Here is a 72,089-nt window from a genome sequence, read left to right on the forward strand (position 1 = left end):
TATTATTATTATGAGTAAAGAAGTAATTAGAAAAATTATTAACTATAATATACAAAAATTAATACTTAAATTAGGAGTAAAATTATTAGTATTACTATTAGTATTATTACTATTATATTTTGTTATTGTAAAAATTATTAACATTAGTAGTAATAGTAAAATTATTACTATATTTTTATTGTTATTATTATTTTAGTATTATTAACAATATTAATATATAATATATTAATATTATGATTATATATGATTGTTTGTTATTATTAAATTTATTGATAGTATTAGTAATAGTATAAATATTAGTATAGTATTACTTTTAAATATTTATTTAATCAAAATTGATAATATTTATTTTTATTTTACTTAAATATTTCTATTACAATGACCATAACCTATAAATATTATTATTAAATTTATAAAACTATAATATCATATTTTTATGAGATAATTTTATATTATATTTAAATAAAAAAAAGGAACGTACAGGTTACTATTAAAAAATGTGTATTTTTTATTTCTTATGTTTTAAAAATTTTTATTTAAAAATTAATTACACATTTTCTATAAAAAATAAATATAATATCAATTATACTATTTAAAACAAAAAACAAAAAAAAAGACCCGTGCATATGCACAGGTCAGAGACTAGTTAGATTAAAAAATTATTGACATAGCCTAACAATGAACAAATCAAATATAGCATTTCAAAAACTAATATATACGCTTAACCACCTCTTCAATAATTACTTTTAAATAATTGGTCAGTCATAAGTAATTAGGACTTTCTTGTAGTACAATATTTCAATTAGAAAACTTAAAATGTTATCAAATTTAATAAAAAATAATAATCTTTTCTATTTTTAAATTAAAATGCTTTTTTAAATATGTATTTATCGTTGAATATTTGTCAATGTTTCTATATTTATATTTTTTATTTTTTAGACAATGATAATTTTACTAATATTTCATTATCTTATTTTTTTTATTATATTATATATCAATTATGAAACTAAAAAAATGTATCAAAACAATTAAAAAAGATACTTTTTCTTTATTTTTAATTTAAAATACTTTGAAAATGCTTATGTATTTTAAATTTTTCTCATTTTTTAATATAATTCTATTATAAGATTTTTAAATTTTCTATTTTTTTAATATTTCTCCCTTATTATTTTTAGAAAACTTGATGTTAATAATATTTTTTCTTATCTTCTATCTATATCACAAGATTTCAATTAAAGCAATTAAAATTTTTATCCAATAAAATAAAAAAGTAACTTTTTTATTTTTATTTTTTAGTTTAAAATATTTTTAAAATATTTATCTATTTTTAAATATTTCTCATTTTTTTAAATATAATTATACTATAAGCCTTTTAGTTAATTCTAATTTTTAAATTTTAGAAAATGATACTTTAGTAATATTTTATTAACTTTTTTTTTTCTATAGCACAAGATTTCAATTAAAAATCATTTAAAACTTATCAAATTGTGTTTTTAAGATAAAATATTTTCTTTTTGTTTCAAAATATAACAAGTTATTGTTTTAAAAATGTAAAAAGATAAAAGATATAACTAGAACATAAAATTCAATCAATGTAATGCAATAACGTCAAGTAATAAACATTGAAAAATTAAATTAAAAGATACATCCAATTTGGTATTTTTTATTTTATTTTATAAATAAGTTTTATATATTATGATTACCACAACCATTATTATAATAATATTTTATTCTATAATATTTTCTTAATTATCAATAAAATTACAAATTATTTTCAAGTAATAAAAAATAAAAATTTAAACTAAATGATACACCACTTTGTTCTCATTTTTTAACAATTGCAAAGAATGTGTTATAATCTAACTTACCACGATTGAAGTACAATTAGGTTAAAATATTATTGACGTAGCCTAACAATGAACAAATCAAATATAGCATTTTAAAAACTAATATATACGCTTAACCACCTCTACAATAATTTCTTTTAAATAATTGATCAGTTATAAGTAATTAGGACTTTCTTGTAGTACAATATTTCAATTAGAAAACTTAAAATGTTATCAAATTTAATAAAAAATAATCATTTTTTCTATTTTTAATTTAAAATGCTTTTTTAAATATGTATTTATGATTGAATATTTCTCAATATTTCTATATATTTATATATTTTATTTTTTAGACAATGATAATTTTACTAATATTTCATTATCTTTTCTTTTATTATATTATATTTCAATTATGAAACTAAAAAAATTTATCAAAACAATTAAAAAAGATACTTTTTCTTTATTTTGAATTTAAAATATATTGAAAATACTTCTGTATTTTTTTATTTTTTCTCATATTTTTTAATATAATTCTATTATAAGACTTTTGATTTTTCTTTTGTTTTTAATATTTCTCCCTTGAGTGTTTTAGAAAACTTGATTTTATTAATATTTTTTCTTATCTTCTTTCTATATCACAAGATTTCAATTAAAACAATTTAAATTTTTATCCAATAAAATAAAAAAAGTAACTTTTTTATTTTTATTTTTTAGTTTAAAATATTTTTAAAATATTTATCTATTTTTAAATATTTCTCATTTTTGAAATATAATTATACTATAAGCTTTTTAGTTGATTCTATTTTTAAAATTTTAGAAAATGATACTTTAGTAATATTTTATTAACTTTTTTTTTTCTATAGCACAAGATTTCAATTAAAAATCATTTAAAACTCATCAAATTATGTTTTTAAGATAAAAGATTTTCTTTTTCTTTCAAGATATAACAAGTTATTCTTTTAAAGATGTAAAAAGATGAAAAATATAACTAGAACATAAAATTCAATTAATGTAATGCAATAACGTCAAGTAATAAACATTGAAAGATTAAATTAAATGATACATCTGTAAGACCCTATAAAATGACGTTTTAATAGTGATAGTGGTTTAAAAATAGTGAGACTCAATTATTTTAATATTAAAAGGTTTTAGTATAAATAGAATTGTTAGAAACGAGTTTTATTATTTTAAAACACACCATCTCTCTAGAAACCACTTTTCTAGAGTTCTCTGACTTCTCTCTAGAGGTTCTGTCTCTTTGGTCGTCTGATTGAAGAACCGAGACCATAGGATTGATCCTCTCGACGAGCTCTTCAAATTGGACTGATAAGTTTCTCCATTCGCGTAAGTTAAGTTTCTGCTCTCTTTTTTAGTCTTTTCTATTTTCTGTTGCATGCAAGTCCTCTTCCGCTTGCATGCAACGTTTTAATCATCAGTATGAGTCTCTGCTGATAAGTGATTATAACGATATGTCGTGATCGTTCTTGTGATGTTTCTATGTGTAGATAGAGCATCCTGTGGAGTTAGAGGTGTTGACGTTTTTAAGGCGTTGACGTTTCTAAGGCGTTGACGATTATAAAGCTGTCTAAAGAAGATAATAGGTAAGGGAAGCTAACTGTTTTGCTTGAATTTCATATAGAAATCATTCTGATGACTTTGAATTGCATGATTGAGTGTTGTATGAGTGCTTAAACTATGTAATTGAGAGTATGATTCGATTGTGCTAGATTCATGGATTGTTGCATGTGAGAACAGATTGGGAATCTGGTATTTTCGCCTAAGCGAGATCTTGTCTCTATGCGAGATCTTGCCTAGGCGAGCCAGTCTTGCTTGAGCGAGAGTCACTCTCGTCTAAGCGAGACAGCTTAGCCTGAGCGAGAATTCGCCCAGAGTTTGGGTTGTTCTCTGTTTTGAGCCTCGCTTAGGCGAGAATGACTCGCCTAAGCGAGAGAGCCTTTTCGCCTGGGCGAGACCTTCTAGCTTAGGCGAGAACCCCTGCAGTTGAGTGTTATTTCTCTATTTCTAATGGATGAAGCTATGTTTGAATGTTAAAATGTGAACTTAGTTATGATATGCATGAATTGTTATGACTGGTAATATGTGTGGTGAAATTGCATGAAGTTGGAATATGAAGAAGATGTGGTTGAATTAGGATTTTAAGGGAAATTCTTAGAGGAATGTTTTAGTGTATGTAAGGACATAAGGACTCAGTTTTGGTTGGTATCCTGACACTCTAATAACCATTAAGGCTCATGTAGAGCATAATGGATTATGTCGAGAGGAGTAGCAGGAGGTCCTAGTCTGTGGACCCGATTCAGTCACAGACGCGAAAGGGACTTACCTTGGGAGTGGTTGGGTGATTACCCCTTGTGTCCAAACTCTGCAGAGTTTAGGAACCGTCATAGGTGCACGCCACCAAGAGATCCGATGTCGCTTACATAATCCAAATATTGAGTCTAGAGTAATATATATTTGTACTATGTTTGTGGTGGCCTATGCGATTCTGGTAAAAATGAGAAAGACTGCATGGTTTGTTTATAATTGAATTGCATGATTTTGCTTATCAGATTAGCTTACCCTTGCTTTTATTGTGTCTGTCTCATGTTATATGTTTTTCTTTTGCGATGATCACCTATTCAGTGGGAGCAGATATGGTTGCAGTGTCAAAGGCACTTCTGGAGGATGAAGAGCCATCGTTTTAGTGTTGAGGAGGAGGTTACCAGTGGGAGCTTTAGCAATGGTCAATTTAAGTATAGAGTTTATTAGTTTAGTTTAAATGTATAAGTGATATATTTTTATAGTCATATATTTTGTAAGATTGTATTAATATATTGTGTACACTGGATTACCTGTTTTGAAACTATGATGAAACTCCCTATTTTTATTAGTTTTAAGCTACTGAAATTGGGATGTTACAACATCCAATTTGGTATTTTTTTATTTTATTTTATGAATAAGTTTTACATATTATGATTACCACAACCATTATTATAATAATATTTTATTGTATAATATTTTCTTAATTATCAATAAAATTACAAATTATTTTCAAGTAATAAAAGATAAAAATTTAAATGAAATGATACACCACTTTGTTCTTCTCTTTTAACAATTGAAAAGAATGTGTTATAATCTAACTTACCACAATTGAAGTACAATTAGGTTAAAAAATTATTGACGTAGCCTAATAATGAACAAATCAAATATAGAATTTTAAAAACTAATATATAAGCTTAACCACCTCTACAGTAATTTCTTTTAAATAAGGGTGGGCATGGATTGGATTTTTAATGATCCAATCCACATCCATTTTATATCCAAATAATTAGATTAGATTGTTGACCCAAATCCATTTCTTTAGCAAAAGTAGTTTTGATTTTTTTTAAAATCCAGATCCAAATATTTGGATCAAGATTTAAATCCAATCCAAATATTTAGATAAGTTCAAAATTCAGAATCTATTTTTTATAAAAGAAATTTAAATTGAATTTTTTAAAACTTGTGTCATTAAGGCCCGGATGACCCGGATGAGATCGATAACCTGGACGGACCCGACGATCCGAACAGGCTCAACAACCCAGACAGACTCGACAACACGAAAATGCTCGACGACGTGAACGGGTCAGACGAACTGAATGGGCCCGATGACACAGACGGGCCAGACGACCTAGACAGACCTGTCCACACAGTCGGGCCCAATCGGGTAGTCAGACACGTTCGAGTCGTGGGGCTTGTCTGGGTTGTCGGGTACGTCAACATCGTCAGGCCCATCTGAGTTGTCGGGCCCATCCAGGTCGTCGATCATGTCCGAGTCGTTAAGCCCGTTTGGGTCATTGGGCTCTTCCGAGTCGTAGGCCCCGTCTAGGATGTCGAGCCCGTCTAGGTCGTAGGGCCCGTCCAGGTCGACGTGCACGTTCGTGTTGTCGTGCCATTTGGGTCGTAAGGCCCGTTAGGTCGTCAGGCTCATCCGGGTCATCGGGCCCATCTAGGTCGTCTGAGTCGTCAGGTCTATCTGGATCATCCGGCCCGTTCGTGTCGTCGTGTCCATTCGGGTCGCAAGGGCCATGTAGGTCGTTAGACCCGTCCGGGTCATCGGGCCCTTCCAGGTCATCAGGCCCGTTCGGGTCGTCGGGCTCGTTCGGGTCGCCTGGCCCATCCGGGTCATCGGACCCGTCCAGGTCTTCTGCCCCATCCGGGTCTTCGAGCCCGTTCGGGTCGTCGGGTCCGTCCGGGTCTTTGGGCCTTCCTAACCCGTTCGGGTCTTTGGGCAGCCTGACCTGTTTTCGTCATTGGTCCTGCCTGGTCCGTTCGGGTCTTCGGGTCCGCGTGACCCTTTCGGGTCTTCGTGTCCGCCTGACTCGTTCGGGTCTTCGGTCCCGCCTTACCCGTTCGATTCTTCGAGCTCGCTTGACTCGTTCAGGTCATCGGCCCCGCCTGACTCGTTCGGGTCATCGGCCCCGCCTGACTCGTTCGGGTCATTGGCCCCACCTGACCCGTTCGGGTCTTCGGGCCTGCTTGACCCGTTCAGTTCTTCGAGCTCGCTTGAGCCATTCGGGTTATCGGGCCCGCTTGGCCCGTTTGGGTCTTTGAGCCCGCTTGGCCCGTTCGGATATTCAGGCCCACCTGCCCCGTTCAGTTCATCGGGCTCACTCGAATTTTCTGGATCATTGGGCTCAATCGACTCGTTCGGTTTGTCGGGCCCGCCTAGCCCGTTTATATCTTTGGGCCCGCCCAACCTCTTATGGTCGTCGGGCCTGCCCGATCCGTATAGGTCGTCGAGCAAGGCCTGTTTAAGTCTGAATTTAGCATAGTCCATCTGAACCTTTAGCCTAACCCAACTAAAAATTTAAATTGAAAATTTGGATTGGATTTTTTGGATTATCCATATTTAAAAATCTTGATTTATAAAATGGATATCCCATCCATAAAATATGTAAAATGTAGATTAGATTGAAATCCAGATCCATTAAATGGATTTTAAATGGATTGGATTTTTAATAAAATGAATTATAAATGGATTGGATTGGAGCAAAAGTGGATTGGATCAAGAAAATAAGATTTTTTGCCCACCCCTACTTTTAAATAATTGGTCAGTCATAAGTAATTAGGACTTTCTTGTAGTACAATATTTCAATTAGAAAACTTAAAATGTTATCAAATTTAATAAAAAATAATAATCTTTTCTATTATTAATTTAAAATGCTTTTTTAAATATGTATTTATAGTTGAATATTTCTCCATGTTTCTATATAATTATATGTTTTATTTTTTAGACAATGATAATTTTACTAATATTTCATTATCTTATTTTTTTTATTATATTATATTTCAATTATGAAACTAAAACAATTTATCAGAACAATTAGAAAAGATACTTTTTCTTTATTTTGAATTTAAAATACTTTGAAAATGATGCTGTATTTTTAAATTTTTTCTCATTTTTTAATATAATTTTATTATAAGATTTTTAAATTTTCTATTTTTTTAATATTTCTCCCTTAAGATTTTTAGAAAACTTGATGTTATTAATATTTTTTCTTATCTTCTCTCTATATCACAAGATTTTAATTAAAACAATTTAAATTTTTATCCAATAAAATAAAATAGTAACTTTTTTATTTTTATTTTTTAGTTTAAAATATTTTTAAAATATTTATCTATTTTTAAATATTTCTCGTTTTTGAAATATAATTATACTATAAGCTTTTTAGTTAATTCTATTTTTTAAATTTTATAAAATGATACTTTAGTAATATTTTATTAACTTTTTTTTTCTTTCTATAGCACAAGATTTCAATTAAAAATTATTTAAAACTTATCAAATTATGTTTTTAAGATAAAAGATTTTCTTTTTCTTTCAAGATATAACAAGTTATTCTTTTAAAGATGTAAAAAAGATAAAAGATATAACTACAACATAAAATATAATCAATGTAATGCAATAACGTCAAGTAATAAACATTGAAAAATTAAATTAAATGATACATCCAATTTGTTTTTTTTTTCTTTTATTTTATGAATAAGTTTTATATATTATGATTACCACAACCATTATTATAATAATATTTTATTGTATAGCATTTTCTTAATTATCAATAAAATTAAAAACTATTTTCAAGAATGTGTTATAATCTAATTTAAATTGAATCATACACCACTTTGTTCTACTTTTTTAACAAATTGAAAAGAATGTGTTATAATCTAATTTTCCACAATTGAAGTACAATTAGGTTAAAAAATTATTGACGTAGCCTAACAATGTACAAATCAAAAATAGCATTTAAAAAACTAATATATACGCTTAACCACCTCTACAGTAATTTCTTTTAAATAATTGGTCAGTCATAAGTAATTAGGACTTTCTTGTAGTACAATATTTCAATTAGAAAACTTAAAACGTTATCAAATTTAATAAAAAATAATAATCTTTTCTATTTTTAATTTAAAATGCTTTTTTAAATATGTATTTAGGGTTGAATATTTCTCGATGTTTCTATATATTTATATCTTTTATTTTTTAGACAATGATAATTTTACTAATATTTCATTATCTTATTTTTTTTATTATATTATATTTCAATTATGAAACTAAAACAATTTATCAGAACAATTAGAAAAGATACTTTTTCTTTATTTTGAATTTAAAATACTTTGAAAATGCTGCTGTATTTTTTAATTTTTTCTCATTTTTTAATATAATTTTATTATAAGATTTTTAAATTTTCTATCTTTTTAATATTTCTCCCGTAAGATTTTTAGAAAATTTGATGTTATTAATATTTTTTTCTTATCGTCTCTCTATATCACAAGATTTGAATTAAAACAATTTAAATTTTTATCCAATAAAATAAAAAAGTTTATTTTTATTTTTTAGTTTAAAATATTTTTAAAATATTTATCTATTTTTAAATATTTCTCATTTTTTAAATATAATTATACTATAAGCTTTTTAGTTTATTCTATTTTTTAAATTTTATAAAATGATACTTTAGTAATATTTTATTAACTTTTTTTTCTATAGCACAAGATTTCAACTAAAAATCATTTAAAACTTATCAAATTATGTTTTTAAGATAAAAGATTTTCTTTTTCTTTCAAGATATAACAAGTTATTCTTTTAAAGATGTAAAAAGATAAAAGATATAACTAGAACATAAAATTCAATCAATGTATCGCAATAACGTCAAGTAATAAACATTAAAAAATTAAATTAAATAATACATCCAATTTGGCATTTTTTATTATATTTTATGAATAAATTTTATATATTATGATTACCACAACCATTATTATAATAATATTTTATTGTATAATATTTTCTTAATTATCAATAAAATTACAAATTATTTTCAAGTAAAAAAAATAAAAATTTAAATGAAATGATACACCACTTTGTTCTTGTTTTTTAAAAATTGAAAAGAATGTGTTATAATCTAACTTACCATAACTGAAGTACAATTAGGTCAAAAAATTATTGACGTAGCCTAATAATGAACAAATCAAATATAGCATTTTAAATATTAATATATACAATGAACCACCTCTACAGTAATTTCTTTTAAATAATTGGTGAGTCATAACTAATTAAGACTTTCTTGTAGTACAATATTTCAATTAGAAAACTTAAAATGTTATCAAATTTAATAAAAAATAATAATCTTTTCTATTTTTAATTTAAAATGCTTTTTTAAATATGTATTTATGGCTGAATATTTCTTAATGTTTCTATATATTTAAATTTTTTTTTTAGACAATGATAATTTTACTAATATTTCATTATCTTATTTTTTTTCTATTATATTATATTTCAATTATGAAACTAAAAAAATTATCGAAACAATTAAAAAAGATACTTTTTCTTTATTTTGAGTTTAAAATACTTAGAAAATGCTTCTGTATTCTTTAATTTTTTCTCACTTTTTAATATAATTCTATTACAAGATTTTTAAATTTTCTATTTTTTTAGTATTTCTCCCTTAAGACTTTTAGAAAACTTGATGTTATTAATATTTTTTCTTATTTTTTTTCTATATCACAAGATTTCAATTAAAACAATTAAAATTTTTATCCAATAAAATAAAAAAAGTAACTTTTTTATTTTTATGTTTTAGTTTAAAATATTTTTAAAATATTTATCTATTTTTAAATATTTCTCGTTTTCGAAATATAGTTATACTATAAGCTTTTTAGTTAAATGTAGTTTTTAAATTTTAAAAAATGATACTTTAGTAATATTTTATTATTTTTTTTTCTTTTTATAGCACAAGATTTCTATTAAAAATTATTTAAAACTTATCAAATTATGTTTTTAAGATAAAAGATTTTCTTTTTCTTTCAAGATATAACAAGTTATTCTTTTAAAGATGTAAAAAAGATAAAAGATATAACTACAACATAAAATTTGATCAATGTAATGCAATAACGTCAAGTAATAAACATTGAAAAAATAAATTAAATGATACATCCAATTTGGTATTTTTTCTTTTATTTTATGAATAAGTTTTATATATTATGATTACCACAACAATTATTATAATAATATTTTATTGTATAATATTTTCTTAATTATAAATAAAATTAAAAACTATTTTCAAGTAATAAAAAATAAAAATTTAAATGAAATGATACACCACTTTGTTCTTCTTTTTTAACAATTGAAAAGAATGTGTTATAATCTAATTTTCCACAATTGAAGTACAATTAGGTCAAAAAATTATTGACGTAGCCTAATAATGTACAAATCAAAAATAGCATTTAAAAAACTAATATATACGCTTAACCACCTCTACAGTAATTTCTTTTAAATAATTGGTCAGTCATAAATAATTAGGACTTTCTTGTAGTACAATATTTCAATTAGAAAACTTAAAACGTTATCAAATTTAATAAAAAATAATAACCTTTTCTATTTTTAATTTAAAATGCTTTTTTAAATATGTATTTAGGGTTGAATATTTCTCGATGTTTCTATATATTTATATCTTTTATTTTTTAGACAATGATAATTTTACTAATATTTCATTATCTTATTTTTTTTATTATATTATATTTCAATTATGAAACTAAAACAATTTATCAGAACAATTAGAAAAGATACTTTTTCTTTATTTTGAATTTAATATACTTTGAAAATGCTGCTGTATTTTTTAATTTTTTCTCATTTTTTAATATAATTTTATTATAAGATTTTTAAATTTTCTATTTTTTTAATATGTCTCCCTTAAGATTTTTAGAAAATTTGATGTTATTAATATTTTTTCTTATCTTCTCTCTGTATCACAAGATTTGAATTAAAACAATTTAAATTTTTATCCAATAAAATAAAAAAGTAACTTTTTTATTTTTATTTTTTAGTTTAAAATATTTTAAAAATATTTATCTAGTTTTAAATATTTCTCGTTTTTGAAATATAATTATACTATAAGCTTTTTAATTAATTCTATTTTTTAAATTTTATAAAATGATACTTTAGTAATATTTTATTAACTTTTTTTTCTATAGCACAAGATTTCAATTAAAAATCATTTAAAACTTATCAAATTATGTTTTTAAGATAAAAGATTTTCTTTTTCTTTCAAGATATAACAAGTTATTCTTTTAAAGATGTAAAAAAGATAAAAGATATAACTACAACATAAAATTTAATCAATGTAATGCAATAACGTCAAGTAATAAACATTGAAAAATTAAATTAAATGATACATCCAATTTGGTATTTTTTCTTTTATTTTATGAATAAGTTTTATATATTATGATTACCACAACCATTATTATAAGAATATTTTATTGTATAATATTTTCTTAATTATAAATAAAATTAAAAACTATTTTCAAGTAATAAAAAATAAAAATTTAAATGAAATGATACACCACTTTGTTCTTCTTTTTTAACAATTGAAAAGAATGTGTTATAATCTAATTTTCCACAATTGAAATACAATTAGGTTAAAAAATTATTGACGTAGCCTAATAATGTACAAATCAAAAATAGCATTTAAAAAACTAATATATACGCTTAACCACCTCTACAGTAATTTCTTTTAAATAATTGGTCAGTCATAAGTAATTAGGATATTCTTGTAGTACAATATTTCAATTAGAAAACTTAAAATGTAACATCCCTTTTTTTAACAAACTATATTATTTATTTTAAATAAAACAATTAGAAAATCTTATATTTTTACTAATGTTTCATATTTTATCTAAATGCATTTTAAACATTAAAAAATATATTTTATCATGATGTAATTTTACTTATTGAAAATAACAATAAGAATAAAACAAAACAAATATTATATATATATATATATGTATATATTAGGTAAAAATATTTTAATTAAATAGGTGTGTGTAAAAAAATAAAAATAAAATATATATGAAGAATTTTTAAAAGAGAAAAAAAATAATATAGAAAAGAAAAAGAAAAAAAAAAGAAAAGAATAAGAAAGGAGAAGAAGATAAGAAGAAAAGATAAGAAAAAAAAAGGAGGATAATGATGATTTGGATAAACATGCACATGCTTTGCTTTATATATATATATGGAATGAGAGAAGTTACGGTGAGGTGAGAAAGTGAGAAAGTGAGAAAGTGAGAAAGTGGGAAACAAAGAAAGAAAGAAAGAAAGAAAGAAAGAAAGGAGGGAGAGAGAGAAAGAAAGGAGAAAGAAAAAGAGAAAGAGAAAGAAAGGAGAGAGAGAGAAAGAGGAAGAGAAAGAAGAGAGGGAAAGAAAGTATAGAGCAAAGATTCAAAGATATCTTAGTCTTCTTCAAAGATTATTAGTGTGCCCTTCAATCAATAAGGTAAGGGGGAGTGAGGTTAAGCTCTTATATATTAATCTTGATAAGCTCATGGGTTTTATATTAATCTTTTATTTATTTTGACTCATATATTATTCTTTTTACTTTCGTGTAACTTATTTTCATTTATTATCCTCTTATATTTATTTTATTTAATCTCCAATTATATACTGATCCTGTTTATTTATTTATTTTATTTAATCTCCAAATATGTATTGATCCTGTTTATTTATTTTATTTAATCTTTAGTTACGCACTGATCGTATTTAGTTATTTTATTTTATTTATCTCCAGTTACGCACTGGTCCTGTTTATTTAGTTTATTTTATTTATCTCCAGTTACGCACTGGTCCTATTTATTTATTTTATTTTATTTAATTTATCTCCAGTTATGCACTGGTCCTATTTATTTATTTTATTTTATTTATCTCCAGTTACATACTGGTCCTATTTATTTATTTTATTTTATTTACCTCCAGTTACGCACTGGTCCTATTTATTTATTTTATTTTATTTACCTCCAGTTACGCACTGGTCATATTTATTTATTTTATTTTATTTATCTCTAGTTACGCACTGGTCCTGTTTATTTATTTTATTTTATTTTATTTATCTCTAGTTACGCACTTGTCCTGTTTATTTAGTTTATTTTATTTATCTCCAGCTACGCACTGGTCCTATTTATTTATTTTATTTTATTTAATTTATCTCTAGTTATGCACTGGTCCTATTTATTTATTTTATTTAATCTCCAATTACGTACTGCTCCTATTTAATTTATATTTTTGTTTATTTATAACGTTCTTACCCTTATCTAATTATTTATTTAAAGTTCTTGCTTTGATTCTTATTTTATCATTATTTTTACAATTAAAAATAAATAAATGTGAAGTGAAAGTATATATTATTTTATTTAGTGAACTTGGATATAAGAAAATTGTATGTACATTTTATCGTTGTTTTATATTCTTTGTATAATTTATACGATGACATGAATTGATAGTCATCACATTTAATGACCTTTGAAAATATCCAAGAGTATGTCGGTTAAGTAAGAGTTAAGTCTGGTTTCAATAAGTTGAGATTAAACCAGTGTCAAAGTGTTTGTATTTGGGAAGCCACAGTTTGGTACACTGCGGGATGAAAGGCAGGGACCATGGTGGGGTCTAAGGAAGTTTTACCAAGTAGGTGAATATCTGGATAGTTCAGAATAGCGCCCTGGACTAGGATATTCATAGGCCAAACTTGGAACTATCCAATACCTGCTCGGCATCGCCAAGGTTAGGTAGTGAGTATATATCTCTTTTGTGAGCCGATGAATGGCTAGTATTCTCGAGAAAGAAATAATTATGATTGTACCAATATTTTATGAGAAATACTCAACTACCTAATCACTTCCCAAAGCAACTTTTGATGTTCAGATTGGATCATCAGAAGTGGAATATGGATCCATATGTCTAGTAAAACAAGATCAAGTTTTGTGGTTGTAGGTCCAAATCTAGGCCCCCGGTGTCTGTATTGTTTGTTGAGTTTATTAAGATTGATATTTAAGGCTTATAAAGACCTCACTCCTTTCATATTTTTCTTTCATATGTACCTGTTGCATGAACAGAAGACGAACCTGCTCAGTGAGAGTTATTCGGGATATTGTTGGTGGATCTTCTGAAGATTAACTCATGGATAATTTCTATTAATATCTTTAGGAGATATTAAAAATATAGATAAATCTTCTATTTTGATGTAAGACTCTTAATATTATACAAATATATATTTTTGTAATATTTCATGAACAATTACAGAGATGTAAACCATATATATGAATATGATGTTATGTTAGTATTAATGTTCTCTCATGAATAATCTTATAAAAAAAATTAATTCCATATCTTTTTATCAGATAATAATTGTTCCTGCAGAGGGACAAATAAGATAAGTTAGGCACGAGCGTCACCTTACTATGTAGTCCGCTATCTCCTTAGTTGGCCTCTTCCCATTCGATACATGCCGGCTTGAACCCAGGAGGGGTTACCTGCAGAAGAATCTCCGAAGCTCAAGTAAGTCAAAGCTCTCAAGAGTCAAATCAGCAATTAATGAATGCGTACCTTTAAATGATGGGGTCCACGTGTATTTATAGACATTAATGACGTTTGACCATTTCATGGGCTGGGCCTTGACTTGGGCTCTAGCTTGGGCCCCAGCTTGGGCCATGAGTGGGCCTGGTCCTAAAGCAGTTTCCAGAGGTGTATTGAAGTGGGTTAGCCTTCTAGGCAAGTAGTCGGTTTTGGCCGGCTACCTGTCTAGATGGCTAGTGCTGGTTGTGTCCGGGTGCTGGATGGTATGTGGTTTTAACGTGTGTACTTATTTACTTGATTGGGCTTGGCTAGGTACAGTACAATAATTATTTAGTATAATAGTCGGGGTGTCGTATAAGAGCAGTTCCTTCTGTCAAGACCTTGGGTATGGTGTCTTCCATGTTTGTAGTCTCTACTAGTAAGTAGAGGTGCAAGTTGTTTGTTCTTACATTTTTCTTGTAAAGGAGAAATGCAAGATAAGTAGACTAATAAAAGTAAGTAATAACAACAATTAATACTTGTAGTAAGGATAAGTTTTAACAATAGTTAAAAAAAAAATCTAAAGAAAACTAAGGAAATTGTTCATTCTTTCAGGAAAAGATGGATAACGGACCAAACATTACCAATGAGTTGTTGGAAAGAATGACAATTGTCCTGGAAAATATGAGCCAAAAACAAAATGTTGAACCCATGGAAAATCAAGGATTAGAAACTTTTCGCAGGAATAATCCACAAAAATTTAAAGGGGGATTTAATCCTGAAGGTGCTCAATCATGGATAGCAGAAATTGAGAAAATTTTCATCGCAATGACGTGTGCAGATGCAAATAGAGTCACATTTGCTACATTTATGCTCGTTGAAGAAGCTGAAAACTGGTGGAGATTTACAAAACAACAATTGGAGGATGAAGGGAGACAAATTACTTTGGAAGCCTTCAAACAAAAGTTTCTGGAAAAATATTTTCCAGAGAATCTTCGGAGGAGGAAAGAAGTTGAATTCCTTAATCTTCGTCAAGGAATCATGTCTGTAGGAGAATATGCAGCAAAGTTTGACGAGTTGTCAAAGTTTTGTCCTTACTTTCATGATAGAGTTGATGAACGTTCCCGTTGTTCCAAGTTTGAAAGTGGATTGAGACCTGATATTAAACAAGCAGTTGGTTATTTAGAGATTTCTTCTTTTCCCACTCTTGTAAATCATTGTAGAATTTATGAGGATGATACTAAGGCAAGACAAACTCAGTGGAGACAAGGAGGGCCTTTGAGGCACAAAAGAAATGATTTTAATAATAAGAAACCTTACCAACGTCCATCTCATGCTTCGTGGAATTCTTCAGGACAAAGACATTCCTCTATTGCCAATAATTCAGGTATAACCAACCATATCAAATGTTTCCACTGTGGAGGACCTCATCTGTCAAGAAACTGCACCACAAGGACTATAACTTGCTTCAATTGTGGGAAGTTGGGTCATTATCGTAATGAATGCAAAGAGTTAATTAAGGAGCAAGGAAGTGGGGGAGGCAGCAACAGAGGAAATAATCAACTTAGAAGACCAAAGACAACCGGGAGAGTCTTCACGATGAATGGTACTGAAGCTGTTCAATCTGAAGATCTAATCCAAGGTAAATGCATCATAAATGGTCACCTCGTTAATGTACTATATGATTCAAGTGCTACTCATTCTTTCATATCACATGAATGTGTCAAACATTTAAAGTTACCTGTCTCTTTATTACCATATGATTTAACTGTGTCTACTCCTACCAATGTTCCAGTCACGACTTCACTTGCATGTACAAATTGCAATATTTCTATAGGGAATAGAAGATTTTCTGTAAATCTTATATGTCTACCCTTGTCTCATTTGGATATTGTTCTTGGAATGGACTGGTTATCTTCCAACCATGTTCTCCTAAACTGTCATGATAAGACTTTAATTTTTGAATCACACATAGGTGAAGTTTTTGACTCAAAAGAATTAAAAGAGAGTACTACCAACCACAATGAAATCCCAAAAGGATCTCAAGTATACATGATCTTAACTTCTTTAAAAGTCAAGGAAATTCCAAACATTAATAAGTTTCCTGTTGTTTGTGAGTATCTTGATGTTTTCCCTAAAGATGTTCCTGGGTTACCTCCACAAAGAGAAATAGAATTCACTATAGACTTGGTACCAGGATCAAGACCTGTGTCTATAGCCCCTTATAGGATGTCACCTCTAGAGTTAGCAGAATTGAAAAAACAAATAGAAGAATTGTTGGATAAACAATTCATCAGACCTAGTGTTTCTCCCTGGGGTGCGCCAATATTGTTAGTCAAGAAAAAGGATGGCACTATGAGGTTGTGTGTGGATTATCGTCAGCTTAACAAAATCACCATTAAGAACAAATACCCTCTACCAAGGATTGATGATTTGATGGATCAATTGAGAGGTGCTGTGGTATATTCCAAAATTGACTTAAAATCTGGTTATCATCAGATTTGAGTCAAGGCGGAAGATATTCAAAAGACAGCTTTTAGGACAAGATACGGTCATTATGAGTACTTGGTAATGCCTTTTGGTGTGACCAATGCTCCTGCCATTTTTATGGATTATATGAACCGTATTTTTCATGAATTTTTGGATAAATTTGTGGTTGTTTTCATTGACGACATTTTAATTTATTCCAAAAATCATGAAGAACATGAGAGACATTTGAGGATTGTGTTACAAATTCTAAGAGAGACAATTGTATGGAAAATGGTCAAAGTGTGAATTCTGGTTGAGAGAAGTTCAATTTTTGGGTCATGTGATATCACAAAATGGCATTGCAGTTGACCCCTCAAAGGTTCAAGCGGTATTGCTTTGGGAACAACCAAAGAATATCACAGAAATACGTAGTTTCTTAGGATTAGCAAGCTACTATAGAAAATTCATTGAAGGATTTTCTAAATTAGCATTGCCTTTGACTAAGTTAACACGTAAGGGACAACCTTTCAAATGGAATGAAGCATGTGAGTTTAGTTTTCAAGAGTTGAAGAAAAAATTAACATTTGCACCTGTTTTAATCCTTCCTGACCTTACAAAAAATTTTGAGGTATATTGTGATGCATGTGGACAAGGATTAGGATGTGTGTTGATGCAAGAAAGAAAAGTTGCAGCTTATGCTTCACGACAACTCAAGCAACATGAGCTTAATTATCCTACACATGATTTGGAATTAGCTGCAGTGGTGTTTGCATTAAAAATATGGAGACATTACTTGTATGGAGCAAGGTTTGAAGTTTTCAGTGACCATAAAAGTTTAAAGTACCTTTTTTATCAGAAAGAACTAAACATGAGACAACGTAGATGGATGGAATTTCTTAAGGATTACGACTTTGAGCTGCAATACCATCCTGGGAAAGCAAATGTTGTTGCAGATGCTTTAAGTCGAAAGTCTATACATGCATCCATGATGATGGTGAAAGAATTGGATCTGATAGAATCATTCAGAGACTTGAACTTAGCTGTAAAGCTTAGACCCAATAGCATATGCTTAGGAATGTTAAAAATATCAAGTGAATTCTTAGAAGAAATAAAGAGAGCTCAAGAAAGAGATCAATTTTTGCAAGAAAAGTTGATTGCAAAAGTTGAAGGAAAGGAATCTGAATTCCACAAGGATTCAAATGGAATCATCAAGTTTAGAGATAGAATTTGCATACCTGCAAAAGAAGAGTTGAGAAAGTTGATAATGGAGGAAGCTCATAAGAGTAGCTTAAGTATTCATCCGAGTACTACAAAGATGTATCAAGACTTGAAGAAAATGTTTTGGTGGTCTGGGATGAAGAAAGAAGTGGTGGAGTTTGTTGCACGTTGTCTAGTGTGTCAGAAAACAAAAGTTGAACATAGAAAGCCTTATGGGGAACTACAATCCTTAGATGTACCGGAATGGAAATGGGAAAGCATATCCATGGATTTTGTGACAGGTTTACCAAAGACTGTGTCAGGTCATGATGCAATTTGGGTCATTGTGGATAGGTTAACAAAATCTGCTCACTTTTTACCTATTAACATTAGATTTTCCTTAGAAAAGTTAGCTCATTTGTACATAAAAGAAATTATCAAGCTACATGGAGTACCTTCTAGTATAATTTCTGATAGAGACCCTCGTTTCACATCTAGATTTTGGGATAGCTTACAAAAAGCCTTGGGAACAAAAGTTAGGCTTAGTTCAGCTTATCACTTCCAAACTGATGGACAATCAGAAAGGACTATCCAATCTTTAGAAGACTTGTTGAGAGCCTGTGTTTTAGAACAAACTGAAAGTTGGGAGAAATTTCTACCACTTATAGAGTTCACTTATAACAACAGTTTCCACTCAAGCATAGGAATGGCCCCATATGAGGCTTTATATGAGAGAAGATGTAGAACCCCGTTGTGTTGGTATGAGAATGGAAATTCCTTAGTTTTGGGTCCAGAGATAATTCAACAAGCAACTGAGAAGATTAAAATGATTAGGGAAAAGATGAAAACTTCTCAAGATAGGCAGAAAAGTTACTATGACAAACGAAGAAAACCCCTTGAGTTTGAAGAAGGAGATCATGTTTTCTTGAAAGTTACACCTGTAACTGGGGTTGGTAGAGCTCTCAAATCTAGAAAACTTACAGCCAAATTCATAGGTCCTTATCAAATTCTTAAAAGAATTGGTTCTGTCGCATACCAAATTGCTTTACCTCCAAACCTTTCAAAACTTCACAATGTTTTTCATGTGTCTCAACTTCGTAAATATATTCATGACCCTTTTCATGTGATAGAACCTGATGTAGTACAAATACGAGAAAACCTTACTTATGATGTGCTTCCTGTAAGGATTGGAGATCGAAGGATTAAACAACTTCGGGGAAAGGACATACCTTTGGTAAAGGTATTGTGGAGTCAACAAGATGAAGGTGATGCAACTTGGGAATTAGAAAGTAATATGAGAGAGATGTATCCCCATCTTTTTACAACCACGTGAATTTCGAGGACGAAATTTCTAAAAGGAGGGGAGAAATGTAACATCCATTTTTTTAACAAACTATATTATTTATTTTAAATAAAACAATTAGAAAATCTTATATTTTTACTAATGTTTCATATTTTATCTAAATGCATTTTAAACATTAAAAAATATATTTTATCATGATGTAATTTTACTTATTGAAAATAACAATAAGAATAAAACAAAACAAATATTATATATATATATATATATATATATGTATATATTAGGTAAAAATATTTTAATTAAATAGGTGTGTGTAAATATATATATATATATATATATATATATATATATATATATATATATATATATATATATATATATATATATATATATATATATATATATATATATATATATATATATATATATATATATATATATATATGAAGAATTTTTAAAAGAGAAAAAAAAATAATATAGAAAAGAAAAAGAAAAAAGAGAGAAAAGAATAAGAAAGGATAAGAAGATAAGAAGAAAAGATAAGAAAAAAAAAAGGAGGATAATGATGATTTGGATAAACATGCACATGCTTTGCTTTATATATATATATATATGGAATGAGAGAAGTTACGGTGAGGTGAGAAAGTGAGAAAGAAAGAAAGAAAGAAAGAAAGAAAGAAAGGAGGGAGAGAGAGAAAGAGGAAGAGAAAGAAGAGAGGGAAAGAAAGTATAGAGCAAAGATTCAAAGATATCTTAGTCTTCTTCAAAGATTATTAGTGTGTCCTTCAATCAATAAGGTAAGGGGGAGTGAGGTTAAGCTCTTATATATTAATCTTGATAAGCTCATGGGTTTTATATTAATCTTTTATTTATTTTGACTCATATATTATTCTTTTTACTTTCATTTAACTTATTTTTATTTATTATCCTCTTATATTTATTTTATTTAATCTCCAATTATATACTGATCTTGTTTATTTATTTATTTTATTTAATCTCCAAATATGTATTGATCCTGTTTATTTATTTTATTTAATCTTTAGTTACGCACTGATCCTATTTATTTATTTTATTTTATTTATCTCCAGTTACACACTGGTCCTGTTTATTTAGTTTATTTTATTTATCTCCAGTTACGCACTGGTCCTATTTATTTATTTTATTTTATTTAATTTATCTCCAGTTATGCACTGGTCCTATTTATTTATTTTATTTTATTTATCTCCAGTTACGTACTGGTCCTATTTATTTATTTTATTTTATTTACCTCCAGTTACGCACTGGTCCTATTTATTTATTTTATTTTATTTACCTCCAGTTACGCACTGGTCATATTTATTTATTTTATTTTATTTATCTCCAGTTACGCACTGGTCCTGTTTATTTTATTTTATTTTATTTTATTTATCTCTAGTTACGCACTTGTCCTGTTTATTTAGTTTATTTTATTTATCTCCAGCTACGCACTGGTCCTATTTATTTATTTTATTTTATTTAATTTATCTCTAGTTATGCACTGGTCCTATTTATTTATTTTATTTAATCTCCAATTACGTACTGCTCCTATTTAATTTATATTTTTGTTTATTTATAACGTTCTTACCCTTATCTAATTATTTATTTAAAGTTCTTGCTTTGATTCTTATTTTATCATTATTTTTACAATTAAAAATAAATAAATGTGAAGTGAAAGTATATATTATTTTATTTAGTGAGCTTGGATATAAGAAAATTGTATGTACATTTTATCGTTGTTTTATATTCTTTGTATAATTTATACGATGACATGAATTGATAGTCAGCACATTTAATGACCTTTGAAAATATCCAAGAGTATGTCGGTTAAGTAAGAGTTAAGTCTGGTTTCAATAAGTTGAGATTAAACCAGTGTCAAAGTGTTTGTATTTGGGAAGTCACAGTTTGGTACACTGCGGGATGAAAGGCAGGGACAATGGTGGGGTCTAAGGAAGTTTTACCAAGTAGGTGAATATCTGGATAGTTCAGAATAGCGCCCTGGACTAGGATATTCATAGGCCAAACTTGGAACTATCCGATACCTGCTCGGCATCGCCAAGGTTAGGTAGTGAGTATATATATCTTTTGTGAGCCGATGAATGGCTAGTATTCTCGAGAAAGAAATAATTATGATTGTACCAATATTTTATGAGAAATACTCAACTACCTAATCACTTCCCAAAGCAACTTTTGATGTTCAGATTGGATCATCAGAAGTGGAATATGGATCCATATGTCTAGTAAAACAAGATCAAGTTTTGTGGTTGTAGGTCCAAATCTAGGCCCCCGGTGTCTGTATTGTTTGTTGAGTTTATTAAGATTGATATTTAAGGCTTATAAAGACCTCACTCCTTTCATATTTTTCTTTCATATGTACCTGTTGCATGAACAGAAGACGAACCTGCTCAGTGAGAGTTATTCGGGATATTGTTGGTGGATCTTCTGAAGATTAACTCATGGATAATTTCTATTAATATCTTTAGGAGATATTAAAAATATAGATAAATCTTCTATTTTGATGTAAGACTCTTAATATTATACAAATATATATTTTTGTAATATTTCATGAACAATTACAGAGATGTAAACCATATATATGAATATGATGTTATGTTAGTATTAATGTTCTCCCAAGAATAATCTTATAAAAAAAAATTAATTCCATATCTTTTTATCAGATAATAATTATTTAGTATAATAGTCGGGGTGTCACATAAAACGTTATCAAATTTAATAAAAAATAATAATCTTTTCTATTTTTAATTTAAAATGCTTTTTTAAATATGTATTTAGGGTTGAAGATTTCTCGATGTTTCCATATATTTATATCTTTTATTTTTTAGACAATGATAATTTTACTAATATTTCATTATCTTATTTTTTTTATTATATTATATTTCAATTATGAAACTAAAACAATTTATCAGAACAATTAGAAAAGATACTTTTTCTTTATTTTGAATTTAATATACTTTGAAAATGCTGCTGTATTTTTTAATTTTTTCTCATTTTTTAATATAATTTTATTATAAGATTTTTAAATTTTCTATTTTTTTAATATTTCTCCCTTAAGATTTTTAGAAAATTTGATGTTATTAATATTTTTTGTTATCTTCTCTCTATATCACAAGATTTGAATTAAAAAAATTTAAATTTTTATCCAATAAAATAAAAAAAGTAACTTTTTTATTTTTATTTTTTAGTTTAAAATATTTTTAAAATATTTATCTATTTTTAAATATTTCTCGTTTTTGAAATATAATTATACTATAAGCTTTTTAGTTAATTCTATTTTTTAAATTTTATAAAATGATACTTTAGTAATATTTTATTAACTTTTTTTTCTATAGCACAAGATTTCAATTAAAAATCATTTAAAACTTATCAAATTATGTTTTTAAGATAAAAGATTTTCTTTTTCTTTCAAGATATAACAAGTTATTCTTTTAAAGATGTAAAAAGATAAAAGATATAACTAGAACATAAAATTCAATCAATGTATTGCAATAACGTCAAGTAATAAACATTAAAAAATTAAATTAAATAATACATCCAATTTGGCATTTTTTATTATATTTTGTGAATAAGTTTTATATATTATGATTACCAAAACCATTATTATAATAATATTTTATTGTATAATATTTTCTTAATTATCAATAAAATTACAAATTATTTTCAAGTAATAAAAAATAAAAATTTAAATGAAATGATACACCACTTTGTTCTTCTTTTTTAAAAATTGAAAAGAATGTATTATAATCTAACTTACAACAATTGAAGTACAATTAGGTTAACAAATTATTGATGTAGCCTAACAATGAACAAATCAAATATAGCATTTAAAAAAGTAATATATACGCTTAACCACCTCTACAGTAATTTCTTTTAAATAATTGGTCAGTGATAAGTAATTACGACTCTCTTGTAATACATTATTTCAATTAGAAAACTTAAAATGTTATCAAATTTAATAAAAATAATAATCTTTTCTATTCTCAATTTAAAATGCTTTTTTAAATATGTATTTATGGTTGAATATTTATCGATGTTTCTATATATTTATATCTTTTATTTTTTAGACAATGATAATTTTACTAATATTTCATTATCTTATTTTTTTTATTATATTATATTTCAATTATGAAACTAAAACTATTTATCAAAACAATTAAAAAAGATATTTTTTCTTTATTTTGAATTTAAAATACTTTGAAAATGCTGCTGTATTTTTTAATTTTTTCTCATTTTTTAATATAATTTTATTATAAGATTTTTAAATTTTCTATTTTTTTAATATTTCTCCCTTAAGATTTTTAGAAAACTTGATGTTATTAATATTTTTTCTTATATTCTTTCTATATCACAAGATTTCAATCAAAACAATTTAAATTTTTATCCAATGAAATAAAAAAGTAACTTTTTTATTTTTATTTTTTAGTTTAAAATATTTTTAAAATATTTATCTATTTTTAAATATTTCTCGTTTTTGAAATATAATTATACTATAAGCTTTTTAGTTAATTCTATTTTTTAAATTTTATAAAATGATACTTTAGTAATATTTTATTAACTTTTTTTTCTATAGCACAAGATTTCAATTAAAAATCATTTAAAACTTATCAAATTATGTTTTTAAGATAAAAGATTTTCTTTTTTTTTCAAGATATAACAAGTTATTCTTTTAAAGATGTAAAAAGAAAAAAGATATAACTAGAACATAAAATTCAATCAATGTGATGCAATAACGTCAAGTAATAAACATTAAAAAATTAAATTAAATAATACACACAATTTGGTATTTTTTATTTTATTTTATGAATAAGTTTTATAAATTATTATTACCACAACCTTTATTATAATAATATTTTATTGTATAATATAAAATTATTTTCAAGTAATAAAAAATTAAAAATTAAATGAAATGATATACCACTTTGGTCTTCTTTTTTAAATATTGAAAAGAATGTGTTATAATCTAAGTTACCACAATTGAAGTACAATTAGGTTAAAAAATTATTGACGTAGCCTAATAATGAACAAATCAAAAATAGCATTTAAAAAACTAATATATACGCTTAACCACCTCTACAGTAATTTCTTTTAATTATTTGGTCAGTCATAAGTAATTAGGACTTTCTTGTAGTACAATATTTCAATTAGAAAACTTAAAATGTTATCAAATTTAATAAAAAATAATAATCTTTTCTATTTTTAATTTAAAATGCTTTTTTAAATATGTATTTATGGTTGAATATTTCTCAATGTTTCTATATATTATAATTTTTTATTTTTTAGATAATTTTACTAATATTTCATTATCTTATTTTTTTTATAATATTATATTTTAATTATGAAACTAAAAAAAATTATCAAAACAATTAAAAAAGATACTTTTCCTTTATTTTGAATTTAAAATACTTAGAAAATGCTTCTGTATTCTTTAATTTTTTTTCTCATTTTTTAATATAATTCTATTATTAGATTTTTAAATTTTCTAACTTTTTAATATTTCTCCCTTAAGATTTCAATTGAAACGATTTAAATATTTATCCAATAAAATAAAAAAGTAACTTTTTTATTTTTATTTTTTAGTTTAAAATATTTTTAAAATATTTATCTATTTTTAAATATTAGTTAATTCTATTTTTTAAATATTAGAAAATGATACTTTAGTAATATTTTATTAACTTTTTTTTTTCTATAGCACAAGATTTCAATTAAAAATCATTTACAACTTCTCAAATTATGTTTTTAAGTTAAAAAGATTTTCTTTTTCTTTCAAGATATAACAAGTTATTCTTTTAAAGATATAGAAAGATAAAAGATATAACTAGAACATTAAATTCAATCAATGTAATGCAATAACGTCAAGTAATAAACATTGAAAAATTAAATTAAATGATACATCCAATTTGGTATTTTTTATTTTATTTTATGAATAAGTTTTATATATTATGATTGCCACAACCATTATTATAATAATATTTTATTCTATAATATTTTCTTAATTATCAATAAAATTACAAATTATTTTCAAGTAATAAAAAATAAAAATTTAAATGAAATGATACACCACTTTGTTCTTCTTTTTTAACAATTGAAAAGAATGTGTTATAATCTAATTTACCACAATTGAAGTACAATTAGGTTAAAAAATTATTGACGTAGCCTAACAATGTACAAATCAAATATAGCATTTAAAAAACTAATATATATGCTTAACCACGTCTACAGTAATTTCTTTTAAATAATTGGTCAGTCATAAGTAATTAGGACTTAAAATGTTATCAAATTTAATAAAAAATAATAATCTTTTCTATTTTTAATTTAAAATGCATTTTTAAATATGTATTTATGGTTGAATATTTATCGATGTTTCTATATATTTGTATCACACCTAGCCGGTTCCGCTAGCATATTAACACATATCACCCTTGACCGACAACTCATATTGGACAAGGCTGGGGGACTAGTGTACCACACTTAGCCAAACTAGACCAAATAAGTAAACAATGTGCATATCAAGGCAGCCAAGTGTCCAGCCTAGGCCGGCTTAGCCTAACCTATACCAGTCTTCACCTAAACTTCTAAAAGGACAACCTACACCAACGTAAGCCATCAAGACAAATAGCCGGCCTAGACCGACTACTCCAGCATATCCGCTAAGTTTAGAACCTAGGCCGACCACTCTAATGAACTCAACATGATGGAAGCGTCCACGTCCAATAAACCTTAAGGGCCTGGGTTTGGGCCCTGGCCCACTCACAAGCCCCACCTAGAGCCCAAGTCAAGGCCCAGCCCATGAAATGGTCAAACGTCATTAATGCTCTATAAATACACGTGGACCCATCATTTAAAGGTACGCATTCATTAATCACTGATTTGACTCTCGGAGAACTTTGACTTGAGCTTCGGAGATTCTTCTGCAGGTAACCCCTCTTGGGTTCAAGCTGATATGTATCGACCAGAAAGAGGCCAACCGAAGAGATAGCAGACTACATGGTAAGGTGACACTTGTGCCTAACTTATCTTATTTGTTCTCTGCAGGAACATGAACCTTCACATCTAGATAGCTTGCTATCTTAATGTCTAGTGGGGATTTCACTTAGCTTTCTTAATCAACTCACACCATATTCAATAATCTTAAAAAGGAACAAGATAATCCTTCATCATTTGGTATCTAGAGCTTTGGTTGTCCTTGAATATGGTGTTTTCGTGTTCTAACCTTGTCTTGTGTAGCTATCTTTGAATGATCCACATAAAAACAATGCTGGCAGAAACTGTTCACGATTTTAAAAGATTAAACTGCACCTGCTAAGTGGTCCAAAAATTACGTTCTTGATGTCCAAAGAAAGCTCTGTTAGTCTAGTTTTTAACAAAAAAAGAACCAATGCATTTGGAGTTCTGTGGAGAGAGTTATGATTAAAATAGTGAGCAAAAGAAAGAGCTACCGAGATCAACGCGAATTAACGTTTTTCAGGTTATGTTGGACAATTTTGGCTACTGTTTTTGTTACTCTTCTTACTCCTAAATGTTGTTGGATAACATGTCTTTGTGTGCTTAATCATTGAACTTCATTTCCAAAAGTTTAAATGCATGATAGCTACATGTTTGAGTCTTTAAATGTGCCTAACTTTTGCTTGAGTCATATGTCATATGTTAGCTTGAAGTTTTCTTATTCTTGTTTTTCCAAGTATTTGAATCTTGATTTCACTTTATGTCTTGCTCGATGTATGCTCCATGAAATTGATTTTGGCCTAAAACTTGAGGAACTAAGTGTCCAAGCCACCTAAAACTCTTTCTCACCACTTTATTAAACTAGTTGTGAAAGAAGAAAGTTTTGCACCAATTTTTGCCTAAAAACCGAGAGCAACCTTGCTTCTTGGTGAACTAAAAGTGTGTTTTTCACTTGGTGTTATGCTACTAGTTTTCATACTTGAGAATTGGGTGATATTGGCTAATTTGTTCCATACTTTAACTTGGTTATGATCTTTCTTGGTGTATGCATGATTTAAGACTTGAAGATGCATGTCAAGTACTTTCCATATAGTCTTTAAAATGTGCTTTTCTTGTTTTAGTCTTGTTAAAAGTTTTGTCTCAAACTTTTCTTCTTTAGAGTTTAGCTTTCCTTGTTTTTGTGCTTTTCTTGCTTGTCACTAGGTGTTCTTTGTTTTGTCTTACTAGTTTTCTTTTCTTGAAACTCTTGGGGTGTTGTGGCCGAATCACTTGTCTTGCATTTGAAAGGTTTTGCACAAGTTTTTAAAAGTATTTTCTTCAATCCTTTGGTGGATTTTGAGTGCTAGCCTTGCCTTGTTACTTTGGAAGTGTGATCTAAACACTTGGGTTGCATTTTGGGTTGGAATTGGTCTCGTTTTTCATGTTGTCTAACCCCTAATTCATTTATTTTGTCTTGACTTTGAGTGTTTTGTTGTAGGAATCATGGCAAGTTTATCAAATGCACCTACTCCAAACAACAACAATACATTGATGAGATTGCTTCGGGATTTGGAGTTGTCTAAGAAGGAGTCCTTTGAACAATTGAGAAAAGAAAAGGAGCATAGTGACCTAAGAATCCAAGAGCACATTCAAAAGGCTTGAAGCTAAAGACCAAGAAAGAGAGGCTATGATGAAGGATTGACCCCAACTAAGGATGAAGGCACATGCTTAAGAAGACTAGGCATGTTTAGAAAGGAAGTTCACTAATCCTTCATCCCTTTCATTTGTGTTTGTTATTTTTGATTCCCGAAGTTGACTTAGTTGAATCAACTTTAGTCGACTTGTTGACCTTTGACTAGGTTTGACTTGTTGACTATAGTTGACTTGACTTAAGCCAACATGCTAATCTATGTTTATTTGCTTTGTAGGTTAATTATGAGTAAGAAAGCAATGCTAGGTGGAGCATGGTGATTGGGGAGCATAAATGATGTGGATGAGAGAGTAAAGCAAAGGCATAAAGCATAAAGTGAAAGGCATAAAACAAGTGTACCTATGTACCTTTGGTCTCCTTTGTTTTTAGCACACTTTATCCACTTTTTGGAGACATATGAGACACATTCTTTGTCTCCTTTTGTGCTAGAACGAAATTAGCCTTGCACACACCATAGTTGGCTCTTTTGTCTCTCATTTTTGTAACCTTATTTGACCTAGTTTCTAGAAGCTAGGGTTAGGTTTTTGTAGAGACATCCTTAGGTATCTTTTATTTGCTTAGAGACCCCTAAACTCTTCTATATAAGGGGTTCTCCTAGACATGTAAAAGGGCTGAACATTTTGAAGTAAAAAACTCTTGTGTCTCAACCATTTGTGAGAGTTTCCTCCCTTGGGAGTGAATACTTTTAAGCCTTATCTTGCATAGCAAGTGGCGGCACACATCCACTCATCTTCAAGGTTGCCATGGCTTCTAGCCTACCCTTGTAGTGGCGTGCTTCTCACATTTTTACCATTTCTTTCCTTTCCATTTTATGTTTTCTTCTTCCTTTAATTGTTCTTGGTTTTCTATGGTTTATGTGCTTTCCATTTCCTTTTCGTTTTGAATCAATCCATCATCTTCTTCTCTTGAGCTTTGTGAAAGGAACCTTCACATCTAGATAGCTTGCTATCTTAATGTCCAGTGGGGATTTCACTTAGCTTTCTTAATTAACTCACACCATATTCAATAATCTTAAAAAGAAACAAGATAATCCTTCATCAGGCTAGGAAAAGAGGGCATTCTAGTCGCAACCCATCACAAGAGAAGCAAACTCCAAAGATTCCTAAGTTCAAAGGAGAAAATGAACCAAACATCTACGTTGATTGGGAACAAAAAGTGGACCAAATTTTTACCATTAATGTAGTTAGTGATCATGATGTGATCCCAACAAGGCTTATAGCTTGGGTCAATGTCTAGGCCCAAATCATGCTCAAGGCCCAATACATGACCCACATGCACCTTCAAGCCCAAGCCCATCAAGAGGCCCAATAACAAGGAGCATGCTAAAAAAGATCCAATTGGGCTTCATTCAAGATGGCCCAAACCCACATGGGCTTCTCATACTCTTCACATGGGCCAAAGAAGATGTGAAGATTTGAAGAGGTTTCTCAAAGAGCAATAGAATAACAATAATATTGGCCCATTGTTTAGGCTTTACTTTCTAGAATAATAAGTCAAACAATGAGTAGTTCAATTGATAAAATTGGGCTTGACTAAGCCCAATAGGAGATTTGGCCATGAGCTATCAAAAAAGCCAAGGTGGACTAAGTGGAAGTCAACACTTCTTCCTACACCTCATGGATCCAAAGCATCCAAGGGTTAGGAATGCTTCCTCCTTTTCCAAGGCATCATCCAATGGCCAAGATCAAGCCTCCTTCTCCAAGCTTGATCTAAGGGCCAAGATCAAGGCCCACTCCATCCAAAGGCTCTCCTTTCTCATGTGTAAGTGGCTTCATATAAAAGCCAAAATTTCACTCATTTGTAGACACTCTTGAAATTTTAAGCAATAGATGCAACTTGAGTTGAGAGCACTCCTCCCTCTATTGCCTTTGAGAGTCACCACTTTCTAGGGATTTCCTCTCTCTACCTCTAGCCACCTTCCCTAGGCTAGCATAGATTAGGAAATCCTATCACCTCTTTCACCTTCCATTGCTTGCAAGTGCCTTCCAACTTGCCTCCATTCCTTCATCCATTTCCGCTGCCCATGGAGCTCTTCATGCACCTTTGGAGCTCCACCAGATCAAAAGCAAGTAGATTTGGTAGTCTTACAGTTTAAGGATTATGCCATGACTTGGTGGCATAAATTATGTATGGACAATATTAACCAAGAGTCACTCGCGACTTCTTGGAGGGACCTTAAAAATTTGATGCGCGCTAGATTTGTTCCTTCCTACTATAGGAGGGAGACTCTTTTGAAGCTACAAATGCTTCAACAAGGGTCCATGTGTGTGGATGAATATTACAAGTTAATGGAGTCCATGCTTCTAAAAGTAGGACTCCAATTTGAAAGTGAAGAGGAAAAGGTAGCTAGATTTGTGAGTGGGTAAAGGAGGGACATACAAGATTTAGTAGAGTTATATGAGTACTCCTCTCTAGACAAAGTTTTACATTTGGCCATTAAAGTTGAAATTCAATTGCAAAAGAAAAAAGAGGCCAAGAGGAGTGGTTCATACAAAGACTACTATTCTAGTACTTGGAAAGATAAAGAAAGAAAACATAATAAATTACCACTCAAGAGTTCCCAAGACCCACCTCCTAGGACTAATTCATCTAGGCCTTCTAATGAAACTCCTAATTCTTCTCAAGGTACAAGGATAAGTTCTATAAAATGTTTTAAGTGTTTGGGATATGGGCACATAGCTTCAAATTGTCCTACCAAAAGAACCATGGCCTTAAACCTTAAAAGAGAAGTAAAGAGTGAACATTCTTCTCCCCCTTCTCCCAAAAGTACTTCTTCCCACACTTCTTCTTCAAGTGAAAGGATTAAACCCCTTGAAGGTGGATTGTTAATGATAAGGCACCAACTAAGACAAGTTTCCAAGGAACTTGACCCTTTTCAAAGACAAAACATTTTTCATTCAAGGTGCCATATCAATGACAAACTATGTCCCCTCCTCATAGATAATGGAAGTTGTGTAAATGTGGCTAGCACAAGGGTTGTGGACAAGCTTGGCTTAAAAACTATCCCTCATGCCAAGCCCTACAAGCTATCGTGGCTTAAGGAAGAAGACATTAAAGTAACTCAACAAGTCCTCATTAACTTTTCAATTGGAAATTTTAAATATGAGTTGATATGTGATGTTGTGCCTATGGAAGCAACTCATATTTTGCTAGGTAGGCAATGACAATTTGATAGAAAAGTCTTTTATGATGGTCATGCTAACACCTATGCTTTCTCCTTCCAAGGCAAGAAGTTCACACTCCTACCTCTCTCACCCAATCAAGAAAATGAGGACAAAAATAAAGTGAAAGATAAGAGAAAAGATGAAAAAGAAAAAGCGCAAGTTACCTCCAAAGTGTTACTTGCCTCCAAAAAAAGATTTCCAAAGCAAGATGGACATCACCATTCTTCCTTCTCTTCCAAGGCTCAAAAGGAAGACCCAATGCCCAAGCATGAGACGAAGAATGGTCTAGAAAATAGGGATGACCTAACCAAAGCTAGGGGTAATACCCTTAGAAAGGATGGAACAGGAGCTCATAAAAGGGAGGTGCAAATCCTCCCCCAAATCAAGTCAGACTCCATCTACAAAGGCTTAAAGAATTTGTGGTCAAATTCTCTCCAAGGAGGGGCGGATGATGAAGGACTGACCCCAACCAAGGATGGAGGCACATGCTTAAGAAGACTAAGCATGTTTAGAAAGGAAGTTCACTAATCGTTCATCCCTTTCATTTGTGTTTGTTATTTTTGATCCCCTAAGTTGACTTAGTTGAATCAACTTTAGTTGACTTGTTGACCTTTGACTAGGTTTGACTTGTTGACTATAGTTGACTTGACTTAAGCCAACATGCTAATCTATGTTTATTTGCTTTGTAGGTTAATTAGGAGTAAGGAAGCAATGCTAGGTGCGCATGGTGATGGGGGAGCATAAATGATGTGGAGGAGAGAGTAAAGCAAAGGCATAAAGCATAAAGAAAAAGGCAAAAAGAAAGTGTACATATGTACCTTTGGTCTCCTTTGTTTTTAGCACACTATGACCACTTTTTAGAGACATATGAGACACATTCTTGGTCTCCTTTTGTGCTAGAACGAAATTAGCCTTGCACACACCATTGTTAGCTCTTTTGTCTCTCATTTTTGTAACCTTATTTGACCTAGTTTCTAGAAGCTAGGATTAGGTTTTTGTAGAGACATCCTTAAGTATCTTTTATTTGCATAGAGGACCCTAAACTCTTCTATATAAGGGGTGCTCCTTTAATTGTTCTTGGTTTTCTATGGTTTATGTCCCTTCCATTTCCTTTTTTGTTTTGAATCAATCCATCATCTTCATCTCTTGAGCATTGTGAAAGGAACCTTCACATCTAGATAGCTTGCTATCTTAATGTCCAATGGGGATTTCACTTAGCTTTCTTAATCAACTCACACCATATTCAATAATCTTAAAAAGGAACAAGATAATCCTTCCTCATGGAGAGTTGCTGATGGCCGCACACTACGGGGGATGACATCTATTGCAGTGTATGCGGCCTAGAGGGTTGCTGGTGGCCGCACACTATAGGGGAGGATACCTAGTACAGTGTATGCGGCCCAGAGGGTTGCTGGTGGCCGCATACTACAGGGGAGGATACCTAGTACAGGGTAAGCGGCCTAGAGGGTTCTTGGTGGCCACACACTACAAGGGAAGACATTTAGTATAGACTATGCGGCCTAGAGGGTTGCTGATGGCCGCATACTACAGGGGAGGATACCTAGTACATGGTCTGCGGCCTAGAGGGTTGCTTATGGCTGCATACTGAGCGGGAGGACATCTAGTGCAGGGTATGCGGCCTAGAGGGTTACTGGTGGCCCATACTATAGAGGAGGATACCTAGTACAGGATATGCGGCCTAGAGGGTTGTTGGTGGCCACATACTGCAGGCAAGGACATCTAGTATAGAGTATGCGGCCCAGAGGGTTGCTGATGGCCGCATACTGCAGGGGAGGATACCTAGTACAGGGTAAGCGACAAGAGGGTTGCTAGACGCCGCATATTTTAGGGGAGGATACCCAGTACAGGGTATGCGGCCTAAAGGGTTGCTTGTGGCCGCATACTACTAGGGAGGATACCTAGTATAGAGTATGCGGCGTAGAGGGTTGCTGGTAGCCACACACTGTAGAGGAGGACATCTAGTGCGGGGTATGCGGCTCAAAGTGTTGTTGGTGGCCGCATACTGCAGGGGTGGACATCTAGTATAGAGTATGCGGCCTAGAGGGTTGCTGATGGCCACATAGTGCAGGGCAGGATATCAAGTACAAGGTGTGTGACCCAGGGGGTTGTTGTTGGCTGCATACTGTAGGGGAGGAAATCTAGTTTAGAGTATGCGGCCCAAAGGGTTGTTGGTGGCCGCATACTACTGGGGAGGCTACCTTGTACAGGGTATTTGTCCTAGAGGGTTGCTGGTGGCCGCATACTACGGGGGAGGACATCTAGTGCATGGCTTGCGGCCCAAAGGGTTGCCGAGGGCCGTATACTTAGGTGTGGTTGGGACATCAGCCTCCTAGTCTTGAGGGGCATAGTGATGTATAGACTTACTGTGAGTGCTTTGCCGCTAGGTTCGTATTTGTGTTTGGGGTGCTATGTTTTTGTGTTTGCAATTTTCATTTGTGGCATTTGGCCATATACCCTATGGTCATACCAGCCCCCCAGTCTTGAGGAGCATAATGACATATAGACTTATTGTGAGTGCGTTGCCTCTAGGTTCGTATTGCTAGTTTGGGGCCACTATGTTTTTGCGCTTTTTGGACCGCTATGCTTGTGCGCTTTTAGGGCCGCTATGTCTTGCGTTTTTGGGCTGCTATGTTTTTGTGAGTTGGGGCCGCTATGATTTTGTGAGTTGAGGCCGCTATGTTTGTGTTTTTGTAATTTTCATTTGTGGCCTTTAGACGTGTACCATATAGGTATACTAGCCTCCTAGTCTTGAGGAGCGTAGTGACGTATAGACTTATTTTGAGTTTAGGCCGCTATGTTTGTTTTTGGTAGCTTTGGGCTGGTATGTTATTCTTTGTAGCTTTAGGTTATTGTTTGTAGCTTTAGGCTGTTATCTTATTGTTTGTAGCTTTAGGTTGGTATGTTGCACAAATGCTTATTGGGTTGCTTTGCTTGCTTGGTTGTGATACAAGTTTGGGTTAGTGGCATTTCGTTTTAGTGGTTGAGTACTTGTTATTTATCCGACCAACAACTTTTAGGTTAGAGGCTGGGAACTCATTATATTCGACCAACGACTCATAGGTTAGAGGCTGGGAACTTTGTCATTTGTATTAGACTAGCGGCTATTGGATTAGAGACAAGAAACCTTGTCACTTGTATTCGACAAGTGGCTAGGGACTGTCACTTATATTCAACCATCGACTCTTAGATTAGAGGCTGATAACTTTGTTCCTTGTATTCGACCAGTGGCTCTTAGATCAGAGGCTGGGAACTGTTACTTGTGTTCGACCAGCTGCTCTTAGATTAGAGGTTGGGAACTTTGTTACTTATATTCGACCATCGGCTCTTAGATTAGAGGTTGGAAACTTTGTTACTTGTATTCAACCAGCGGCTCTTAGATTAGAGGCTAGGAACTTTGTTACTTGTATTCGACCAACGGCTCTTAGATTAGAGGCTGGGAACTTTGTTACTTGTATTCGACTAGCGGCTCTTAGATTAGACGCTGGGAACTGTTACTTATATTTCGACCGGTTGCTCTTAGATTAGAGGCTGGGAACTTTGTTACTTGTATTCGACCAACGACTCTTAGATTAGAGGTTGGGAACTATTACTTGTATTCGACCAGTGACTCTTAGGTTAGAGGCTGGGAGCTTTGTTACTTATATTCGACCATCGAGTCTTAGATTAGAGGTTGGAAACTTTGTTACTTGTATTCAGCCACCGACTCTTAAATTAGAGGCTGGGTACTGTTACTTATATTCGACCAGCTGGTCTTTAGATTAGAGGCTGGGAACTTTGTTACTTGCATTCGACCAATGACTCTTAGATTAGAGGCTGGGAACTGTTACTTATATTTCGACCAGTTGCTCTTAGATTAGAGGCTGGGAACTTTGTTACTTGTATTCGACGAACGACTCTTAGATTAGAGGCTGAGAATTGTCACTTATATTCGACCAACAACTCTTACATTAGAGGCTAGGAACTTATTACATATGGAGAATAAAGGTATTCACTTGGGTGAAACCTTGGTGTTCATTAGTGAAAACGGATGTGTCATTAAAGCCTGCCTGGCCAAAACCCTCCTTAGGGAAAAATGTCAGGTTAGGAAAGAGTACATCTTGTGGTTAAAATAGAAAATGATTTTACAATTTAATTGAAGTAGACTTTCAAATGTAGGACATTTCAGGTGTTGGGTCTAGCTACTATGTTTTCACGTGCTTTCTCTACGTTGTTTGCCATAAGGGGGGATATGGGAGTCTGAGGCTCGCCATGTAACATTCTTTGGTCGTTTCCTGATCACCGTGTATGGTGAGGATGTCTCCTAATGACGATGGGAACTTCAGAGCAAGGTGTGGGGTGGAAACTATTACTCCAAGGGAGTTGAGGGATGGGCGCCCCCAGTGCATGTTGTAGGAGTGCTAGCATCTACCACAAGGTAGCAGACCGAGATTGTCTTGATCTGCCTTCCTTCACCGAATGTGGTGTGGATGTCTACATACCCTCGTGTTGGGACCCTTTCTCTAGAAAAGCCATATATGGGATCATCACAGGAAGTCAGGTCTTCTACGGGAATTTGCAATTGCTGAAAGGTTTTCCAGTATAGGATATCCATCGAGCTTCCTTGGTTGATTAGCACTTTCTTCACTGCGAAGTTTTTGAGTTCCACAATTATGAATACGACCTTTGGTTGGCCTCTGTTCTGTGGACGGTTCTGGTCACGTGTGGTAGGTTATTTGTTGGCCCTCTTCATTTTTGCTCGCGTTGGGGCGGATTGGGCGTTGTTTTGATATCGTCGCATGCCTTCAACCCTGATGAACATAGCTGCTCTTTTCCTAAGCTCTTGCATTCCCAAGGGTGGGCGCATGGCCAGCTCATCGGCGAATGGTCCTGGCCCAAGGGAGGTCATCATGTATGTTAAGATGAGGTTGGGGTGAGGTCTTTAATTTTCATGGCGATCACCCTGAACCTATCTATGAAAGTTCTGAGAGGTTCTCCCTCTTCTTGCCTGAGGTTGAGGAGGGCAATCGTTGTGAGGTCATGGCGGCGACTTGTGTCGATCTGGGTAGTGAAGGTAGTGGTTAAGGGAGTTGATGGTGTAGGGTGGTAAGCTCATGAACCATTCCAAGGTCGACCCCCTGAGGGCTACTGAGAACGACTTACATAGCACGACGTTGTTTGTGGAGTACAGTCCCACTTGATTGGTGTAAATGGACAAAAATTCGTTTGGGTCCATTGTGCCGTCATACGTGATGGTGGGCGCCTTCCACTTATGGGGTAGGGGATTTTCGTGATTCCCTCTATGAAAAGGTGGCAGCGGTTCCTTCTTGAAGCAAATGAGTTGTAGTTACCACCCGTCGTGGGCCTGGTGGATTTATATTCACTTTCGTCCTCGGTAGGAGGGATATCTACTCTCGAATGAGTGGGACAAGGTTCTGCAGCCGCCCTATCCGCTTCGATCTTTCGCCTGAGGCGGGAGTTCTCTTCCCTAAGTGCTTCTATTTCGTTTGCATTTCTTTTCTTGTTTTCTGTAAACTCTTACTGCATTATGGCTTGAGCTTCCAAAATGCGCAAATTTCTGATGAGGGACCATGATTAGAACCTCTGCTGCTCTACTTCTCGTGGATACCATTATCTCTAGAGTCGATGTCTGGATTTGCGAAGTACTTTTCGACCCCACAGTGGGCGCCAATTGTTCTTATGGGACCAAACTATAATCCGCAAATTTGTTGAAGGGTTCAAATGTCTGATCTCTGGCGAATCTTCTCTTACTCCGGAGGGGCTCCGAGGACAGCGTAGGGGGACTTGCAAAAGATACTCTGATGCCTAAGTCAGCATTGGTGATATCAGGGTTTCAAAGAATATTTTAATGTGTCATCAATGCATAGAATAGTGTGTTATTTAAACCTTTTTACCTCTGGATCCTACCTGAAATGGGCTTTCTGGCCCAATATTCCCTTTCTGGCCATTTCTGGATCCAATGGTATAGGGAGAAATTACCAGGAGGTCCTTTGAGGGTTGGCGGTATTCGGTATTCAGCCATGAGGATCTTCATGGGAGGGTACTTCTTGTTTGTCTTGACCATCTAAGTGGTAGTTGGACTCAGGTTGCTCGTCTTTCGGACTTTGGTGTAGAATAAATAGTCTGGAGAGGCGTACTTAGTGCAAAGTATGCGGCTTAGAGAATTGTTGGTAGGCATATACTTCAGAGGAGGACATCTAGTATAGGGTATGCGGTTAAGAGGGTTGCTGATGGTCACATACTACAGGGCAGGATATCTAATACAGGGTATGCGGCCCAAGGGGTTGCTTGTGGCCGCATAGTGCAGTGGAGGATATCTAGTACAAGGTATGCGGCCTAAGGGGTTGCATACTGCAGGGCAGGATATCTAGTACAGGGCATGCGGCCCAGGGGGTTGCTAGTGGCCACATACTACAAGCGAGGATATCTAGTACAAGGTGTGTAGCCCAAGGGGTTGCTGGTGGCCGCATAGTGTAGGGGAGGATATCTAGTACAGGGTATGCGGCCTAGGGGGTTGCTGGTGGCTGCATATTACAGGGCAGGATATCTAGTACACGGCATGCAGCCCAAGGGGTTGCTAGTGGCCACATACTACAGGCGAGGATATCTAGTACGAGGTATGCAGCCCAAGGGGTTACTGGTGGCCGCATACTGCAAGGGAGGATACCTAGTACAGGGTATGCAGCCTAGAGGGTTGCCGGTGGCCACATACTGCATGAGAGGACATCTAGTATAGAGTATGCGGCCCAAAGGTTTGCTGATGGCCGCATACTGCAGGGGAGGATACCTAGTACAGGGTATGCGGCCTAGAGGGTTGCTAGTGGCCGCATACTGCGGGGGAGGACATCTAGTGCAGGGTATGCAGCCTAGAGGGTTACTGGTGGCCGCATAATATAGGGGAGGATACCTAGTACAGGGTTTGCAGTCTAGAGGGTTGTTGGTGGCTGCATACTACAAGGGAGGATACCTAGTACAAGGTATGCGGCTGATGAGTGCGTATTTTTGCCCTCATTCAGTGTTTAATTGAGACTATACTTTGGTTAAAAGTGAGAACGCCAACAAATTAATTGAAACTTTACATTGATTAATTTGTAAATCTACAACAATAATTAATTGAGCAATAATTTTTAGATAACCGATGATAAATCTATTTTGAAAAAGCAATGGAATCAATCTATTTTATTTGACTAACTCTTGTATAGTTTTATAAGAACTAATTTGTTAAAAATCAATTCTGTGTTCGTTGGGAGACGATTTTGGGTTACTTTACCCTTTCTATTTTCTTGACTACTATCTTAGCAATATTGAAGTTGCTATAGTTTAGTAGTATTAATTTGATCGCGTCAACGACAGCGTTATCAAATTTGGCGTCGTTGCCAGGGAGGACATCTATAACAAGGGAGGACATCTAGTATAGAGTATGCGGCCCAAAGGGTTGCTGATGGCCGCATATTGCAGGGGAGGATACCTAGTACGGGGTATGCGGCCTAGAGGGTTGCTGGTGGCCGCATACTACGGGGAGGACATCTATTGCAGGGTTTGTGACCTAGAGGGTTGCTGGTGGCTGCATATTATAGGGGAGGATACCTAGTACAGGGTGTGTGGCCTAGAGGGTTGCTGATGGCCGCATACTACAGGGGAGGATACCTAGTACAGGGTATGCGGCCTATAGGGTTGCTGGTGGCCACATACTGTAGGGGAGGACATCTAGTGCAGGGTATGCGGCCCAAAGTGTTGTTGGTGGCCGCATACTGCAAGGGAGGACATCTAGTATAGAGTGTGCGACCTAGAGGGTTGTTGATGGCCGCATACTACAAGGGAGGATATCTAGTACAACGTGTGAGGCCCAGGTGGTTGCTAGTGGCTGCATACTATAAGGGAAGACATCAAGTACAGGGTATTCAGCCTAAAGGGTTGCTGGTAGCCGCATACTGTAGGGGAGGTTACCTTGTACAGGTTATGCCGCCTAGAGGGTTGTTTGTGGCCGCATACTACAGGGGAGGACATCTAGTGCATGGTATACGGCCCAGAGGGTTGCTAAGGGCCGTATACTTAGGTGTGGTTGGAACATATAAATTTTCGTTCCTATTCCAAATCTAGATAGTCAGGCTCTGAATACCAAATGATGTGAATCCAGAGGATTGAATTCGTTTTATTGATCTATCAAGGTTGGAATGCTAATAAGCATGAAATTTGAGAAGTTATTTAAAATTCGAAAATGGAAACATATAAGAAGATCGAGCGAAAATTGATGGACATCACACATCCAAGCATAGAAGATATGCCTAAGAGTTTAAACACACAAAGGGAGAAAGGACCATTGATAAAACTTAGGGATTCTTGAATCACTCAAGAACATAGGAGAATCACTCTCACTAAGATAGAAGAGATAAAAATCTTATATTTTCTGAATAAAACTCAACTTGCCTTCATTGATGAAAATGGTTCAGCTTATTTAGGAGCTTTAACCATCAGAATTACAAAAGACACATAAATTTCAATTACAACCCACTAAGCTATTAATGATCCACTCAAGCTAATTGTGATCCACTACTTAATGGTTGATTGTAACTGAAATTAAGGCTACAAAAAGTCATCCAAAAACTTTCAGCAAAGGTCCTTTTGATCTTCCAAAGGCTGGTTCTTAAGTTGGCATATGGACCCTTTTTACAACATGAAAATAAAGCAAAACTGAAGCCCATTAATTGGTTAAGCCAAAACACAATTTGGTCAGGCAATTTAACAAAGCATTGGGCCCTTATTTAAATAAAAGAAACTACATCAACATGACGCATTAGTCATCCTCCATTTGGCGCATCGCAATTCACATCATACCTTCCTTCGATCTTGTGATCTTGTGAAGGACTTTATTTTTCCATAACTTGAAACTAATTCTCTTCCTCTAGGATGAAATTCAACTTTATTATATTCATCTTTGTTCCTTTCCAATGGTTGCAATCTGTGGAGCACTTTTCTTGCCAACCTTACCCCAGCTTGATATGTAACAATAAATAATTCCATGCATTGTGTTTGACGAATTTGCTTCTCATCAACGGACCAAATGTATAATAAAGCACTATGAACAAGCTTCCCTTTCAAACATGGAAGTTGGTGTGTTTCATTCACATGGTTATCCTTTTATTCCTGTAAAATGACATCACAAACTGTAGAAGAAAAAACATTGACAAATAAACTCTCCATCATATTTTTCTCTACTTCCATTTCTTTTTCTTCATTTTCATTCCTCCTGCAATTTTTATTTCTTCCTTTACTATTCTTTCTTTTTTTATTTTCTCCTTCAGCCTACGTTGATCCTTACTGACTTCTCTTGGTGTCGTAAATTTCAACTTCATTTTATGTCCATGCTTATGATGAAGGATTATCTTGTTCCTTTTTAAGATTATTGAATATGGTGTGAGTTGATTAAGAAAGCTAAGTGAAATCATAGAACATAAAGCTCAAGAGAAGAAGATGATGGATTGATTCAAAACAAAAAGGAAATGGAAGGCATGTAAACCATAGCAAACCAAGAACAATTAAAGGAAGAAGAAAACATAAAATGGATAGGAAAGAAATGGGAAAAATGTGAGAAGCACGCCACTACAAGGCTAGGCTAAAAGCCATGGCAACCTTGAAGATGAGTGGATGTGTGCCGCCACTTGCTATTCAAGATAAGGCTTAAAAGTATTCACTCGCAAGGGAGGAAACTCTCACAAATGGTTGAGACACAAAAGTGTTTTTACTTCAAAATCTTCAACCCTTTTACATGTCTAGGAACACCCCTTATATAGAAGAGTTTAGGGGCCTCTAAGCAAATAAAATATACCTAAGGATGTCTCTACAAAAACTTAACCCTAGCTTCTAGAAACTAGGTCAAATAAGGTTACAAAAATGAGAGTCAAAAGAGCTAACTATGGTGTGTGCAATGCTTATTTCGTTCTAGGACAAAAGGAGACAAAAAATGTGTCTCATATGTCTCCAAAAAGTGGCCAAAGTGTGGTAAAAACAAAGGAGACCAAAGGAACATAGGTACACTTGCTTTATGCCTTTTTCTTTATGCTTTATGCCTTTGCTTTACTCTCTCCTCCACATCATTTATGCTCCCCCATCACCATGCGCACCTAGCATTGCTTTCTTACTCCTAATTAACCTACAAAGCAAATAAACATAGATTAGCATGTTGGCTTAAGTCAAGTCAACTATAGTCAACAAGTCAAACCTAGTCAAAGGTCAACAAGTCAACTAAAGTTGATTCAACTAAGTCAACTTAGGGAATCAAAAATAGCAAACACAAATGAAAGGGATGAACGATTAGTGAACTTCCTTTCTAAACATGCTTAGTCTTCTTAAGCATGTGCCTCCATCCTTGGTTGGGGTCAATCCTTCATCATCCGCCCCTCCTTGGAGAGAATTTGACCACAAATTCTTTAAGCCTTTGTAGATGGAGCCTGACTTTATTTGGGGGAGGATTTGCACCTCCCTTTTATGAGCTCTTGTTCTATCCTTTCTAAGGGTATTACCCCTAGCTTTGGTTAGGCCATCCCTCTTTTCTAGACCATTCTTCGTCTCATGCTTGGGCATTGGGTCTTACTTTTGAGCCTTGGAAGAGAAGGAAGAATGGTGATGTCCATCTTGCTTTGGAAATCTTTTTTTGGAGGCAAGTAACACTTTGGAGGTAACTTGCGCTTTTTCTTTTTCATCTTTTCTCTTATCTTTCACTTTATTTTTGTCCTCATTTTCTTGATTGGGTGAGAGAGGTAGGAGTGTGAACTTCTTGCCTTGGAAGGAGAAAGCATAGGTGTTAGCATGACCATCATAAAAGACTTTTCTATCAAATTGTCATTGCCTACCTAGCAAAATATGAGTTGCTTCCATAGGCACAACATCACATAACAACTCATCTTTAAAATTTCCAATTGAAAAGTTAAGGAGGACTTGTTGAGTTACTTTAATGTCTTCTTCCTTAAGCCATGATAGCTTGTAGGGCTTGGCATGAGGGATAGTTTTCAAGCCAAGCTTGTCCACAACCCTTGTGCTAGCCACATTTACACAACTTCCATTATCTATGAGGAGGGGACATAGTTTGTCATTGATATGGCACCTTGAATGAAAAACGTTTTGTCTTTGAAAAGGGTCAAGTTCCTTGGAAACTTGTCTTAGTTGGTGCCTTATCATTAACAATCCACCTTCAAGGGGTTTAATCCTTTCACTTGAAGAAGAAGTGTGGGAAGAAGTACTTTTGGGGGAAGGGGGAGAAGAATGTTCACTCTTTACTTCTCTTTTAAGGTTTAAGGCCATGGTTCTTTTGTGATGAAGGATTAACCCCAACCAAGGATGGAGGCACATGCTTAAGAAGACTAAGCATGTTTAGAAAGGAAGTTCACTAATCCTTCATCCCTTTCATTTGCGTTTGTTATTTTTTGATTCCTTAAGTTGGATTAGTTGAATTAACTTTAGTTGACTTGTTGACCTTTGACTAGGTTTGACTTCTTGACTATAGTTGACTTGACTTAAGCCAACATGCTAATCTATGTTTATTTGCTTTGTAGGTTAATTAGGAGTAAGAAAGCAATGCTAGGTGGCACATGGTGATTGGGGAGCATAAATGATTTGGAGGAGAGAGTAAAGAAAAGGCATAAAGCATAAAGTAAAAGGCATGAAGCAAGTGTACCTATGTACCTTTGGTCTCCTTTGTTTTTAGCACACTTTGGCCACTTTTTGGAGACATATGAGACACATTCTTTGTCTCCTTTTGTGCTAGAACGAAATTAGCCTTGCACACACCATAGTTGGCTCTTTTGTCTCTCATTTTGTAACCTTATTTGACCTAGTTTCTAGAAGCTAGGGTTAGGTTTTTGTAGAGACATCCTTAGGTATCTTTTATTTGCTTAGAGGCTCCTAAACTCTTCTATATAAGGGGTGCTCCTAGACATGTAAAAGGGTTGAACATTTTGAAGTAAAAACACTCTGGTGTCTCAACCATTTGTGAGAGTTTCCTCCCTAGGGAGTGAATACTTTTAAGCCTTATCTTGCATAGCAAGTGGCGGCACACATCCACTCATCTTCAAGGTTGCCATGGCTTCTAGCCTAGCCTTGTAGTGGCGTGCTTCTCACATTCTTACCATTTCTTTCCTTTCCATTTTGTGTTTTCTTCTTCCTTTAATTGTTCTTGGTTTTCTATGTTTTATGTGCTTTCCATTTTCTTTTCATTTTGAATCAATCCATCATCTTCTTCTCTTGAGCTTTGTGAAAGGAACCTTCACATCTAGATAGCTTGCTATCATAATGTCCAGTGGGGATTTCACTTAGCTTTCTAAATCAACTCACACCATATTCAATAATCTTAAAAAGGAACAAGATAATCCTTCATCATTGTATTGTTGTTGTTTGAAGTAGGTGCATTTGATAAACTTGCCATGATTCCTACAACAAAACACTCAAAGTCAAGACAAAATAAATGAATTAGGGGTTAGACAACATGAAAAACGAGACCAATTCTAACCCAAAATGCAACCCAAGTGTTTAGATCACACTCCCAAAGTAACAAGGCAAGGCTAGCACTCAAAATCCACCAAAGAATTGAAGAAAACACTTTTAAAAACTTGTGCAAAACCTTTCAAATGCAAGAAAAATGATTCGGCCACAACACCACAAGAGTTTCAAGAAAAGAAAACTAGTAAGACAAAACAAAGAACACCTAGTGACAAGCAAGAAAAGCACAAAAACAAGGAAAGATAAACTCTAAAGAAGAAAAGTTTGAGACAAAACTTTTAACAAGACTAAAACAAGAAAAGCACATTTTAAAGACTATATGGAAAGTACTTGACATGCATCTTCAAGTCTTAAATCAAGCATACACCAAGAAAGATCATAACTAAGTTAAAGTATGGAACAAATTAGCCAATATCACCCAATTCTCAAGTATGAAAACTAGTAGCATAACACCAAGTGAAAAACACACTTTTAGTTCACCAAGGAGCAAGGTTGCTCTCGGTTTTTAGGCAAAAATTGGTGCAAAACTTTCTTCTTTCACAACTAGTTTAATAAAATGGTGAGAAAGAGTTTTAGGTGGCTTGGACACTTAGTTCCTCAAGTTTTAGGCCAAAATCAATTTCATGGAGCATACATCAAGCAAGACATAAAGTGAAAGCAAGATTCAAATACTTGGAAAAATAAGAATAAGAAAACTTCAAGCTAACATATGACATATGACTCAAGCAAAAGTTAGGCACATTTAAAGACTCAAACATGTAGCTATCATGCATTTAAACTTTTGGAAATGAAGTTCAATGATTAAGCACACAAAGACATGTTATCCAACAACATTTAGGAGTAAGAAGAGTAACAAAAATAGTAGCCAAAACTGTCAAACATAACCTAAAAAACGTTGATTCGCGGTGATCTCGGCAGCTCTTTCTTTTGCTCACTATTTCAATCATAACTCTCTCCACAAAACTCCAAATGCATTGGTTCTTTTTTTGGTAAAAACTAGACTAATAGAGCTTTCTTTGGACATCAAGAACGTAATTTTTGGACCACTTAGCAGGTGCAGTTTAATCTTTTAAAATTATGAACAGTTTCTGCCAGCATTGTTTTTATGTGGACCATTCAAAGATAGCTACACAAGACAAGGTTAGAACATGAAAACACCATATTCAAGGACAACCAAAGCTCTAGATACCAAATGATGAAGGATTATCTTGTTCCTTTTTAAGATTATTGAATATGGTGTGAGTTGATTAAGAAAGCTAAGTGAAATCCCCACTAGACATTAAGATAGCAAGCTATGTAGATGTGAAGGTTCCTTTCACAAAGCTCAAGAGAAGAAGATGATGGATTGATTCAAAACAAAAAGGAAATGGAAGGGACATAAACCATAGAAAACTAAGAACAATTAAAGGAAGAAGAAAACATAAAATGGAAAGGAAAGAAATGTTAAAAATGTGAGAAGCACGCCACTACAAGGCTAGGCTAGAAGCCATGGCAACCTTGAAGATGAGTGGATGTGTGCTGCCACTTGCTATGCAAGATAAGGCTTAAAAGTATTCACTCCCAAGGGAGGAAACTCTCAGAAATGGTTGAGACACAAGAGTGTTTTTACTTCAAAATCTTCAACCCTTTTACATGTTTAGGAGCACCCCTTATATAGAAGAGTTTAGGGTCCTCTATGCAAATAAAAGATACATGAGGATGTCTTTACAAAAACCTAACCCTAGCTTCTAGAAACTGGGTCAAATAAGGTTACAAAAATGAGAGACAAAAGAGGTAATTATGGCGTGTGCAAGGCTAATTTCGTTCTAGCACAAAAGGAGACCAAGAATGTGTCTCATATGTCTCTAAAAAGTGGCCATAGTGTGCTAAAAACAAAGGAGACCAAAGGTACATAGGTACACTTGCTTTATGCCTTTTTCTTTATGCTTCATGCCTTTGCTTTACTCTCTCTTCCACATCATTTATGCTCCCCCATCACCGTGCGCACCAAACATTGCTTTCTTACTCCTAATTAACCTACAAAGCAAATAAACATAGATTAGCATGTTGGCTTAAGTCAAGTCAACTATAGTCAACAAGTCAAACCTAGTCAAAGGTCAACAAGTCAACTAAAGTTGATTCAACTAAGTCAACTTATGGAATCAAAAATAACAAACACAAATGAAAGGGATGAACGATTAGTGAACTTCCTTTCTAAACATGCTTAGTCTTCTTAAGCATGTGCCTCCATCCTTGGTTGGGGTCAATCCTTCATCATCTGCCCCTCCTTGGAGAGAATTTGACCACAAATTCTTTAAGCCTTTGTAGATGGAGCCTGACTTGATTTGGGGGAGGATTTGAACCTCCTTTTTATGAGCTATTGTTCCATCCTTTCTAAGGGTATTACCCCTAGCTTTGGTTAGGCCATCCCTATTTTCTAGACCATTCTTCGTCTCATGCTTGGGCATTGGGTCTTCCTTTTGAGCCTTGGAAGAGAAGGAAGAATGGTGATTTCCATCTTGCTTTGGAAATCTTTTTTTGGAGGCAAGTAACACTTTGGAGGTAACTTGCGCTTTTTCTTTTTCATCTTTTCTCTTATCTTTCACTTTATTTTTGTGCTCATTTTCTTGATTGGGTGAGAGAGGTAGGAGTGTGAACTTTCTGGCTTGGAAGGAGAAAGCATAGTTGTTAGCATGACCATCATAAAAGACTTTTCTATCAAATTGCCATTGCCTACCTAGCAAAATATGAGTTGCCTCCATAGGCACAACATCACATAACAACTCATCTTTAAAATTTCCAATTGAAAAGTTAATGAGGACTTGTTGAGTTACTTTAATGTCTTCTTCCTTAATGTTGGCTTAAGTCAAGTCAACTGTAGTCAACAAGTCAAACCTTGTCAAAGGTCAACAAGTCAACTAAAATTGATTCAACTAAGTCAACTTAGGGAATCAAGAATAACAAATACAAATGAAAGGGATGAAGGATTAGTGAACTTCCTTTCTAAACATGCATAGTCTTCTTAAGCATGTGCCTCCATCCTTGGTTGGGGTCAATCCTTCATCACTCTAGGCCGCATACCCTGTACTAGGTATCCTCCCCTGTAGTATGCGGCCATCAGCAAACCTCTAGGCCGCATAGTCTATACTAGATGTCCTCCCCTGTAGTGTGTGGCCACCAACAACCCTTTAGGCCGCACACCCTATACTAGGTATCCTCCGCTGCAGCATGCGGCGATCAGCAACCCTCCTGGGTCGTAGACCGTGCACTAGATGTCTCCCTTGTAGTATGCGACCACCTACAACCCTTTACGCCGCATAACCTGTAATAGGTATCCTCCCTTGCAGTATGCGGCAACCAGCAACCCCTTGGGCTGCATACCTTGTACTAGATATCCTCCCCTGTAGTATGTGGCCACCAGCAACCCTCTAGGCTGCATATCCTGTACTAGGTATCCTCCCCTATAGTATGCGGCCACCAATAACCCTCGGGGTCACATACCCTGCACTAGATGTCCTCTCCCGTAGTATGCGGCCACCAACAACCCTCTAGGCCGCATGCCCTGTACTAGGTATCCTCCCTTGCAGTATGCGGCCATCAGCAACCCTCTAGGCCGCATAGTCTATACTAGATGTCCTCCCTTGCAGTATGTGGCCACTAGTAACCCTCTAGGCCGCATACCCTGTACTAGGTATCCTCCCTTGCAGTATGTGGCCATCAACAACTCGTTGGGCTGCATACCTTGTACTAGATATCCTCCCCTATAGTATGTGGCCACTAGCAACCCCCTGGGCTGCATGCCCTGTACTAGATATCTTGCCCTACAGTATGCGGCCACCAACAACCCCTGGGTTGCATACCTTGTACTAGATATCCTCCCCTGCAGTATGCGGCCACCAGTAACCCCCTGGGCCGCATACCCTGTATTAGATATCCTGCACTGTAGTGTGTGAGCATCAGCAACCCTCTGGGCCGCATACCCTATACTCTCCTCTGAAGTATGTGACTACCAACAATTCCCTAAGTCGCATACTCTGTACTAAGTACCTATCTCCAGACTATTTGTTCTACACCAAAGTCCAAAAGACGAGCAACCTTAGTCCAACTACCACTTAAATGGTCAAGAGAAACAAGAAGTACCCTTCCATGAAGATCTTCATGGCCGAATACCGAATACCGTGAACCCTCGAAGGACTTCCTGGTAATTTCTCTCCATACCATTGGATCCAGAAATTGCCAAAAAAGGGAATATTGGGCCAGAAAGCCCATTTCATGTAGGATCCACAGTAAAAAGGTATAAATAGCACACTGTAGGTCCCCTTGCGCCGTCCCCTTGCGCCGTCTTTTGCAGGTCCCCCTACGCCGTCCTCGGAACCCCTCCGAAGTAAGAGAAGATTCGCCAGAGATCACACATCTGAACCCTTCAACAGATTTGCATATTACAGTTTGGTCCCATTAGACCATGATACAAGGTGTTTAATCGAAGGCCATCCATGTTCAGTTGAATTTGATTATGGTAGCAACAACAATGTTGCAAGCCAAAGATCGGTGGAGAAACTCAAGTTACCAAGAATCTTTAATCCGAATCAAGCATGAACCAAATTTAGTATAAGGCAATGACTGAAAGAAGTATTATGTGATATTGCTCTCATGGACTCTTGTCCTCTTCTTTTGGGATTGACATGGGTTCGTTTTAAAAAACTCAATGTTGATGATAGTTCCCTTTATCTGAGGCATGAGGGACATAAAATGAAGTTGAAATTTATGACACCAAGAGAAGTCAATAAGGATCAACGTAGGTTGAAGGAGAAAATAGAAAAAGAAGGAACAGTAAAGCAAGCAATAAAAACTGCAGGAGGAAGGAAAATGAAGAAAAAGAAATGGAATTAGAGAAAAATATGATGGAGAGTTTATTTGTCAATGTTTTTTCTTCTACAGTTTGTGATGTCATTTTACAGAAACAAAAGGATAAGCATGTGAATGAAACACACAAAAGGAAGCTTGTTGCTTTATTATGCATTTTGTCAGCTGATGAGAAGCAAATTCGTCAAACACAACGCATGGAATTATTTATTATTACACATCAAGGGTGGGTAGTGTTGGCAAGAAAAGTGCTCCACGGATTGCAACTGTTGGAAAGGAACAAAGATGAATATATTCAAGTTGAATTTGATCCTGGAGGAAGAGAATTAGTTTCAAGTTATGGAAAAATAAAGTCCTTCAAAAAATCATAATAAACTTATATTACAACTAGTAAAAAAATAAAGTCTTAAGATTCGGGACGAATCTTCTAGAAGAAGGAGGGTATGATGTGAATTGCATATGGGCCAAATGGAAGATGAGTAATGCGCCATGTTGATGCAAATTCTTTGATTTGAATAACGGCCCAATGCTTTATAATTGGCTGACGAAATTGTGTTTTGGGTTAACCAACTAATGGGCTTTAGTTTTGCTTTATTTTTAAGTTGTAATAAGGGTCCACATGCCAACTTAAGAACCAGCATTTGGAAGATAGAGAGAACCTTTGCTGAATGTTTGTGGATGACAATTTAGTAGCATTCATTTCAGTTACAATCAACCATTAAGTAGTGGATCATTATTTGCTGGAGTGGATCATTCATAGCTTGAAGATGGTTGTAATTGAAATTTATGTGTCTTTTGTAATTCTGATGGTTAAAGCTCCTATATATGCTGAACCGTTTTCATCAATGAAAGCAAGTTGATTTTTATTCAAAAAATATAAGAGTGTTATCTCTTCTATCTTAGTGAGAGTGATTGTCCTAAGTTCTTGAGTGATTCAAGAATCCTTGAGTTTTATAAAAGGTCCTTCATCCCTTTGTCTGCTTAAAGTCTTAGGCTTATCTTCCATTCTTGGAAGTGTGATGTCTATCAATTTCCTTTCCATCTTCTTATATGTTTCCATTTTCGCGTTTCAAATAATTTCTCATTTCTTGCTTATTATCATTCCAAACTTGATAGATCAGTAAAACAAATCCAACCCTATGGATTCACATCTTTTGGTATTCAAAGCCCGCCTATCTTGATTTGGATTAGGAATGGAAGTTTTTTATACAAGGTGTGATATCGAAGGCCACCTATGTTTAATTGCTTTCGATTATGGAAGCGACAACAATTTTGTGAGCAAAAGATTGGTGGAGAAACTCCAGTTACCAACAACCTTTCATCCCAATCAAGAATGGATCAAATTTTGTACAAGGCAATGTGTGAAAGAAGTATTATGTGATATTGCTCCAATGGACTCTTGTCATCTTCTTTTGGGATGGAGGTGGCTTCATATTAGAACACTCAATCTTGATGAACGTTCCCTTGATTTGAGGCATGAGTGACATAAAATGAAGTTTAAATTTATGACACCAAAATAAATCAGTAAGGATCAACGAAGGTTGAAGGAGAAAAGAGAAAAAGAAAGAATAGTAAAGGAAGCAATAAAAATGTCAAAAGGAAGGGAAAATGAAGAAAAAGAAAGTGAACTATGAGAAAAATATGATGGAATATTTATTTTTCAATGTTTTTTCTTCTACAGTTTGTGATGTCATTTTATTGGAACAAAAGCATAAGCATGTGAATGAAACACACCAACTTCCATGTCTGAAAAGGAAGCTTGTTGCTTTATTATGCATTTTGTCTGCTGATGAGAAGCAAATTCGTCGAACACGTGTGGAATTATTTATTATTACATATCAAGGGTGGGTAGTGTTGGCAAGAAAAGTGGTCCACGGATTGCAACCACTGGAAAGGAACCAAGATGAATATATTTAAGTTGAATTTGATCCTGGAGGAAGAGAATTAGTTTCAAGTTGTGGAAAAATAAAGTCCTTCAAAAGATCATAATAAACTTATATTAAAACTAGTAGAAAAATAAAGTCGTAAGATTCAGGACGAATCTTCTCGAAGAAGGAGGGTATGATGTTAATTGCATATGGGCCAAATGGAGGATGACTAATGCATCATGTTGATGCAAATTCTTTTATTTGAATCAGGGCCCAATGCTTTGTAAAATTGGCTGACAAAATTGTGTTTTGGGTTAACCAATTAATGGGCTTCAATTGTGCTTTATTTTGAAGTTGTAATAAGGGTCCACAGGCCAACTTAAGAACCAGCCTTTGGAAGATCAAAAGGACCTTTGTTCAATATTTGTAGATGACAATTTGGTAGCCTTCATTTCATTTACAATCGACCATTAAGTAGTGGATCATTATTAGCATGAGTGGATCATTGGTAGCTTGAAGTGTGTTGTAATTGAAATTTATGTGTCTTTCATAATTATGATGGTTAAAGCACTTATATAAGCTCAACCATTTTCATCAATAAAAGAAAGTTGAGTTTTATTCAGAAAATATAAGATTTTTATCTCTTCTATCTTAGTGAGAGTGATTCTCCTAAGTTCTCGAGTGATTCAAGAATCCCTGAGTTTTATAAAAGGTCCTTTATGCCTTTGTCTGCTTAAAGTCTTAGGCTTATCTTCCATTCTTGGAAGTGTGATGTCTGTCAATTTCTGTTTCATCTTCTTATATGTATCCATTATCGCGTTTTAAATAATTTCTCAAAAATCTTGCTTATTAGCATTCCAAACTTGGTAGATCAGTAAAACGAATCCAACCCTCTGGATTCACTTATTTGGTATTCAGAGCCTGCATATCTAGATTTCGAATAGGAATGGAAGTTCTTTATACATAGTGTTATATCGAAGGCCACCTATGTTTAATTGCTTTCCATTACGGAAGCGACAACAATGTTGTCAGCCAAAGATTGGTGGAGAAACTCTAGTTACCAACAACCTTTCAGCCGAATCAAGAATGAATCAAATTCGGTACAAGACAATGTGTGAAAGAAGTATTATGTGATATTGCACCAATGGACTCTTGTCATCTTCTTTTGGGATGGAGATTGCTTCGTTCCAGAACACTCAATCTTGATGAACGTTCCCTTTATTTGAGGCATGAGGGACGTAAAATGGATTTGAAATTTATAACACAAAGATAAATCAGTAAGGATCAACGTAAGCTGAAGGAGAAAATAGAAAAAGAAAGAATAGTACAAGAAGCAATAAAAACTTCAAAATGAATGGAAAATGATGAAAAAGAAATGGAAGTAGAGAAAAATATGATGGAATGTTTATTTGTCAATGTTTTTTCTTCTACAGTTTTTGATGTCATTTTATTGGAACAAAAGGATAAGCATGGGAATGAAACACACCAACTTCCGTGTTTGAAAAGGAAGCTTGTTGCTTTATTCTGCATTTTATCTGCTGATAAGAAGCAAATTCGACAAACACAACGCATGGAATTATTTATTATGACATATCAAGGGTGGGTAGTGTTGGCAAGAAAAGTGGTCCACGGATTGCAACCATTGGAAAGGAACAAAGATGAATAAAATCAAGTTGAATTTGATTGTGGAAGAAGAGAATTAGTTTCAAGTTGTGGAAAAATAAAGTCGTTCAAAAGATCCTAATAAACATATATTAAAACTAGTAGAAAAATAAGGTCTTAAGATTCGGGACGAATCTTCTCGAAGAAGGAGGGTATGATGTGAATTGCATATGGGCCAAATGAAGGATGACTAATGCGCCATGTTGATGCAAATTCTTTTATTTGAATAAGGTCCCAATGCTTTGTAAAATTGGCTGACGAAATTGTGTTTTGGGTTAACCATTAATGGGCTTTAATTTTGCTTTATTTTCAAGTTGTAATAATGGTCCACATGCCAACTTAAGAACCAGCCATTGGAAGATCAAAAGGACCTTTGTTGAAAGTTTGTGGATGACAATTTGGTAGCCTTCATTTCAGTTACAATCGACCATTAAGTAGTGGATCATTATTAGCTTGAGTGGATCATTGGTAGCTTGAAGTGTGTTGTAATTGAAATTTATGCGTCTTTTGTAATTCTGATGGTTAAAGCTCCTATATAAGTTGAACCATTTTCATCAATGAAAGCAAGTTGAGTTTTATTCAGAAAATATAAGATTTTTATTTCTTCTATCTTAGTGAGAGTGATTCTCCTAAGTTCTCGAGTGATTCAAGAATCCCTGAGTTTTATAAAAGGTCCTTTATGCCTTTGTCTGCTTAAAGTCTTAGGCTTATCTTCCATTCTTGGATGTGTGATGTCTGTCAATTTCCATTCTATCTTCTTATATGTTTCCATTATCGCGTTTTAAATAATTTATCGAAAATCTTGCTTATTAGCATTCCAAACTTGGTAGATCAGTAAAACGAATCCAACCCTCTGGATTCACTTATTTGGTATTCAGAGCCTGCATATCTAGATTTCGAATAGGAATGAAAGTTCTTTATACATAGTGTTATATCGAAGGCCACCTATGTTTAATTGCTTTCCATTACGGAAGCGACAACAATGTTGTCAGCCAAAGATTGGTGGAGAAACTCTAGTTACCAACAACCTTTCAGCTGAATCAAGAATGAATCAAATTCGGTACAAGACAATGTGTGAAAGAAGTATTATGTGATATTGCACCAATGGACTCTTGTAATCTTCTTTTGGGATGGAGATTGCTTCGTTCCAGAACACTCAATCTTGATGAACGTTCCCTTTATTTGAGGCATGAGGGACGTAAAATGGATTTGAAATTTATGACACAAAGATAAATCAGTAAGGATCAACGTAAGCTGAAGGAGAAAATAGAAAAAGTAAGAATAGTACAGGAAGCAATAAAAACTTCAAAATGAAGGGAAAATGAAGAAAAGGAAATGGAAGTAGAGAAAAATATGATGGAAAATTTATTTGTCAATGTTTTTTCGTCTACAGTTTGTGATGTTACTTTATTGGAACAAAAGGATAAGCATGTGAATGAAACACACCAACTTCCATGTTTGAAAAGGAAGCTTGTTGCTTTATTATGCATTTTGTCCACTGATGAGAAGCAAATTCGATAAACACAACGCATGGAATTATTTGTTATGATATATCAAGGGTGGGTAGTGTTGGCAAGAAAAGTGGTCCACGGATTGCAACCATTGGAAAGGAACAAATATGAATAAATTCAAGTTGAATTTGATTTGGAGGAAGAGAATTAGTTTCAAGTTGTGGAAAAATAAAGTCGTTCAAAAGATCCTAATAAACATATATTAAAACTAGTAGAAAAATAAGGTCTTAAGATTCGGGACGAATCTTCTCGAAGAAGGAGGGTATGATGTGAATTGCATATGGGCCAAATGAAGGATGACTAATGTGCCATGTTGATGCAAATTCTTTTATTTGAATAAGGTCCCAATGCTTTGTAAAATTGGCTGACGATATTGTGTTTTGGGTTAACCAATTAATGGACTTTAATTTTGCTTTATTTTCAAGCTGTAATAATGGTCCACATGCCAACTTAAGAACCAGCCATTGGAAGATCAAGAGGACCTTTGTTGAAAGTTTGTGGATGACAATTTGGTAGCCTTCATTTCAGTTACAATCGACCATTAAGTAGTGGATCATTATTAGCTTGAGTGGATCATTGGTAGCTTGAATTGTGTTGTAATTGAAATTTATGTGTCTTTTGTAATTCTGATGGTTAAAGCTCCTATATAAGTTAAACCATTTTCATCAATGAAAGCAAGTTGAGTTTTGTTCAGAAAATCTAAGAGTTTTACTCTTTTATCTTAGTGAGAGTGATTCCCCAATGTTCTTGAGTCGTTCAAGAATCCCTGAGTTTTATCAAAGGTCCTTTATCCCTTTGTCTGCTTAAAGTCTTCGACTTTACTTCTATTCTTGAAAGTGTGATGTCAATCAATTTCCGTTCCATCTTCTTATATGTTTCCATTTTTGCGTTTTAAATAATTTCTCATATTTATTGCTTATCAGCATTCCAAACTTGATAGATCAATAAAATGAATCTAACCCTCTAGATTCACTTATTTTGAATTTAGAGCCTCCTTATCTATATTTGGAATAGGAATTGAAGTTTTTTCTACAAGGTGTTATATCGAAGGCCACCTATGTTTAATTGCTTTCGATTACGGAAGCGACAATAATGTTGTGAGCCAAAGATTGGTGGAGAAAATCCAGTTACCAACAACCCTTCATCCAAATCAAGAATGGATCAAATTCGATACAAGGCAATGTGTGAAAGAAATGTTATGTGATATTGCTCCAATGGAGTCTTGTCATCTTCTTTCGGGATGGAGATGGCTTCGTTACAGAACTCTATATCTTCATGAACGTTCCTTGTACTTGAGGCATGAGGGACGTAAAATGAAGTTGAAATTTATGAAACCAAGATAAATCAGTAAGGATCTACGTAAGCTGAAAGAGAAAATAGAAAAAGAAAGAATAGTAGAGGAAGCAATAAAAACTTCCAAAGGAAGGGAAAATGAAGAAAAAGAAATGGAAGTAGAGAAAAATATGATGGAATATTTATTTGTCAATGTTTTTTCGTCTACAGTTTGTGATGTCACTTTATTGGAACAAAAGGATAAGCATGTGAATGAAACACACCAACTTCCATTTTTGAAAAGGAAGCTTGTTGCTTTATTATGCATTTTGTCCGCTGATGAGAAGCAAATTCGGCAAACACAACGCATGGAATTTTTTATTATTACATATCAAGGGTGGGTAGTGTTGGCAGGAAAAGTGCTCCACGAATTCTAACCATTGAAAAGGAACAAAGATGAATATATTCAAGCTGAATTTGATCCTGGAGGAAGAGATTAGTTTCAAGTTGTGGAAAAATAAAGTCCTTGAAAAGATCATAATAAACTTATATTAAAACTAGTACAAAAATAAAGTCTTAAGATTCGGGACGAATCCTCTCGAAGAAGGAGGGTATGATGTGAATTGCCATGTTGATGCAAATTCTTTTATTTGAATAAGGGCTCAATGCTTTGTAAAATTGGTTGACGAAATTGTGTTTTGGGTTAACCAATTAATGGGCTTTAGTTTTGTTTATTTTCAAGTTGTAATAATGGTCCACTTGCCAACTTAAGAACCAGCCTTTGGAAGATCAAGAGGACCTTTGCTGAAAGTTTGTGGATGACAATTTGGTAGCCTTCATTTCAGTTAAAATCAACCATTAAGTAGTGGATCATTATTAGCTTGAGTGGAACATTAATAGCTTGAACTGGGTTGTAATTGAAATTTATGTGTCTTTTGTAATTCTTATGGTTGAAGCTGCTATATAAGCTGAACCATTTTCATCAATGAAACCAAGTTGAGTTTTGTTCAGAAAATATAAGAGTTTTACTCTTCTATCTTAGTGAGAGTGATTCTCCTATGTTCTTGAGTCGTTCAAAAATTTCTGAGTTTCATCAAAGGTCCTTTATCCCTTTGTCTGCTTAAAGTCTTAGGCTTATCTTCTATTCTTGGAACTGTGATGTCTATCAATTTCCGTTCCTTCTTCTTATGTGTTTCCATTTTCGCGTTTTTAATAATTTCTCAAATTTCTTGCTTATTTAGCATTCCAAACTTGATAGATTAGTAAAACGAATCCAACCCTATGGATTCACATCATTTGGTATTCACAGCCCCTATATCGTGATTTGGAATAGGAATGGAAGTTCTTTATACAAGGTGTTATATTGAAGGCCAACCACTTAGGTATAATTGTTTTCGATTACGAAACCGACAACAAAGTTGTGAGCCAAAGATTGGTGGAGAAACTCCAGTTACCATCAACCTTTCATCTGAATCATGAATGGATCAATTTCAGTACAAGGCAATGTGTGAAAGAAGTATTATGTGATATTGCTCCAATGGACTCTTGTCATCTTCTTTTGGGATGGAGATGGCTTCGTTTCAGAACACTCAATCTTGATGAACGTTCCTTGTATTTGAGGCATGAGGGACATAAAATGAAGTTCAATTTTATGACCCCAAGATAAATCAATAAGGATCAACGTAAGCTGAAGGAGAAAATAGAAAAAGAAAGAGTAGTACAAGAAGCAATAAAAACTTCAAAAGGAAGGGAAAATGAAGAAAAACAAATGGAAGTAGAGAAAAATATGATGGAATATTTATTTGTCAATGTTTTTTTATCTATAGTTTGTGATGTCATTTTATTGGAACAAAAGGATAAGCATGTGAATGAAACACACCAACTGCCATGTTTGAAAAGGAAGCTTGTTGCTTTATTATGCATTTTGTCTGCTGATGAGAAGCAAATTCGGAAAACACAACGCATGTAATTATTTATTATTACATATTAAGGGTGGGTAGTGTTTGCAAGGAAAGTGCTCCACGAATTGTAACCATTGGAAAGGAACAAAGATGAATTTATTCAAGTTGAATTTGATCTTGGAGGAAGAGAATTAGTTTCAAGTTGTGGAAAAATAAAGTCCTTGAAAAGATCATAATAAACTTATATTAAAACTAGTAGAAAAATAAAGTCTTACACTACAAGAAATCTGTTAATTACTGACGGACAAATACCGACGGATATTTATCCGTCTGTAATGATAATTTTCTGACGGATTTAGCGACGGAACTTAAGTGGGAAAAATACCGACGGATTTGTCCATCGGTAATAACACAAGAGACAGCTGGCGACGGATTTATCCGTCGGTAAATTTTTCATGCAATTACCGACGGATTAGTCCATCGGTAAGTTTGCGAATTAAACATAAAAAAATCATAAACCCTTTCCCCCCATTTCGTGAAACTCGTCTCCTCCAAAACGCACTGAGAATGCGCCACTTGCGTTGCGCCGTTTTCGCCACTCTGAACCGCCGTCGTGCCACTTCCAATCTTCGCCGTAACGGCCTTCTTCCGGTGTCGCTGCCGTCACCCACTGCAAAACTCGATTCTTCTTCTCCAAACGCGTTATTGAAGTCATCGCTGCTGTTGCCGCCCATTGCTGCTGCCACTGCCGTCGCAATCCCTCTCCCAATCGCCGCCGTGACGACCTCCTTCCAGTAACGCTTTCGGTGGCTTGAGTTCGAGTTTGAGGATCCGCTCTGACGTCGGGAGAAGCAGGGTAAGGGTTTTGTTGCTCGAGCAATAATCCAAGCTTTTAATTCATCCTTACCCATTATTTTTTTTCTGATAGTTGCTTCCATTTTTGTGGCGAGAGGAATTCGAATTGGGCTTCCGCGTGAGTGAGGGTGCTCTGTTTGGTACTGCTCCGGCCGTTGAGGATTCCGGCCGTCGAGGTGCTCTGATTGTGGGGGGAACCACTGGTTTTGGTGCTGCTGGGCTGTCTTGGAGGTAACACCCATTTTCCTTTCATTTTTCTTCCTATTGCAGTGCATCCGAATTGAATGGAATTGAATGATAGAGCATGTGCTGCTGGTTTGAAGCTTAATTTTATGATAATTATCATCACCAATCTTTAATAATTGTTTAGATAGACTTCATTTTAACTAACCAATGTATATAGATGCATGTATTTTGGACTGCATTGTTTTGGTGAATGGAAAACTTGAACGTGAAAAGTAGTGAATTTTGATATGTTTGTGATTGGAATTAATGATCTGATTTAGCTAGCTAGCATCTTCATTCATTATTTATCATATTTTTTTGGTTTTGGTCCTTTCCATTGGCCATTTTTTGAGTTTTGACTAGACAAACTCGAATTACCTTGTTAATTCTGAGTTGTGATGTTTTCTCCACCTTTCTTCTGTTAATTAGAACTTGTCCAATTAGTTTTTTAATAGTTATATGCACTAGTGTACTTAATTTCTAAATTTTTGCACTTTTAGCCTAGTTTAGTGGTACTTTTAGGTGTTAAGGACCTACATTTCGAGTTGTTGTTGATTTTAGTCGTGTGAGTTCCTTTGTAGTCATATTTTCGCATTAGAAACTTGTGTGGATAGTTAGATTAAAGTTGCATAGGTTAGGGTAGTACATGCACATAGAAAATACTTAACTTAGTAGACTAGTCTTGATTTTAGGTAGTGATTTTGTGTAAATCTGTTCGGAGGCAGCTTGTGTGTTAGGATTAAGTTTTCCTAAGTCATTTTAAACTTGTCTAGGTAGTTTCTATCCACTTCTACCCGTGATTTAGCATAACCGTAGTTTTTAGCCTAGTTTTAGTGTCTTTTTAGAGGTTTTAGGTAGTGAAACTTTGAGTTTTAGGTAGGATTTTAGTTGAGTTATTTCTTAGGTTCCTTTTGTCATTTTAAGCTTGTTAAGTAGGTTCTTGGTGTTGTTTTTACCAGTTTTCATAGTTATCATATTAGAGCAAAAATGCAAAAAGTCAACTCTTGGTCAACTTAGCAACTTTTAATCCAATTTAGTGTTTATTTAGGCCACTGTTTCAGCTGCATTTTCTGCCATGGGATCACTGTTTCTGCATCAAACTAAGCCACAAAGTTAGTCTTTTTAATTCAATGAGAAAAACATTAACTAAGTTGTGAGTGGTAGACTACTTATGCATAAAGTTAGCCTCCACATATGAATTTTCGTGTGCCATCTTATTCCTCACTTTGGCCTAAGTTTTCATCATTCTTATACAAATTAGATTGTGTTTGCATCATTGCTTAACAATTCCTTTGCTAATTTGGTAGCCTTAGCTCATTTTGGCAATTTTCTAGTTCATTTTTTGAGTTTTGACTAGGCAAACTCGAATTTCCTTGTTAATTCTGAGTTGTGATGTTTTCTCCACCTTTCTTCTGTTAATTAGAACTTGTCCAATTAGTTTTATAATAGTTATATGCACTAGTGTACTTAATTTCTAAATTTTTGCACTTTTAGCCTAGTTTAGTGGTACTTTTAGGTGTTAAGGACCTAGATTTCGAGTTGTTGTTGATTTTTGTCGTGTGAGTTCCTTTGTAGTCATGTTTTGGCATTAGAAACTTGTGTGGATAGTTAGATTAAAGTTGCATAGGTTAGGGTAGTACATGCACATAGAAAATACTTAATTTAGTAGACTAGTCTTGGTTTTAGGTAGTGATTTTGCGTAAATATGTTCGGAGGCAGCTTGTGTGTTAGGATTAAGTTTTCCTAAGTCATTTTAAACTTGTCTAGGTAGTTTCTATCCACTTCTACCCGTGATTTACCATAACCATAGTTTTTAGCCTAGTTTTAGTGTCTTTTAGGAGGTTTTAGGTAGTGAAACTGAGTTTTAGGTAGGATTTTAGTTTTGAGTTATTTCTTAGGTTCCTTTTGTCATTTTAAGCTTGTTGAGTAGGTTCATGGTGCTTGTTTTACCAGTTTTCATAGTTATCATATTAGAGCAAAAATGCAAAAAGTCAACTCTTGGTCAACTTAGCAACTTTTAATCCAATTTAGTGTTTATTTAGGCCACTGTTTCAGCTGCATTTTCTGCCATGGGATCACTGTTTCTGTATCAAGATAAGCCACAAAGTTAGTCACTCTAATTCAATGAGAAAAATATTAACTAAGTTGTGAGTGGTAGACTACTTATGCATAAAGTTAGCCTCCACATATGAATTTTCGTGTGCCATCTTATTCCTCACTTTGGCCTAAGTTTTCATCATTCTTATACAAATTAGATTGTGTTTGCATCATTGCTTAACAATTCCTTTGCTAATTTGGTAGCCTTAGCTCATTTTGGCCATTTTCTAGTTCATTTTTTGAGTTTTGACTAGGCAAACTCGAATTACCTTGTTAATTCTGAGTTATGATCTTTTCTCCACCTTTCTTTTGTTAATTATAATACGTGTATTGAAGCATCCTAAACATTCTCCATCAGTTTACACTTGGATTTAAGGTTCAAATGAAAAAGTCAAAGTCATCTGGATTCACATCATTCGGTATTCAGAGCCCGCATATGTAGATTTGGAATAGGAATGGAAGTTCTTTATACAAGGTTTTATATCGAAGGCCACCCACCTATGTATGATTGTTTTCGATTACGAAAGCGACAACAAAATTATGAGCCAAAGATTGGTTGAGAAACTCCAGTTACCAACAACCTTTCATCCGAATCAAGAATGGATCAAATTCTGTACAAGGCAATGTGTGAAAGAAGTATTGTGTGATATTGCTCCAATGGACTTTTGTCATCTTCTTTCGGGATGGAGATGGCTTCGTTACAGAACACTATATCTTGATGAACGTTCTTTGTATTTGAGGCATGAGGGACGTAAAATGAAGTTGAAATTTATGAAACCAGGATAAATCAGTAAGGATCAACGTAAGCTGAAGGAGAAAATAGAAAAAGAAAGAATAGTACAGGAAGTAATAAAAACTTTAAAAGGAAGGGGAAATGAAGAAAAAGAAATGGAAGTAGAGAAAAATATGATGGAATATTTATTTGTAAATGTTTTTTTGTCTACAGTTTGTGATGTCACTTTATTGGAACAAAAGGATAAGCATGTGAATGAAACACACCAACTTCCATGTTTAAAGAGGAAGCTTGTTGCTTTATTATGCATTTGTTCTACTGATGACAAGCAAATTCGGCAAACACAACGCATGGAATTATTTATTATTACATATCAAGGGTGGGTAGTGTTGGCATGAAAAGTGCTCCACGGATTGCAACCATTGGAAAGGAACAAAGATGAATATCTTCAAATTGAATTTGATCCTGGAGGAAGAGAATTAGTTTTAAGTTGTGGAAAAATAAAGTCCTTCTAAAGAGCAAAATAAACTTATATTAAAACTAGTAGAAAAATAAAGTGTTAAGATTCGCGAGGAATCCCCTCGAAGAAGGAGGGTATGATGTGAATTGCATATGGGCCAAATGGAGGATGACTAATGCGCCATGTTGATGCAAATTCTTTTATTTGAATAAGGGCCCAATGCTTTGTAAAATTGGCAGACAAAATTGTGTTTTGGGTTAACCAATTAATGGGCTTTAGTTTTGCTTTATTTTCAAGTTGTAATAAGGGTCCACATGCCAAATTAAGAACCAGCCTTTGTAAGATCAAGAGGACCTTTGCTGAAAGTTTGTGGATGACAATTTGGTAGCCTTCATTTTAGTTTAAATCTACCATTCAGTAGTGGATCCTTATTAGCTTGAGTGGAACATTAATAGCTTGAACTGGGTTATAATTGAAATTTTTGTGTCTTTTGTAATTCTGATGGTTAAAGATCCTATATAAGCTGAACTATTTTCATCAGTGAAAGCAAGTTGAGTTTTATTCAGAAAATATAAGAGTTTTATCTCTTCTATCTTAGTGAGAGTGATTCTCCTATGTTCTTGAGTGATTCAAGATTCCCTGAGTTTTATCAAAGGTCCTTCATCCCTTTGTCTGCCTGAAGTGTTAGGCTTATCTTTTATTCTTGGAAGTGTGATGTGTATCAATTTTCGTTCCATCTTCTTATGTGTTTCCATTTTCGCATTTCAAATAATTTCTCAAATTTCTTGCTTATTAGCATTCCAAACTTGATATATCAGTAAAACGAGTCCAACCCTCTGTATTCACATCATTTCGTATTCAGAACCCGCATTCTAGATTTGAAATAGGAATGGAGGTTCTTTATACAAGGTGTTATATCGAGGGCCACCTATGATGAAGGATTATCTTGTTCCTTTTTAAGATTATTGAATATGGTGTGAGTTGATTAAGAAAGCTATGTGAAATGCCCACTGGACATTAAGATAGCAAGCTATCTAGATGTGACGGTTCCTTTCACAAAGCTCAAGAGAAGAAGATGATGGATTGATTCAAAACAAAAAGGAAATGGAAAACACATAAACCATAGAAAACCAAGAACAAATTAAAGGAAGAAGAAAACATAAAATGGAAAGGAAAGAAATGGTAAAAATGTGATAAGCACGCCACTACAAGGATAGGCTAGAAGCCATGGCAACCTTGAAGATGAGTGGATGTGTGCCGCCACTTGCTATGCAAGATAAGGCTTAAAAGTATTCACTCCCTAGGGAGGAAACTCTCACAAATGGTTGAGACACAAGAGTGTTTTTACTTCAAAATGTTCAACCCTTTTACATGTCTAGGAGCACCCCTTATATAGAAGAGTTTAGGGGCCTCTAAGCAAATAAAAGATACCTAAGGATGTCTTTACAAAAACCTAACCCTAGCTTCTAGAAACTAGGTCAAATAAGGTTACAAAAATGAGAGACAAAAGAGCTAACTATGGTGTGTGCAAGGCTAATTTCGTTCTAGCACAAAAGGAGACCAAGAATGTGTCTCATATGTCTTTAGAAAGTGGCCAAAGTGTGCTAAAAACAAAGGAGACCAAAGGTACATAGGTACACTTGTTTTATGCCTTTTACTTTATGCTTTATGCCTTTGCTTTACTCTCTCATCCACATCATTTATGCTCCCCAATCATCATGCGCCACCTAGCATTGCTTTCTTACTCCTAATTAACCTACAAAGCAAATAAACATAGATTAGCATGTTGGCTTAAGTCAAGTCAACTATAGTCAACAAGTCAAACCTAGTCAAAGGTCAACAAGTCAACTAAAGTTGATTCAACTAAGCCAACTTAGGGAATCAAAAAATAACAAACACAAATGAAAGGGATGAAGGATTAGTGAACTTCCTTTCTAAACATGCTTAGTCTTCTTAAGCATGTGCCTCCATCCTTGGTTGGGGTTAATCCTTCATCATCCTCCCCTTCTTGGAAAGAATTTGACCACAAATTCTTTAAGCCTTTGTGGATGGAACTTGACTTGATTTGGGGGAGGATTTGCGCCTCCCTTTTATGAGCTTTTGTTCCATCCTTTCTAAGGGTATTACCCCTAGCTTTTGTTAGGCCATCTTTATTTTCTAGACTATTCTTCCTCTCTTGCTTATGCTTTGGGCCTTCCTTTTTGGCTTGGGAAGAGAAGGAAGAGTGATGCACATCTTGCTTTGGAAGAATTTTTTGTAGGCAAGTAACACCTTGGTGAAAGCTTGCCCCTTTTCTTTTTCTTCTTTATCTTTTCTTATTTTATTTCTATCCTTATTAACTTCTTGAGGTGATAGAGGTAGTAAAGTTGTCTTTTTCCCATTTTTGAAGAAAATGTATTGGTTGGTATGACCATCATGTAAAGTTTGTTTATCAAATTGCCATGGCCTACCTAGTAAGATATGTGTGACTTCCATGGGAACAACATCACATAGCACCTCATCTTTGTAGCTTCCTATAGAGAAGTTAATTAGGACTTGTTTATTGACATCTATTTCTCCCTCTTTACTTATCCAAGCAAGCTTGTAGGGCTTAGCATGAGGAATGGTCTCTAAGCTAAGCTTTTCCACCAACCTTGTGCTAGCTACATTGGTACTACTTCCTCCATCAATAATTAGAGAGCAAACCATTTGTTAATTTGGCATCTAGATTGAAAAATGTTTTCTCTTTGAGTTGGCTCAAGCTCACTTTGATCTTGACCTATCATGCGCCTTAATAACATAGGGTCTTTCTCAAAAATTTTAGTTTTACTAGAGGAAGAAGGTTCTTTTGAAAGAGAATAGGGAGATAAGTGTCCACTTTCAACATCATTACTCTTCTTTAAGATCATGGTCCTCTTGGTTGGGCAATTTAAAGCAATGTGATTATAACCCAAACATTTAAAACATTTAATAGAACTTGATCTTGGAGAAGTGGAATGGTGAATGTGATCACTTGGTGACTTACTTTTACTTGGTGGTTCTTGATGAGAGTTAGAAGGGAACTTATCATGTTTCATTTTATCATTTCCCTTCCATGAGTGACTAAAGTAGTGGTTGGGTGAGTAACTCTTCCTTGCCCTTCTTTTTCTTTTCAATTGAATTTCAATCCCAAGGGCAAGTGTGAAAACATTTTCAAGAGTGGAGTACTCATACAACTCTACTTGGTCTTGTATGTCTCTCCTAAGACCACTCACAAATCTTTTTATTTTTTCTTTGTTAGTTTCTTTTATTTCAACCCTACGCATTTGAGACTCTAATTCTTTAAAATACTCACTCACACTCATAGAACCTTGGTGAAGCCTTTGGAGCTTCAAAAGAAGTTCCTTCCTATAGGAGGGAGGAAAAAATCTAGCGCGCATAAGAGTTTTAATGTCCATCCAAGAAGCCGCGGGTGGCCCTTGGTCATAATTCTTACAAACTTTATGCCACCAAGTATTGGCATACTCCAAAAATCCTAAAACTACTAGATCAACTTGTGTTTGATCCTTTACATGATTTTTATTGAAAATTTGATCAACTTTAGCTTCCCAATCAAGGAAGACTTTGGGATCACTTCCTCCATAGAACTTAGGAATCTTTGGAGTTTGCTTCTCTTGTGATAGGTTGCGCCTAGAATGCCCTCTTTTCCTAGCCTCTCTTTCTTGCTCTTTAGCTTCAAGCCTTTGAATGTGCTCTTGGATTCTTAGGTCACTTTGCTCCTTGTCTTTTCTTAATTGTTCAAAGGCCTCCTTCCTAGACAACAAAAACACTCAAATCCGAGACAAAATAAATGGATTAGAGGTTAGACAACATGAAAACCGAGACCAAATCCAACCCAAATTGTAACCCAAGTGTTTAGATCACTCTCCCAAAGTAACAAGGCAAGGCTAGCACTCAAAATCCACCAAAGGAGTGAAGCAAACACTTTTAAAAACTTGTTTAAAACCTTTCAAATGCAAGACAAGTGATTCGGCCACAACATCCCAAGAGTTTCAAGAAAAGAAAACTACTAAGACACAACAAAGAACACCTAGTGACAAGCAAGAAAAGCACAAAAACAAGAAAGTTTAACTTCTAAGGAAATTTTGTTTTAAAGACAAAACTTGAATAAGACTAAAGCAATGAAAAACACTTTTAAAGACAATATGGAAAGCATTTGAACAAGCCAAGATTATACCTCAAATTATGCATACACCAAGAAAGATCATAACCAAGTTAAAACATGGAAATAATTTGCCAATATCACCCAAAATCCAAGTATAAAATTTGGTAGCATAGCACCTAGTAAAAATGGCCAAATGGATTCACCAAGCAACATATTAGCTCTCGGCCAAACTGTTTTTGGTCTTGAAAACACTTTTTTCTTTTCAAAACTAGGTACTTAAAATGATGAGAAGGATGTTTTAGGGTGTCTTGAACACTTAGTTCCTTAAAATTAGGTCAAAATCAATTTCAAGGAGCATGCTACAACAAAAGGCATAGATCTCATGCAATAGCTGAAATACTTAGAAACAAGAATAAGAAAACTCAAAGAAGCATATGACATATGACTCAAGCAAAAGTTAGACACATTTAAAGACTCAACATGACATACACAAAGACACAAACATGTAGCTATCATGCATTTAAACTCATGGATTTGAGGCTCAAAGACTAAGCATCCAAAGACATGTTATCCAACCACATTTAGGAGTAAGAAGAGTAACAAAAACAGTAGCCAAAACTGCCCAACATAACCTAAAAAATGTTGATTCGCAGTGATCTCGGCAGCTCTGACCTTTGCTCACTATTTCAATCATAACTATCTCCACAAAACTCCAAATGCATTGGTTCTTTTGACATCAAGAACGTAATTTTTGGATCCCTGAGCAGGTGCAGTTTAAACTTTTAAAATCGTGAACAATTTATGCCAGCATTGTTTTTGTGTGCAATGGAAGTGGATTTGAACCATACAAAGATAGCTACAACAAGACAAGGTTAACACATGAAAAACACCATATTCAAGATAACTTAGGCTCTAGATACCAAATGATGAAGGATTATCTTGTTCCTTTTTAAGATTATTGAATATGGTGTGAGTTGATTAAGAAAGCTAAGTGAAATCCCCACTGGACATTAAGATAGCAAGCTATCTAGATGTGAAGGTTCCTTTCACAAAGCTCAAGAGAAGAAGATGATGGATTGATTCAAAACAAAAAGGAAATGGAAAACACATAAACCATAGAAAACCAAGAATAAATTAAAGGAAGAAGAAAACATAAAATGGAAAGGAAAGAAATGGTAAAAATGTGAGAAGCACGCCACTACAAGGATAGGCTAGAAACCATGGCAACCCTGAAGATGAGTGGATGTGTGCCGCCACTTGCTATGCAAGATAAGGCTTAAAAGTATTCACTCCCTAGGGAGGAAACTCTCACAAATGGTTGAGACACAAGAGTGTTTTTACTTCAAAATGTTCAACCCTTTTACATGTCTAGGAGCACCCCTTATATAGAAGAGTTTAGGGGCCTCTAAGCAAATACAAGATACCTAAGGATGTCTTTACAAAAACCTAACCCTAGCTTCTAGAAACTAGGTCAAATAAGGTTACAAAAATGAGAGACAAAAGAGCTAACTATGGTGTGTGCAAGGCTAATTTCGTTCTAGCACAAAAGGAGACCAAGAATGTGTCTCATATGTCTCTAGAAAGTGGCCAAAGTGTGCTAAAAACAAAGGAGACCAAAGGTACATAGGTACATTTGTTTTATGCCTTTTACTTTATGCTTTATGCCTTTGCTTTACTCTCTCATCCACATCATTTATGCTCCCCAATCATCATGCGCCACTTAGCATTGCTTTCTTACTCCTAATTAACCTACAAAGCAAATAAACATAGATTAGCATGTTGGCTTAAGTCAAGTCAACTATAGTCAACAAGTCAAACCTAGTCAAAGGTCAACAAGTCAACTAAAGTTGATTCAACAAAGCCAACTTAGGGAATCAAAAAATAACAAAAACAAATGAAAGGGATGAAGGATTAGTGAACTTCCTTTCTAAACATTCTTAGTCCTCTTAAGCATGTTTAATTGCTTTCGATTACGAAAGCAACAACGAAGTTGTGAGCCAAAGATTGCTGGAGAAACTCCAGTTACCAACAACCTTTGATCCGAATCAAGGATGAATCAAATTCGGTACAAGGCAATGTGTGAAAGAAGTATTATGTGGTATTGCTCCAATGGACTCATGTCATCTTTTTTCGGGATGGAGATGGCTTCGTTACAGAACACTATATCTTGGTGAACGTTCTTTGTATTTGAGGCATGAGGGACGTAAAATGAAGTTTAAATTTATGAAACCAAGATAAATCAGTAAGGATCAATGTAAGCTAAAGGAGAAAATAGAAAAAGAAAGAATAGTAGAGGAAGTAATAAAAACTTCAAACGGAAGGGGAAATGCAGAAAAAGAAATGGAAGTAGAGAAAAATATGATGGAATATTTATTTGTAAATGTTTTTTTGTCTACAGTTTGTGATGTCACTTTATTGGAACAAAAGGATAAGCATGTGAATGAAACACACCAACTTCCATGTTTGAAAAGGGAGCTTGTTGCTTTATTATGCATTTTATCCGCTGATAAGAACCAAATTCAGTAAACACAACGCATGGAATTATTTATTATTCCATATCAAGCGTGGGTAGTGTTGGCAAGAAAAGTGCTCCACGGATTGCAACCATTGGAAAGGAACAAAGATCAATATCTTCAATAAAGTCCTTCATAAGATCATAATAAACTTATATTAAAACTAGTAGAAAAATAAAGTCTTAGGATTCGGGACGAATCCTATCGAAGAAGGAGGGTATGATGTGAATTGTATATGGGCCAAATGGAGGATGACTATTGCGCCAAGTTGATACAAATTCTTTTATTTGAATAAGGGCCCAATGCTTTGTAAAATTGGCTGACGAAATTGTGTTTTGGGTTAACCAATTAATGGGCTTTAGTTTTGCTTTATTTTCAAGTTGTAATAAGGGTCCACATGCCAAATTAAGAACCATCCTTTGGAAGATCAAGAGGACCTTTGCTGAAAGTTTGTGGATGACAATTTGGTAGCCTTTATTTCAGTTAAAATCAACCATTAAGTAGTGGATCATTATTTGCTTGAGTGGAACATTAATAGCTTGAACTGGGTTGTAATTAAAATTTTTACGTCTTTTGTAATTCTGATGGTTAAAGCTCCTATATAGGCTGAACCATTTTCATCAATAAAAGCAAGTTGAGTTTTATTCAGAAAATATAAGTGTTTTATCTTTTCTATCTTAGTGAGAGTGATTCTCCTATGTTCTTGAGTGATTCAAGAATCCCTGAGTTTTATCAAAGGTCATTTATCCCCTTGTCTGCTTGAAGTCTTAGGCTTATCTTCCATTCTTGGAACTGTGATGTCAATCAATTTCCGTTCCATCTTCTTATGTGTTTCCATTTCGCGTTTTAAATAATTTCTCAAATTTCTTGCTTATTAGCATTCCAAACTTGGTAGATCAATATTACAAATCCAACCCTCGGGATTCACATCATTTAGAATTCAGAGCCTGCATATCTAGATTTGGAATTGGAATGGAAGTTATTTATACAAGGTGTTATATAGAAGGCCACCTATGTTTAAGTGCTTTCGATTACGAAAGCAACAACAAACTTGTAAGCCAAAGATTGCTGGAGAAACTCCAGTTACCAACAACCTTTCATCCGAATCGAGAAAGGATCAAATTAGGTACAAGGCAATGTGTAAAAGAAGTACTATTTGATATTGCTCCAATGGAGTCTTGTCATCTTCTTTCGGGATGGAGATGGCTTTGTTACAGAACACTATATATTGAAGAACGTTCTTTGTATTTGAGGCATGAGGGACGTAAAATGAAGTTCAAATTTATGAAACCAAGATAAATCAGTAAGGATCAACGTAAGCTGAAGGCGAAAATAGAAAAAGAAAGAATAGTATAGGAAGTAATAAAAACTTCAAAAGGAAGGGGAAATGATGAAAAAGAAATGGAAGTAGAGAAAAATATGATGGAATATTTATTTGTAAATGTTTTTTTCTCTACAGTTTGTGATGTCACTTTATTGGAACAAAAGGATAAGCATGTGAATCAAACACACCAACTTCCATGTTTAAAAAGGAAGCTTATTGCTTTATTATGCATTTTGTCCACTGATGAGAAGCAAATTCGGCAAACACAACGCATGGAATTATTTATTATTACATATCAAGGGTGGGTAGTGTTGGCAAGAAAAGTGCTCCACAGATTGCAACCATTGGAAAGGAACAAAGATGAATATATTCAAGTTGAATTTGATCCTGGAAGAAGAGAATTAGTTTCAAGTTGTGGAAAAATAAAGTCCTTGAAAAGATCATAATAAACCTATATTAAAACTAGTAAAAAAATAAAGTCTTAAGATTCGAGACGAATCCTCTCGAAAAAGGAGGGTATGATGTGAATTGCATATGGGCCAAATGGAGGATGATTAATGGGCCATGTTGATGCAAATTTTATATTTGAATAAGGGCCCAATGCTTTGTAAAATTGGCTGACGAAATTGTGTTTTGGGTTAACCAATTAATGGGCTTTAGTTTTGCTCTATTTTCATGTTGTAATAAGGGTCCACATGCCAAATTAAGAACCAGCCTTTAGAAGATCAAGAGGACCTTTGCTGAAAGTTTGTGGATGACAATTTGGTAGCCTTCATTTCTGTTAAAATCAATCATTAAGTAGTGGATCATTATTAGCTTGAGTGGAACATTAATAGCTTGAACTGGGTTGTAATTAAAATTTTTGTGTCTTTTGTAATTCTGATGGTTAAAGCTCATATATAGGCTGAACCATTTTCATCAATTAAAGCAAGTTGAGTTTTATTCAGAAAATATAAGAGTTTTAGCTCTTCTATCTTAGTGAGAGTGATTCTCCTATGTTCTTGAGTGATTCAAGAATCCCTGAGTTTTATCAAAGGTCCTTTATCCTTTTGTCTGCTTGAAGTCTTAGGCTTATCTTCCATTCTAGGAACTGTGATGTCGATCACTTTCCGTTCCATCTTCTTATGTGTTTCCATTTAGCGTTTTAACTAATTTCTCAAATTTCTTGCTTATTAGCATTCCAAACTCGATATATCAGTATTACAAATCCAACCCTCGGGATTCACATCATTTAGTATTAAGAGCCCGCATATCTAGATTTGGAATTTGAATGGAAGTTATTTATACAAGGTGTTATATAGAAGGCCACCTATGTTTAATTGCTTTCGATTACGAAAGCAAAACCAAACTTGTGAGCCAAAGATTGCTGGAGAAACTCCAGTTACCAACAACCTTTCATCCGAATCAAGAATGGATCAAATTCGGTACAAGGCAATGTGTGAAAGAAGTATAATGTGGTATTGCTCCAATGGACTCATGTCATCTTTTTGCGGGATGGAGATGGCTCCGTTACAGAACACTATATCTTGACGAACGTTCTTTGTATTTGAGGCACGAGGGACGTAAAATGAAGTACAAATTTATGAAACCAAGATATATCAGTAAGGATCAACGTAAGGTGAAGGAGAAAATAGGAAAACAAAGAACAGTACAGGAAGTAATAAAAACTTCAAAAGGAAAGGGAAGTGAAGAAAAAGAAATGGAAGTAGAGAAAAATATGATGGAATATTTATTTGCAAATGTTTTTTTGTCTAAAGTTTGTGATGTCACTTTATTGGAACAAAAGGATAAGCATGTGAATGAAACACACCAACTTCCATGTTTAAAAAGGAAGCTTGTTGCTTTATTATGCATTTGTTCTACTGATGAGAAGCAAATTTGGCAAACACAACGCATGGAATTATTTATTATTACATATCAAGGGTGGGTAGTGTTGGCAAGAAAAGTGCTCCACGGATTGTAACGATTGGAAAGGAAGAAAGATGAATATATTCAAGTTGAATTTGATCCTGGAGGAAGAGAATTAGTTTCAAGTTGTGGAAAAATAAAGTCCTTGAAAAGATCATAATAAACTTATATTAAAACTAGTAAAAAAATAAAGTCTTAAGATTCGGGACGAATCCTCTCGAAAAAGGAGGGTATGATGTGAATTGCATGTGGGCCAAATGGAGGATGACTAATGCGCCATGTTGATGCAAATTCTTTTATTTGAATAAGGGCCCAATGCTTTGTAAAATTGGCTGACGAAATTGTGTTTTGGGTTAACCAATTAATGGGCTTTAGTTTTGCTTTATTTTCAAGTTGTAATAGGGGTCCACATGCCAAATTAAGAACCAACCTTTGGAAGATCAAGAGGACCTTTGCTGAAAGTTTGTGGATGACAATTTGGTAGCCTTCATTTCAGTTAAAATCAACCATTAAGTAGTGGATCATTATTAGCTTGAGTGGAACATTAATAGCTTGAACTGGGTTGTAATTAAAAATTGTGTCTTTTGTAATTTTGATGGTTAAAACTCCTACATAGGCTGAACCATTTTCATCAATTAAAGTAAGTTGAGTTTTATTCTGAAAATATAAGAGTTTTATCTCTTTTATCTTAGTGAGAGTGATTCTCCTATGTTGTTGAGTGATTCAAGAATCCCAGAGTTTTATCAAAGGTCCTTTATCCCTTTGTCTGCTTGAAGTCTTAGGCTTATCTTCCATTCTTGGAACTGTGATGTCT

The 72,089-nt window shown here is 33.9% G+C and overlaps 1 protein-coding gene across 1 annotated transcript; it reads left to right on the forward strand.

The window, feature by feature from the left end:
- Positions 1-15,294: 15,294 nt before the first annotated feature.
- On the forward strand, positions 15,295-35,017 carry LOC146883685 (uncharacterized). The gene is made up of 3 exons (XM_085666700.1): positions 15,295-16,990; positions 17,508-19,579; positions 34,718-35,017. Exons 1-3 carry the CDS (start codon positions 15,295-15,297, stop codon positions 35,015-35,017), a joined length of 4,068 nt encoding a protein of 1,355 aa, XP_085522826.1.
- The last annotated feature ends 37,072 nt before the right edge of the window (positions 35,018-72,089 follow it).

Source organism: Vigna unguiculata, chromosome 9 (assembly GCF_037176805.1).
Source record: "Vigna unguiculata cultivar grain cowpea cultivar isolate G323 ecotype 2 chromosome 9, ASM3717680v1, whole genome shotgun sequence".
NCBI classification, from domain to species: Eukaryota; Viridiplantae; Streptophyta; class Magnoliopsida; order Fabales; family Fabaceae; genus Vigna; species Vigna unguiculata.

Excerpts from the sequence above, each read along its gene's own strand:
- LOC146883685 (XM_085666700.1), top strand. The coding sequence starts at position 15,295 with ATGGATAACGGACCAAACATTACCAATGAGTTGTTGGAAAGAATGACA. Across the intron at positions 16,991-17,507 it reads ACCTAGTGTTTCTCCCTGGG|TTGACCCCTCAAAGGTTCAA; the intron begins GTGCGCCAATAT and ends ATGGCATTGCAG. Across the intron at positions 19,580-34,717 it reads AGGACATACCTTTGGTAAAG|TGGCTCTTAGATCAGAGGCT; the intron begins GTATTGTGGAGT and ends GTATTCGACCAG.